Below are 72089 nucleotides of genomic sequence, written 5' to 3'. Positions count from 1 at the left end.
ATCGTTTGGAAAATTCGTTATTGAGATCTATTTAAGATCTCTTAAGCCTATCTCACACATAGGGTAAATTGGTGAAAGACAAAGGTGTTTACTAGAGATGAGCGAACCTCGAGCATGCTCGAGTCGATCCGAACCCGAACTTTCGGCATTTGATTAGCGGTGGCTGCTGAAGTTGGATAAAGCCCTAAGGCTATGTGGAAATCATGGATACAGTCATTGGCTGTATCCATGTTTTCCAGACAACCTTAGAGCTTTATCCAAGTTCAGCAGCCCCAGCTAATCAAATACTGAACGTTCAGGTTTGGATCGACTGGAACCTGAACCCGGTTTACTCATCTCTAGTGTTTACACAAAGCTGCGGATTTTTAGCGAATGACCAACGACAATTTGAGATGTTAAAAGATCAAAATGAACGATTTCTCACTCGTCGCTTGATCGTTTGCTGTGTTTACACAAGCCGATTATCGCTCAAATGTGATCATTATCGCAAAAATTTAAACGATAATCGTTCCGTGTAAACGCAACATTAGGTCTCTGGGTGAAATCCTACCAAGAACAATATCTGCAGTATTATCTTAGTATTGTGTGAATTACCTTCAGAATCTTCAGTTTTTTGGACTCTCCAATATACATATTGAGAGTAAGTGGTGTAGCATGGGAGGGGCAATGGGCAGTTGCTCTGGCCGCAAAATCTTAGGGGTGCAAATTTTGTAAATCTAACAATGCAAAGTAAGTGGTGATGCAAATAATGTATGGATTGCCACTCAGTATGGTACAAGACCAGGGAATCCAGCAGAGTCCTGTACATAAATTCTCTGGCATGCTATGCCAATAGTGTGTTACAGAACATACGTACAAGAGCAGGGACTTCTGCCCTCTCTGAACTTCCTTGTTCCTAGAGTATACTACAAAAGCACAGAGTTTCTGGTCCAAAGCCTTGCCCGATAATATAATACATTGTGTACAGCCTGCACCATTCAAGATGATAGGGCAAAGAGCAGAGGAGGAAAAGGACCAGGGTGCAGGAGCAGAGGAAAGGTAAGTGTGATTTGTTTTTCATTTTTTATGTTGGTGATGGCAGGGATCTATTGAGGGTCCAGTCCAATGAGATAATAAGAAAAAATTACCTACCTTTTGGGGGTACCAACCAACTAAGTGCTTTTCCCACGGGCCAGATATGAAGGGAAAAATGGAGAGAGGATAATGGAGAAATAATAGTCTTAACACAGGACTTTCTCTCTCTGTCTTAAGGGGGTCCGCTGTCTGATGTTGTAGGGGGCTTAACCTAGGTGTTGTGGATGACAATAGAGGTCTTTGTATTGGACCGTGTAGTTTCCTCTGGGGCCAACTTGCTGATCCTGCCACCTGAGTATAGCAGAGACGCCCTTGATATTGGTGCAGTTATAAACAACAGGCAACAGGTGGCGCAACAGCAACTCATTACTTACACAACAGAAACATTAGCTTACAGTGCAGTTTCAGTACAGTTTCTTAAAGATGGCTTTAGTCAGTCTTTTTTTCAACCAAAATCTGGAGTGGAACTGACAGGGCTGAATTATAATAGAAAGATTTGCCCAGTTTCTGTGTTTTCAATTCACTCTTGGTGAACAGGCTAACCACTATCCATTGGCTGGGTGATGAGTTTCTGATGAGTGGGGATCCAACTTCTTGGACCCTCACTCATTACAAGAGCAGGGATCCTGTGTCACCATATGTAAATGGAACTGCAGTAATACATCACTGCTTTATTCAACTTTATGGGCTGAATGAAGATAGCCGACTGCTGTACTTGGCTACTTTTGTTCACCCCATAGTGTTGAATGGAGTGACACTGTGCATATCTGACTGCCATATAATTCAGGGGAGACAGAAAATCCCCATATTTTGGTGGTCTGTAATATAAGGCTTATACCCAATGCATATGGAGCTGTATGTTGTAATGCGGTAGTGTGAAGCCATGTCATAGAGGCGCAGGGTTTCCTTCCACTAGGAGGGTCCAGCCCGCCTCCAGTACTTCAGCTCCGGCTGTTTCCTTGTAATAGACTGGCGCAATGCGTGAGAACTGGGCCGCTGGGCGCGAGAACGGGGCCGCTATACTCTGGAGAGTTGACTAGTGGCAGAAGCATCGTGGCAGAAGTCCAACGGGGCAAAAGTGAGTAATTAAAAAACTGCAGTAGTTAAGGTAAGTTGTATAGGAACTGTGATTTTTACTTTATCTTGTGAATTGAACTTTGTCTTGTGATCTAGACTACTAAAAAGAAAAAAACTATAAAAAAAATACTGTTTATTATTTTTAATACTTAACTGAATATATTACTGTTTTTATTGTATTTATTACTGTTTAATTTGAATTCATCACTGTTTATTTCTAGGTATTTGGATTTGTGTTTTGACTGAGGTTAATTTGGTCATTATATTGCTGCATTTTGTGAATAGGTGTTAATCTGGCAGGGTGTGGGTAGACATTCCAGACCAGGTGTTGATTTAATTAGATTAGCATAAAAAAAGAGCCATCCTCCTACATTAACCTAATTAAGATTTACCTGTATATAAGGAGGCTACAAACTCTGTGGAGTTTACTCTGGAGAGTTGACTAGTGGCAAAAGCATCGTGGCAGAAGAGCCCAGTAGCTTCAGGCCAGTGAGCTTAACATCTGTAGTAGTGAAAATGATGGAAACTCTTCTAAAAAAGAAGATAATGGATCACCTAAGATTCAACAATTTGATGGATCCAAACCAGCATGGCTTTACTGAGGGCCGATCATGTCAGACTAATCTCATTGATTTCTTTGATTATGCCACAAAAGTGGTGGATGAAGGTGGTGCTGTGGATATTGCCTATCTGGACTTCAGCAAAGCTTTTGATCCAGTTCCCCATAAAGAGCTGATAGAGAAGATGGAGAAAATTGGACTTAATCCCTGGATAGTTCAGTGGATTTGTGGTTGGCTGAAGGATAGATATCAGAGGGTTGTTGTAATGGTGTATATTCCGAGCAGAGACTGGTTACAAGTAGTGTGCCACAAGGGTCTGTTCTGGGTCCTATTCTTTTTAAAAGGTTTGTAAGTGACATAGGAGAAGGGTTGGTAGGTAAAGTTTGTCTGTTTGCTGACGACACAAAAGTGTGCAATAGGGTTGATAATCCTGGAGGTGTCAGTAATATGGAAAATGATTTAGCTTTGCTAGATAAGTGGTCCAAACAGTGGAAATTGAAGTTCAATGTTTCCAAATGTAAAATAATGCACTTGGGGAGGAGGAATCCTCTATCCGAGTATCACATCGGCAGTACTGTGTTGGAAAAGACTTCAGAAGAGAAGGATTTAGGGGTAGTGATTTCTGGCAGCCTTAAAATGAGTCACCAGTGCAACCAGGCGGTGGGGAAAGCAAATCGTGTGCTGGGGTGTATAGCTAGAGGTATAACTAGTAGGAAGAGGGAGATTGTGATCCCGCTGTATAGAGCTCTGGTGAGGCCACATCTGGAATACTGTGTCCAGTTCTGGAGACCACCTCACCTAAAAAAGGATATTGGTAAAATAGAATGGGTCCAAAGACGGGCTACAAAAATGGTGGAGGGTGTGAGGCATAAACCATATCAGGAAAGACTTAAGGATTTGAATCTGTATAGTCTGGAGGAAAGAAGGGAAAGGGGGGACATGATTGAAACCTTTAAGTATGTTAAGGGACTAAATAAGGTTCAAGAGGTGAGTGTTTTTAGTAAAAAACTAAGCTCAAGAACAAGAGGACACAGTGAGAGGTTAGTTGGGGGAAAGATCAGAAGCAATGTGAGAAAATATTATTTTACTAAAAGAGTAGTAGATACTTGGAACAAACTTCCAGCAGAGGTGGTTGGTAAATCCACAATAACAGAATTTAAACACGCCTGGGATAAACATACATCTATCCTTATATAATAAGAAAGAAAATACTAAAAGGGCAGACTAGATGGACCCAGTGGTCTTTTTCTGCCGACAATCTTCTATGTTGCTATGTTTCTAAAAAAGGACTGCGCACTGGCTTCCCTGCTCTGGTGCCATTCTATTGATATGCTACACTTAAAGCTAATGTACCTGATGGTATATTCACTTTAAGGTAAAGTCCTCAAATTAAGTATTTTTCCTAAATACCACTGGTTTCATGTGCCACATTAGAGAGGCAGCAGAAGATAAGTGAGCAGCTTAAGAATTAAAGAGGGTGTGGTAATTGCGTTGACCTGTTTGTTAGCCATGACAAGGGGGTATCATTTACATCTTTCCTCCATAATTGCTAAAATATTATTGTGGATATTGGATTTTTTTATTTTTTTTTGCTGTCATTAACAAATCTGTAAAGCTTTCTGACACCAGTTGATTTAAAAACAATACTTTTTCTAGAAACCATTTTAATAGGACTTTTTATCCACTAAACTAATACAATTAGACCTATAGATTAACATTAGCTCTGTATTATTGTCTACTGTACTAAAAAAATGAACATAAAATATTTTTTTTGAAACTGACTAAAGACTAAATTTATATACACTGTATAGTGCTTAACCTTACTTGACTTTACACAAAGTTTCCGTACATGATTATTATGCATATACATCCACAACTACAAACCAAAAACAACGCCTTCCCCTTCACTACACAAATTATAAATATCATTTGACTCGCTTCATATATCAGTATGCCACAAGTAGACTACATCTGTGGACGTAATTCATATAAGCCAGCTTTTATTAGTAGCAAGCTGCTTCCTAGTGTTTCAACACTATTTCTTCATCTGACCTTTGGAATCATGATCCATAAACAATCTGGTATTAGCTGACATTACTTATAGGCATTAAATAATGCTGCATCAGTGTTACCTAATCTGGCCTTTTATGTGAGCACAGTCATTTTAACAACTTTGGCAAGTCTGAATCAAGAAGAGGTGATCTTTGCCACTCTACATAATGAAATGTCAATACATGTAACAAAGCCACAGCCTCAGGACAGTTTCCAGAAAGTCACAGATGACTCCATTTGTCTGAGGAAGCAGTCTTTGTTCGAGTCTGATGCTTGAGAACATAGTGACATTGACATTCATGGCATTAAAAAAAAAAAAATAAATAAACAAAACATGTTTTTTGCACATCACATAATCTTTGTCCTTTTCTTCTTAATATCTGCTGCTTCATCAAGTCATATCATCAAGAGACAGAACAGAATGGCAAAAATCAAATGTACTAGGAGTTTGGTAAGACCAATAACATGAAATATACAAAAATAAAAATACATTCATTGAAAAATACATTCATTCATTAAAAATTGGGGGGAAAAATGCAACCATATAGTAACGTCAGTTATGACCCAGGCAGATATATAACTAAATACAGGTGTGGCTAGACAGTGAATCGCAAGAGAGTTTCAAAGTGCTTACCTAAAGCCATATAAAAAGGCTCTCGAGCGTTACTGTCACCTTCCAACGCTCTTGGCTCCTGACATTTAAAGGCAGCAGCAGCGGAGTGCGCCGCTAGTTGCAAGGGTGTGACAACGGCATCATTAGTAATCAGCTTGGCTGGGTGTTGAGAGCATGCCTACGGCATCCCGGGTAACCTGCTCTGTGGTTGTGGGTGCATCACTCCCCAAACATGGTGCCAGAATGTCTGATATATTGGTGATGCTGACTGGCAGGTCCACTGCCAGTCAGTTCTGGTTATTGGGTGAGGTGTGTGTGTGTTGGGAGGGGGGGGGGGGGGGCGCTGCAGTCTTTGCCAGAATCAGGGCCTACTCCTACCATGCTATTATTGCCTGCTATATCCTAATCTTCGGCTTAGTTCCTTTGAATTTCCACTAGACTGTTACTGACCCGGCTTTCTGACTCTTTTTACATTGTGTATTGTTAGTTCTGTCCCTGTCTTGTGTGTGCACAGTATCCAGTGTAGCCTGCAGCCTTTAAGTTGGGGCTGGCCTGTTAAGGAGTTGGGTTCCCCAAATGGCAGGGACAGACTGGTGGGTTCAGTGCCAGGGCTTCACCCCGTCATCACGTCCGTCCAGTCGTCACAGTTACTTTTGGATAGTGTACCTTTTGGCGAGAGATCATTCACTGCTAGATGTGCCCCTATTATGCATTTAACCCTTAGAGGACCCGGCCAATTTCAATTTTTGCAATTTTCGTTTTTTCCTCCTTATGCTTAAAAGGCCATAGCACTTGCATTTTTTCACCTAGAAACCCACATGAGCCCTTATTTTTTGCGCCATTAACACATACATTATAAAGTTTTGTTTGAAATGCAGCATGCTCGGATTTGGATAAAGTTGGGTGTTCTCAAGGTGTGCTCCTCTTCAGTAAGCATCCATTAATGTGGCTAAAGAAGGATCCAACTTATATAATTTTGTAATGTTTTACTACTTTTAAGAAATTCAAACAAAAATCAAATGAAAAAAAAAAAAATCTGAATGTTGTCTACATAGCACTATAATGGCTCATTTTTTGTGCTCAGATCTGCACTTTCCAGTTTGGAGTACACTTTTTGTTTGCTTTTAGTTAGTTTTATCTGATATATGATGTGACCAAAAATCTGCAAATTTAGCATTTAGTTATTATTTTTCATTTACACCATTCACTCTGCAGGATCAATAAGATAATACACTGGTACCTTGGTTTAAGGGTAACTTGGATTGAGGGTTTTGGTTTAAGAGCTAACAGTTTTTAAAAATTGTAACTTGGTTTAAGAGCATTGCTTTGGTTTAAGAGCTCCCTGTACTAAGTGGGAATGGGGGGTGAAGTGATCTGCATTGCGGGGTCTTCAGCACTGTACATTGACCCAAGAAGTCTCCCTCACCTTCCAAATGATAGCAGATCCACTTCAGGCTGGGGCTTACATCAGAGGTAGGGCGCGGCCCCGCTCTGAACACATGGAGGCGGCCCTGGACGTACGGGTACCTCCAGGGTCGCCTAGGGGTTAATCATTTCCATACTGTGACTCCTGACTGCTAGCTGCCCCTGTAGCAAAGTTAAGTAGAAATTTTATAAGTAGGATTTTGGCAGGCTAGATAATTTGTGAATTTAGAGAAATGACCTGACAGTATTGTTTTTGGAACTACAAACTGGAGAATTTAAAAATGTATAAAGTTTTGTAGAACAAAGTACTTACTAAGCTATTCTTCCTAGTCACTTTCAGCACATCTTCAGTTAATGTAATTTCCAGTTTTCATCAATCTATAAACATAATTTGCAGCCATTTCAAATATAAAAACAGAGATAATCATATCTTAAAATGTATTATTGAACCTTTTGAGACTCCAAGAAAGAAAATAGACATGGACTGTTACCTCTGCATTTTAAAGATTGTTGTTTACTGGCAGATTATTTGTGCTGTTACACGTGCATTAGTGGCTATGGGTAGCACCTATGATTTACCTGGACTGTAGCTGGACTTGCTTGCTTTTTCTATGATTTTTTTTTTGTTTATTTTTCTCAAGAATTTGGTTAACAAATAATGATAAAAAAAATTCTGAATCAAGTACTACTGGGTAAAAGTCTATTTATACGATCAACTTGGCGTTATATTGGTCTGAAAAAAGTCTCAAAAAGTGTAAATTTAAACGGTCATATGCCGAAGATAGCTTTTGTGTGAATGCTTGTTCAGCCAAAAGCTATTTTCTTAACCCGACCAAAGATGGCCTAGTGTAAATGTTTATTTAATAAGGCAGAGGGAAATGAGCAGCTGCTGGACACTTTTAACAATGGCTTAGCTTCAACCAGAACAACGTAGGGGCATGTTAAAATGCAACCTTTCCAGTCCTCAGTTTGTCTAGTTTTCAACTAGTAGACAATCTAAACCCCCTCCCCATTAAAGGGGTGTTCCAGCACTTAAAACCATTTTATCTGTTACCCTTATATAAAACATAAGGGCAGCACTATATTAAATGTTTTTAGGTTGTGGAGTATCCCTTTAACATTAGACTATTAGGGTGCCATTACACGGCCCAATATGAGGGAACAAGCAAGTACGACCAGTAATGTCAGCGCTCCTTTGCTCCTCGCTTGCTGTCTGTGCTATTACATGTGTAGATATCGAGTGGGAAGGAGTGGGGGGCTGCCGGAGGGGCTGCTTGGATGATCTTCAGATCGTCTGGGTGACCCATAGAAGAGAGTGGCAGTCTGCTGCCACCGCTCTTATTGCATGGGGAGATGGGCAGCAGATCATTGCTATGATCGTGCATGTCGACTGATCGTTGCCTTTCAACATGAACCAATACACAAAACAATTATCGGCCAGAATGGCCGGTAATTGGCCAAGTATGGGCGATTATCATTTTGTTTAATAGTACCTGTAGTTACTAGTATGGTGCATTAGCCCTACTAGAATGGTGCATTAGGTAGCATGACATAAGATTAAATATTGCTGAATAGACTCGGTTAAATATGAGGCTTGGGCCTACTTGAATGAGCAGAGTTGGTCAGTTGCTTACAGAGACTTATTAAATAAACAACACATAAAAAGAAAGAATGGTATAGAAGTGTAGTGATTTGATATAAATGAAGTGGTGTGTGATCCTTCTGTCTATGAGAGAAAACGCTACCATTGGGTTCTACAAGTGTAAATAATTTATATTTCTAAATTATTCAGTTTAATCGCTTAAACCAATCCGCCCATCCTTCTCTAATGTATTGACACTTTACTGCTTCATCAAGGTCATTCTGTAGGCAAATCCTAATGGGACAACATTTTAGTAAGTAACAAGTAACTTTTATTGTTTTTTTTTTTCTATAACTATATAATTTGATGAATATGTTTATTGTTCTGTTTCCATTTCAAACTATGAAACAAAATGTTTTTCTGTCAGGTCCATAAAGGCAAACAAACGTCTTATCTACAAAGAGAACATTTTAATTTCATCCAGCTAATAATCGCTTGGCTGAACCATTTTAATGTAGCCTTCTGAAAGGTTACAATATTGCAACAACAAAATAAAATATTCATTTAAATAAGAAATTGTTACAATTTATAAGACAGATTGTTATAATAAAAACCATTACAACCAACACTTAAAGAAAGAAATGTGTTAACAGCTTTATTTAAACATGTAATGCTACAGTGCTGACAACTCTTCTCAGCAAAATGGAAGACAAACAAATCACTTTAATTATTTTCTTACAATGCTCAACCACTGCTATCTGTACTTGCAATTAACATGACATCTGGTAGAGTCCAGGGTCTCAGTATTGATTATTCCATTGTTGCTCATTAGGAAGCATTAATAAGACAGGACAATCCAACCAATCATCAGCTAGATACAGGCATAGGCACAGCCCTTTAACATCAGAAAATTGATAAAATGCTTAATGGAATTTTAACAACAATTTCAGAAACACAAATATTTTTTGTTATTAATTATTCCAAAAAGATTCTTAGTCCACAAAACATCATTGGACAGACTATGGCCCACAAGCATCAAACTAGGTAGAATCTAAACTGCTGTAAACTGCCAACACCAACCAATCACAGCTCAGCTTTCATTTACCAGAACTGCAGACCGAGCTTAGATTGGTTGCTATGGGAAGTTTACACCTGCTGCTATTTTACACATTTTGATAAATCTAGGTCATTTTCGGCATTGCGTAGATATGTAGGAACTTATATCTTATTAGAGTGGACTATCAGTAATTTAACACCTTCCCCCAATATGACGTCCAGGAAAGTCATGAAAACAGTGCCAGACTGTATCATGACGTCCCTGGATGGGCGGCAGGAGGAGGCTGATGCACATTCCCTTTTCCCATCCGCCACTGCCCGGAGAGGAGCCTGGGCAGTTAACCCCATAGACGCCACGGTCGATGCAACCGCAGTGTCTATGTTTTTTTTTTTTTTTTGCTGTGGCACATTCCCTCCTTCCGCCGCCACTGCCTGTATCTCCTTCTGGCCCCCCTTCCCCTTTGGTCTCCCCCCGGCCCATTCCCCCTCCTGGATCGTCACCCCCCTCCAAATCTCCCAACCCATGCTCTTCCCCACCCGCGCACACGGCCAGAAGCTTCCCGGTGCGTCTGGGTTACTAGGGTATATAACAATCAGGCCCCTGCACTGTAATGCTGTAATGCATTATACTGTATATATACTGTACCTGAAAAGAAAAAAAAACACAAACATAAATACATAAATAGATAAATAATTAATAAAAAAAATAAAATAAATACATGAATAACTAATAAAAATGAATAAATAGAAATAAATAAATATACACATGTTCTGTCCCCCTTTATAAATGATCCCCTATAAATAAAGTGCATATATTTGGTATTGCCGCATCCGTAATGACCCCATCTATTAACCCGTTACATTAATTATATTGCCCGATTAATGCCATAAAAAAAAATCGAAAACTAACCAAAATTACATTTTTTTTTGTAAATCCCGCCCCCTAAAAAAATATAGAAAAAAGCTATCAATTCGACACTTGTACCCAATAGGTGTAACACTAAAAAAGTCAGCTTATGCCGCAAAAAAAAAAAAAAAAAAAAAATCCCTCACATAACTCCATTGGCGAAAAAATTTAAATAGTACAGGTCATACAATATGCAAGACACAAACAATATTTATAGCATAAATGCCATAAACTATAACAAAAGCTATATAAAATGGATATCACTGTAATCGTACCGACCTGACGAATAACGATAACATGTCATATGTGACGTATGTGACGCTAAATTGTGTTTTTATCCGTACCACCTCATAAAAATGGTACCGACGGAAACATCAACTTGTCTTACACAGATATTATAGCCTCCATGACCTGCTATAATGGTTATAAAAACCTGAAATAAGAAAAGACCCCAAAAATACACAAGGCTTCTGTCATGTCTGAGGCCTGTGCTTGAGTCAGGGGACGCACTGCGGCCACATATGGGGGATTTCTAGAAACATTGAAACATGGGGAATAAATATTGAGTTCCATTTCTCATTTAGTATTTGCTGTGTAAGATGGAAAAAAAATAGATTACAATGGAATATCTGCCAAAAAAAATTCAACTTGCTTAAATTTCTGCGAAGAGTTAATACACTTATGAAATGTTAATTTGAATACTTTGAGGGGTGTAGTTTTTACAATGGAGGGATTTATGGGGTTAACTAACACACAGGCCTCACAAATCCACTTCAGAACTGAACTGGTCCCTAAATAAAATTCAGAATTTGAAATTTTCCAGAAAATTTGAAAAGTCTCTGCAAAATTTCGAAGCCCTCTAACATTCTAAAAAGTAAAAGGACATTCACCAAATGATGACACCATAAAGTAGACATGTTGTAGAAGTTGCAGTAATTATTGTTTCTAGAAATCCCCCATATGTAGCCGCAGTGCGTCACCTGACTCAGCCACAGGCCTGAGACATGACAGAAGCCTTGTATATTTTTGGGGTCTTTTCTTATTTCAGGTTTTTAGATAGTTTTTTTGTGACATATTCCTCTTTATGTTTGTGGTATACTTTGGTTGATACACTCAGTGTTGTTGTTTTTTTTTTTTTCAAACATTTGTGCAAAAATTAGAAAAATTTACAATCCTTTATATTCAAAATTCTTTTTTTCTGAGAAAAATAGTTCTACTATGGCATATGGCATGACTATCTTTCTTAGGAACAGAGAACTTTGAATATAAAGACATTTTTTCCCAAATGCGTTTTTTTTTATTTATTTTTTTTTACAAAAAAAACTACTAAGTGTATCAACCAAAATATACCACAAACATAAAGAGGAAAAAATAATCACAGAATTACTGTGATAATTAAAAGCATTGCAGAGTTATAACTACATAAGGAGAGACAGGTCAGATTTGAAAACTAGGCCCTGGGCATTGAGGCCCAAACAGTCAGTCTTTCTTTTCTTTTCTTTCTTTCTTTCTTGATTAGCGAGAGACATGAAACAAAAGTGTCTCTTTTCCCTTATATTACTCAGGAGAGGCTGTTGTTTTCCAACCCTTGGGCAGGTGATTACTGTGTAATTTCAGTGGTGGATCGAGTTATAGATGAGGTGTTACAGCTTGCCTGGCAACAGAAGACAAAAAGTTCATGTGACCTCTGTCTCAGAAGGAAGGGGAAGCACAGAGGAGTGGAGACCAAGTGGACCAGAAAATGAGAATTTTCTGCAGCTTCATGATGTGAGTCAAGATGTGCTGCAGACAAATGGACCAATTCATGTAAAATAAACCTATTACAAACAAGCTTAGGCTATGGGTGGGGATTGAACAGGGTTAAATATTTTTTAACCAGAATTCCCCTTTAAAGGAGTGTGATCTATTAAAGTGCAAATTGTGCATAAAGACGAGTGAATTAATACAAATGGAATCGACGTCCAATAAAGGTTGTCCAAATCAGCATTTTGGGGGGATTTGTTTCAGTGTAACAGGAGCAAGGATCCCTGTTTAACCCTGAAGTCTTTGCTCCTATAAGTAACAAGCAGAAAGTCATAAAATATAGACCTCACTTCTGAGTGCACAGCAAAGGAGCAGGGACGACTGTCTATTGACAGGAGTAATAATGAAACAATATAAGTCCATCTCCTGTCGGCCGCCATCTTTCCCATACACAGGAAGATTTTACACAGACGAGTGATGCTGCGTCCTCTATGGGGATGATAGGTGCAAGCTGCGGCCAGAGTGCTCTGACTGCAGCTTATCTCTCCCTGAACAAAGGTGTTGGCTGTGATGCACAACCCCATCACCACCATTATTATCTGTTGGCTTAGCAAAGCCCCATATACCGTAGATTGGCAGCCCAACCTGCCACTTCAGGGGGGGGGGGGGGGGACAACTGGATAAAGTCTAAGGTTTATGGGAATCTTTAGTTACAGTTCGAGGCTGAAATAATGACAAATAATTAATTATGCAATTTGTGCAAAGAAATGGAATCACATCACTTCCTCTATAGCCTGGAGTGAAGGTTTACACGCTAAGGGTGCCTTCACAAATACAGTAACGAGTGGATACTGTGTGCTGTCATTCCTTAGGGCATTTCATTCTCGCAGTGGAATTTCATTCCACTGCAAAAATGTAGCCTCAGCTTCCCTTAACCCACTGCTGCCCGGTTAATACATTATCCAACTGCACTCCGACTTTTTCTGGATGTTATGGTATTGACTTGAGTCCCTGCCCCTGTAATTACACTAAAAGGGCAATGTACAGAGGCTACTGTGGCCTATAAGGGATTTATTAAACTCCTGTCTACATCAATTCATTCCTCTAAATAGGAATAATACGCATATGGAGGATTCTCTCTTGTACAGTCGACACTGATTTGGTCAAAAATAATGAATGAATTGAATAAACAAAGTAGCACAGTGTGTTTTAGTGATATTACTACGCGTCAAGTTTTGAAAAATTCTTGTGTTGCGAAAATTAAATTCTGAGTTGTTTATGAGCTTAGGCTAAACCCAGTGTAGGGCTGAAATAGAGAAAAGATAAAAAAAAGACAATATAACAGGCATGAATTGTGGACACTGCGACATCAATGTTTAACTAAACCAATACAGAAATAATTCAAAGTGATATTATGTAAGCAGTTCCCCTAAGATAGTTTGCTTTTTGATGAATAATGCATAGCTTACTGAATGCCAAAAAACACCAGGGACTTTTATAATCAAGGACATTTGATTTATCTTTTCTTTGTTTATAATTATTTTATTTTCAAATATTCCTACATGAAAATGAAAAATTATAGTTGTAATATTAAGAATGTCAGACAGATCTCATACAATGCATCATTTGGTTTAATTATCTTCTATACAAAATAACTCAAACTGAGGACTGATGCATAGTTGTTACATTGGATGGCTTAGAACATTATTGTAAATCAGAAGGGAATAAGCTGGTTACCTATGTTAGAGAAGAGAAAGTCACTCCATTTAACTCATAAGCCATGTTTTTATTTTTTCCTTTTGTTTTTATTCTCGGTTCAATTTATAATCAACTGATTTTTCTCTTCCTTGGATATTGTAATGAAAAATAGAACTTCTGGTTTTATAAGCACATGATTTGCATAAGATAGATTTGCATCATTATAAGCAGTTTTGTTGAATTTTTTCGCTATAGTAAATGCTATGGAATACATCACTCTCAGGCCATTAGGGGTCTGAATGATTTTTCAAAATTCTTTATACAGGACGGCAATCAAAGTAATTCAACCCCCATTGCAAATTAGGTTGATTTGTACGATTTGAACTTAGGAAAAAAAAAAAAAAAAATCTATATCATAAAAATGAAAGTCTGTCTTTCTGTCTGTCTGTCTGTCTGTCTGTCCTTCTGTCTGTCTGTCTGTCTGTCCTCTATAGACTTCCAAACGCCTGAACCGTTTGACCCCAAATTTGGCACACAGATACATAGGGTGTCCGGGAAGGTTATTGCGAAGGACCCGTCCCCGCCAGATGTACAGGAGGGGAGGGGGAGGGGAAAGAGAGGCGCCCCATAGAGATGAATGGGAAAATCTCCTCACTGCAAACACAGGTGATATAATTAGCTGCAGCAGACACGGCAGTTGGGAGCCTTAGCAACCAATAGGATTACTGCTTTCATTTTCACAGGGAGCAATGGTTGCTAGGGAAGCTGCCTCACAACATCCACAGTAATAACTGGTAGAACCCCTACTCCAACTATACAGTACATGTATACAGGACCCCCTACTCCATCTATACAGTACATGTATATACAGGGCACTACAGATATACCAAACTGTGACTGGGTAACACTGCCACACCAGACCTAACCAATACCGCCATACTGTGACTGGATAACACTGCCATACCAGACCTGACCAATACCACCATACTGTGACTGGATAACACTGTCATATCAGACCTGACCAATACCGCCATACTGTGAATGGATAACACCGCCACACCAGACCTGATCAATACCGCTATACTGTGCTGGATAACACTGTCATACCAGACCTGACCAATACCGCCATACTGTGACTGGATAACACTGCCATACCAGACCTGACCAATACCGGCAAACTGTGACTGGGTAACACCGCCACACCAGACCTGACCAATACCGCCATACTGTGACTGGATAACACCATCATATCAGACCTGACCAATACTGCCATACTGTGACTGGAAAACACTGCTATACCAGACCTGACCAATACCACCATACCGTGACTGGATAACACCGCCACACCAGACCTGACCAATACCACCATACTGTGACTGGATGTGAGCTTGGCCTCCTGGGCACCTTAGAACAAATCTAATTAACACACTGACACTTTATACCCGGGCAGCGCCGGGTACATTTTCTAGTAATCTATATCATAAAAATGAAAGTCTGTCTGTCTTTCTGTCTGTCCCAAATAGACTTCCAAACGCCTGAACCGTTTGATCCCAAATTTGGCCCACAGATACATTGGGTGCCATTGGTTTTAGCGAAGGTCCCGTCCCCGCCAGATGTACAGGAGGGGAGGGGGAGGGGGAAGAGCGCCCCATAGAGATGAATGGGAAAATCTCCACACAGTAATAACTGGTAGACCCCCTTCTCCATCTATACAGTACATGTATACAGGACCCCCTACTCTATCTACACAGTACATCGATATACAGGACCCCCTACTCCATCTATACAGTACATGTATACAGGACCCCCTACTCCATCTATACAGGTATACAAGACCCCCTACTCCATCTATACAGTACATGTATATACAGGACCCCCTACTCCATCTATACAGTACATGTATATACAGGACCCCCACTCCATCTATACAGTACATGTATATACAGGGCACTACAGGACAGGTATACCAAACTGTGACTGGGTAACACTGCCACACCAGACCTGACCAATACCGCCATAGTGTGCTGGATAGCACCACTATACCAGACCTGACCAATACCACCATACTGTGACTGGATAACACCACCACACCAGAACTGACCAATACCGCCATACTGTGACTGGATAACACTGCCATACCAGACCTGACCAATACCGCCATACTGTGACTGGGTAACACTGCCACAGCAGACCTGACCAATACCACCATACTGTGACTGGATAACACTGCCATACCAGACCTGACCAATACCACCACATTGTACTGGATAACACCGCCATACCAGACCTGACCAATACCGCCATACTGTGCTGGATAACACTGTCATAACACGCCTGACCAATACCGCCACACAGTGACTGGGTAACACCTCCATACCAGACCTGACCAATACCGCCATACTGTGACTGGATAACACTGCCATACCAGACCTGACCAATACCGCCACACTGTGACTGGATAACACTGCCATACCAGACCTGACCAATACCGCCATACTGTGACTTGGTAACACTGCCACACCAGACCTGACCAATACCGCCATACTGTGCTGGATAACACCGCCATACCAGACCTGACCAATACCGCCATATTGTGCTGGATAACACTGCCATACCAGACCTGACCAATACCGCCATACTGTGCTGGATAACACTGTCATAACACGCCTGACCAATACCGCCACACTGTGACTGGGTAACACCTCCATACCAGACCTGACCAATACCGCCATACTGTGACTGGATAACACTGCCATACCAGACCTGACCAATACCGCCACACTGTGACTGGATAACACTGCCATACCAGACCTGACCGATACCGCCATACTGTGACTGGATAACACTGCCATACCAGACCTGACCAATACCGCCATACTGTGACTGGGTAACACTGTCATACCAGACCTGGCCAATACCACCATACCGTGACTGGATAACATTGCCACACCAGACCTGACCAATACTACTATACTGTGACTGGGTAACACTGTCATAACACACCTGACCAATACCACCATACTATGACTGGAAAAAACTGCTATACCAGACCTGACCAATACCGCCATACTGTAACTGGATAACACTGTCATACCACACCTGACCAATACCGCCATACTGTAACTGGATAACACTGCCATACCAGACCTGACCAATACCGCTATACTGCGACTGGAGAACACCGCCACACCAGACCTGACCAATACCGCCATACTGTGACTGGATAACACCGCCACACCAGACATGACCAATACCGACACACTGTGACTGAATAACACTGCCACACCAGACCAGACCAATACCGCCATACTGTGACTGGATAACACTGCCATACCAGACCTGACCAATACCGCCATACTGTGACTGGATAACACTGCCATACCAGACCTGATCAATACTGCCATACTGTGACTGGATAACACCGCTATACCAGACCTGACCAATACCGCCATACCCCCCTCGAAAAGACACCAGATTTTCTGGCAAGTCTGAACGGGAGGGTACTGCCCCTCTGCAAGGTGCTACCCTATTCACCAGACCATGGGTGCCTAATGGTAAATACGACCCTGCAGGTATACAGGACACTGACACTTTATACCCGGGCAGCGCCGGGTACATTTTCTAGTAATAAATAATAATCATACAAGAACAACTATATAGCTCAACACAACTGATACAGCAAGTGGTTTCTTCGAAATGAACACAGCACAAAATGACACTTTTAATGGCTAATGCAATTGATTATACAGACGGTCCAGATCAGGCATTGTTCCCACCTATCCAGAATCCTGCTCCACACTGATGAGAGGCAACTTCTTTTGCATGTTCATGTTTCCCAGGGCGCAATGCACCTAGGACTTCACTGCATTGAGCGCTTTCACTAGCAGCCAGCAGTGTTGTCGTTTGGCTGGTCTCCCTGAGTTCAGCAGTCTGTTTCTCTTATGGCTCTACTAGGCATTGCTCCCACCTAGCCAGAATCCTGCTCCACACTGATGAGAGGCAACACCCCGAAACAGCTGTATGTGGATGGTTACCTAGCCTTGGTTTATCCCTTTTCATTACATTGACTTATAGGGCTACTTAATATGGTGGTTTTGGTGGTTTCCTAACAGGAGCTGCCCCTTGGCTGGGTCCTTCCCAGAGGGATGTCTGGCTAGTCCTGTGTTTTGAGACTCTTCAATGAGGCTCCACGGGCTCCTCTTTTGCATGTTGCATGCTTATAAGCAGTTTTGTTGAATTTTTCCGCTATAGTAAATGTTATGGAATACATCACTCTCAGGCCATTAGGGGTCTGAACGACTTTTCAAAATTCTTTATACAGGACTGCAATCAAAGTAATTCAACCCCCATTGCAAATTAGGTTGATTTGTAAAATTTACAAACTTAGAAAAAAAAATTAATAATAATAATAAATAATAATCATACAAGAACAACTATATAGTTCAAAACAACTGATACAGCAAGTGGTTTCTTCGAAATGAACACAGCACAAAATGACACTTTTAATGGCTAATGCAATCGATTATACTGACGGTCCAGATCAGGCGACTGTGGAGACCACTTCAGTATCTTTCAGGACTAGTGTGCTTGAGTGCTTGTTACTCGAGGCAAGGATTTTTTGAAGCTAAGGTGCTCACCTTGAGTAACAAACCCCATTAAAGGATTTGTCCAGTGCTGCAAAAACATGGCCACTTTCTTTCAGAGACAACATGACTCTTGTCTCCAGTTCAGGTGCGGTTTGTAATTAAGCTCCATTCACTTCAATGGAACTGAGCAGCAAAACCCTGTCCAAGCTGGAGACAAGAGTGGGGCTGTCTATGGAAGAAAATGGCCATGTTTTTATAGCGCTGGATAACCCCTTTAAAATCAATTGGAAACGAGCATCTAACCAGGTGCACCGTGTTCAGCAGAGAGAAGGCTGCCTGGTTAACCCACTCCATTTTTTCATTTCGTTATTTCTGTATACAGAGAAAATGTAGAAAACTATGCAGTAAACTCCAGTATAGACCCATTCATGCATAGAAATGAACCCCACCATGTAGAGGTCTAGAGGTCAGATCCTCACCACTCATGAAATGATGGAATATATATATATACTTTATCACTTTTCAGATGCTGTGTTCATGGCACCAAAGGATTAAGGCATAAGAAGGGGGCCAATAGATTATCTTTTATATTAACTTTCAACATGTTCAGACATCAAAAGTTAGAATTGCCCCAGGTCTCAGTACTGAGACTCGCTGCAATCATAGGTTATCGCAAATGACAATATTGCTTTAATGTACAGTAACACTGCCAGGAGTAGATAAGTGAAAAAATAAAACTACCTTAGTTTGCCCCAGGTAAGCTAATAAAGGCTGTAATATTGTCCATTACACAACTGCATATACTGAGGTATTAGGATATACAGGGGGTTAATATGTCTTTGTACTACCACTCCTAGTGGTTAATGTGGGCGGATGTAGGAGGTTTAACCTTCCCTTAGACAAAAATGTTCTGAGGGAAGAGTCTCCCAAGTCCAAACCTCTCTCCCCAGAGGGCTGGAACCAGTCTGCTCCAGTAAATGTCAAGTCTAGCTTAGGCTACTAAGCAGAAAGGTCTGTTTGTTAGACCATATGAAGGGGAGAAAGTTTAGACCTAGCCAGTGTGCATACTTACCAGTAAAGCCTAGTGTATGCCAATTGAGTTTACCTAAAATATTTAATCCAGTTCCAAGTTGTCAAAATATAACCTGAGTCAGCCCTTGGTCAGTGGTGGTGATTATGGCACCATGTGCCATTTTATTAGGGTTTTCCTAAGGTTACCAGTCCTACTTCCCTGGTCCTGCTCTTAGAGGAAGTATTGCCTAGTGAGAAGAGATAGAGAGAATAGCTGTACAAGGGCTCTTCTGACAACACTGGATATGATTTACAAGCCATGGCAATTTTTTTTATCTACTCTCTGCAATAGGGTATAATAATGCACTTAAAGGACAACTCCAGCCAAAATCTATTTTTGCTATTTCATAAGCAAAGTTAGACAAATTCCTAATTTACAGTAATTATGGATATGCACATATATTGCTAGTTCCCTCAATTAAGTAGATCAGGCAGGCTTCAATGTCTCTAAAAAAATGTGACATCATGACCCGTCTATACCTAAAGGGTCCAGCAGTTCTCCTGAATATGATCAATTACTGCAGCAGGAGAGAGGCAGCAGGGCCCGTGATAGAGGAGCATTCACCCCGCTGCACGGCACAGGGATGATGTTTCTGGTGTGATCGGGCTACCCAGGTAGTTGAATTTTTTGCTGCAGATGAAAGCACAGGGTGGTGTGAGGCAAGGTAGCTGAATTTTGTGCCACAGATGAAAGCACAGGAAGGTCCCTGTTATTTTTTACATGTAATTTCTACATATACTGCTGGACCCTTCAGATCTAGACCAGGTGGGACATCACATTTTTTTTTTCTTTTAGAGAAGTTGAAGTCTGCATGATCTACTAAATTGAGAGAAATAGCACCATATGGGCATTTCCCAATAACTTTTCAAAAATAGACTTTTGCCAGAGTTGCCCTTTAACAATGGGTAAAGTCTTCTACATACAGTATATACTACAGTGAGTTGAGTTGTGAAAACCCTCTTTTGTGGGTATGGCCATCATTATAAGATGTATGGGACTTTCATGACTGACCACAGACAGATGTTGGTGGAGATAAAAAAAAAACAGCCAGCCAGAGAGCAGTGGCTATGTTTTAACACCCCCCCCCCCCCCTTAGAGAACACAAGATTGCAACATTGCCAAATGTTCCTGTGTATGAGGAAAACAAAGGCTAGGCGGCAGACATAATTAAGGCTAAAAGTTCGCCCGTTAGTTGTTAACCTTAACAGTGTGTATAGCACATTTAGAGATTTTTATTCAGTACTACTGCTACTAAAGCAACCAAAGGAAACTGTGACCACATCTCAAGCATCCATTCTGAAGGCTGCAGAATCAAATGTGCTTCAATTCAATCGCAACTTTTTGTGCGGTATTTTGCAGTGCTCAATTTTTATGATTCCTATTTGCCGACATACACTAAAGAAGTATTGTAGATGCAAAGAATCTTGTTTCTAGGCACTGTAGCAAAAGAAGAAGCATAAATAGTACAAACAAATTATTATTATGACATACAGACACAAAAAAATTCTACAGAGACAAAAACTTTTTCTTAGGAGAGCAATCTAATAAATGTTACCTATATACATGTACGTAACAAGACATAATTGCAGACAACAAACAGACAAAAACAGGTACGGGTGGAAAGCACAGAAGGTACAGTAAAATAAAAAAAAATGTGTAAGCAAATGATTAACTAATTTAAATGTGCCAGAATTTGCAAGTAAAACGGGGGGCGCGGACTCATAGTCCGCGCGATTCATTATTTTTGTATCTTAAAGATACGCCAAAAACCTACTCCAGTCCTCAGCTGGCGTAGGTTTTCGGCCGTGTGCTCCGAAGCGCACAGGATTTATGTAGAGGCAGTCCGCCTCTACAAAAATCCTCTTAGTGCCGGAGATGCGGGGACATTTTTAAGTCCGGCGTAAAAAAAACCTCGGACTTAATAAATGTCCCCCATTGTATCTACCGTTAAACATTCCAGAAACCAGAGAGACTCAGGTAGACACTTATAACAACTGTAAAGTACGTAGGTACATCCTTTTCTAGGGTCCCACTTGGAGGGGTTTCTGCCTGTGTGGCAAAAGTGTGGATTGCCTTAATGTTGAATATGCTAATTGATTAGGATAGCAAAATTTTTGCAGCCCAAAGGGCTCTAGAGGGCATTCTGATGCTATGAATGAAACCATATTGACACAGGTTGAACAGATGAGAGCAAATGAGAACAGGCACTTCAGATGATGTCTTCACCATTAATAACACAACACAATTTTTATAAAAGAAAAAGTCACCAATAAGGGGTTGAAATCAGGCTACAAATGTTCAATATGTCCCCCTCGGTTTTAAAAAATGATCACCATTCACAAAATCTTTTTTTCCACCGCTTTAAATAATTAGTCATCTTTAATCATTATAACATGCTGACAAAAGCCAGACTTTATATTTATCATCGCTGCAGGTCAGTCATTGTTGATCTAGTCCTTCAAGAAAACCCAGAAGTCACAAGGGGTGAAATTAGATGAGTGAGAAGGCCACCATGTTGGAAAAAAAAGGGTGCCACCTTTGCCAAAAGGTTAAAAAAATATATTGTTTATAGAAAGATTGGATTTTTTAAAATGAAAATTAATGCATAAAGGCTTTCTTCCAAGAATCATTGCTTCTAGGGTGGTTTCGGTTATCCAGACATGATAGGAATAGTAGTTTTGCAACTGCTAGAGAGCCTCGAGTTTCAGAACTTTTGGATTAAAAACTTGGATCCACTGGGGCTCAGGTATTGTGCATGTGGTTTTATAATGTACATAAATCCTAAGGCTAACATTTCAGAGTTAGGAGTTTACTTTTTACTTCATGCTCCTTAACTTGTTTTTGCTCATTTAAAAAAAAAAAAAAAAAAAAAAAAAAAAAAAAAAAATATATATATATATATATATATATATATATATATATATATATTTTAATAATTTTTTTTTTTCATTGCAAAACTTTCCAAACATAAATAACTGAAATTGAAATGTTAGAAAGATTTGACTGTAAGGAAAACAATTAAAATGTATATAAATAAAATAAATTCATAATTTTCATTACACATTTTGCATGTTATGGATGTCTCCTGACTGCTACAATGATGGTAATAATTCCAATACTCCCAATGCTCAGTACAGGGATATCCTCATGTAATATTATGTTTGCTGGGTTTGCACGGGTTTGCAAGTAAATCTCTTCCAAAAGACCATTGTATACTCAGAACAGTATGTAATTTTAAAATTTTTATGGAATTCAAATTGATCCCAACTCAATCAGATTGAGTACAAACGGAGGTGAAATATCGTTGAGAACAGATTAGACGTGATGTGGGATTCTCAGCTGTAAAATGGAGACTTCGCTAATTTGTTTGTCTTAAGCTGTTAAGACAATTTAAATTGCACTGGCATTTGCAGCCTGATGTATATTAACCTCCCTTTATTGCTTGCCATAAATTCATATGTGTAGTTACATGAGATTGAAAAGGTTGGGATCCATAAATAATACTAGTAAGCATATCCCCAACAAGAAACATAGTTGAATTTATGGCCATTGTTCAATTTTACATTTTTTTGTGGGAGAGACATTAGCATTGGCAGGGATGAGGATATGCAGTAAATACACTAAATTACTGTAGCTAAGTTTGATTTTCAGCGAGCATTCATTTTACTGCCTATTCAACCAAATTGGTATAGTTCTTACAGATTTTTAATTCCAGGCTAGATTGAATTCAACAAATTCCTCCCAAAGGCTTCATATATACCACATTCCTATCATCGGCCATTTTCCACATTATCGAGTAGGTGGGGAAAAGATTGATAGTGAAGAGATAGTGGTAATTACATTATTCATTACTTGGCTGAATATTTTGTTGTTTTGTAGCCAAAAGGTCTAGGGCTATTCAATGGTATTCATTATAGGTTGCTGTTGAGTTCGGGAAATTGTTGGCACTGTGTACAGTAATTTTTAGTCAAAAAATAAAATGATGAATCCGTGCAGGGAAATGTTTGTAAATAATCATAATAAAAAAGATACAAACAGCAAGCTATGAATACCATTACTGGGCACTGTTTATTTGGCTTCTAATGTAAGTCTGCCTTTAAATATAAATATTTATAAAAAGTTGGGTAATGGGTTAAACCAATAGCTTTACTGATCTTGTATTTATCTAGAAATAGTCCATGATCACACACTGTATGTGGTTGTTAAATAATGACTGTTGTTGCAGGTAGCAACAACAGCCATTGTTCATAAGCACTGCTAACTTGCATAGGAGTGTATGGAACAACAAATGTAGTGTATACACCCTGTATACACTACAGCCATTGTATACAAAACAATTGATAGGTCTATTTTGTATGGCCGCTGTTCAGTGAACAGCTGCCATAGAAAATGGGCTGTGTACATTGTAAAGTACGGCTTCCGACTGTACTTTACATTGTGCTTTATGGGAAAAATGGAGTGCACCTGAATGTGCCTGCATTCCAAATAAAATAAAGTGATTTTAATCTGGCCAATACTACAGGTAAACATGTAAGATATCGTCCATTGTTTGACACGGCCGTACCATGCCGGTTATTGAGCTTGTCTCTGAATTCTTCTGTATCTTTTGCTATTTGCTTGCTACTCCTGTCCTTGCCCTGTTTTCTGACTTCCCTTGTTTGCTGCTAGTCCTGACTACTTGCTTTAGCCTTGTTGACCTTGTGTTTGGATTCTGCTTTGTACTGCGCTGCCCAATAGTTGTGACCCATACTGTCAACTCTCCTTATTGTGTTTGTTTTTCTTGTCTTGTTTTGTGCTTTACCTAGCCAGTGCAGGAGCTGTCGCCCAGTTGCTCGCTGCCATTAAGGTCAGATTATGGCAAGAAGGCAGTGACAGTGGACAGGGCTTTATTTTAGGGTCTACTGCCTGTGTCCTCTTCTAACTTTTAAAGCAACTAGCCCTTACAACAGGTTTCTGCCTTTGAAAGTTGACTGTAAATTTAGTTTTCCCTGGCTTCTTATACTGTTTTTTATCTGGCTATGTTTTTTTTGGCTATATACCCAGTAACCCTCCTTATCTGAGGTGCTGAACAGCCAGGAATACAGTAAAATATGAAGTATATGGCAAAACATTGAATTTAAACGATTGAGAATTTTTGTATAATTTTGAATAAATCCAATTTATTCGGAATCTATTTGCTCATAACTAGTGACTAGTTTTCTTTAAGAAAAATGGTGCTACGGTATAGTAAGGAAAAGCAAATGCCTTTTGATCATATGTGTCTTTATAAGTTGACTCAGAGAGTCCACGGTAATCCATAAAATGGCGGCCATTTACTAAATTTCAACAGTGCAATCATAGCCTTTCTGTGTTTTCACTCCAATCCTGCTTTTGGTTGCAAAATACTGAGCAACATACTGAGCAAAAATACTGTGTTGGAACATAGCCTTAAATGCAATTTGTCCACACATTGTCTGCAAATGAGCTGCTGACTCCTTTATTTAGACTATAGTACAGGTGTAACGTACAAGACACTGCTTCCTGAGGTGGTTAAAAGATTTCTTATAAAAACTCATTTTTCTATGCAACTTAAGTGCCCAGGATATGAAGCAGAGCTACTTAAAGTATAAAGGATATTGCTTGCCTCCTAGTTTGATAGACCTGCTGTGTTCGGCTCATATACACACACAGCATGAAACTAGTAGGCAAAGTTAGGATACCTTCCATCAAAGTAGAGTTAAGTCACTCTTTATAATGTTCCTTGTCAGGACAGGTCAAGGTATGCACAGGTGGCACGGAGACAAGTTCTGTCCTGATCCTGTTCAATGCCCACTGTCCCTGCTTCAACGTGTCCTTGGCGACAACTATATACACTTATATACGTGGAACAGGACACAAGACAAATAAGAGACAAACTTGAGACAATTAGAGACAAGGATAAATATACACAATGGAGTGAAGTCAGCAATCTAGGGTCAAACCAGTACAAAGTTAATAGACAAAAGTAAATGATGCAAATCAGAGTAAAAAAAAAAAACAGAGGACAAAAATACAAACCAAGTGTCAGGATTGTGTAGTACCTGGTGTGAACTGGGCCTGGTTTTTACTTTTATGTGACATACCCGATTATTTCTCAGCATCCAGCAGTGCAGGAGTTAACCAGAACTTTGCAAAGGCCTGATTGTCGCAGCTGAGCAGTGTTCTTTGACTGACAGTTTCCTCTGCCTCTCTGGAGCCTGAGTGATCAGAGCACCAGTCCAATGAGGATCCGGACTGGGCTCTTGGTCAGCATAAAAAAAAGCTGAGGCAGAGTCCCAGTGCTGGCTATTAGATCCCAGCTTACCCTGTCTATTCCTGCGTTTCCCATCCTAACTCCCTTTGCGTGCTTGTCTGTTACCTGACCTCTGGCTTTGACTATCCGATTGTTACTTGTTTTTGTACTGCACTGCCTGTTTGGTTTTGACCCGGCCTGTTTGACTATCTCATTTTGTGTTTGTTTTTCTGTCTTGTTCTATGTGCCCATATTTGGGGCAGGAAACGTAAACGTGGTTTTCCACGGCCGCCTAGGGCCGACTGAGGCAAGTAGGTAGGGACAGTTGGTGGGTTCAGTGTCAGGGCTCACTGTCGTGTCTTGTTCCTTCCTGACCCATCCTGACACCAAGTCAGGAGACAAACAGGTAGTAAGGAACACAAGCTAAGGTGAGGTTACTAAGAGATCAAGACAGCACACTAAGTATATGCCATAACAGGCTTTAGGCATAGTGAGAGACTGATCTTGCTCTCCCCTCCCTGCTTTGTAATGCACCTTGAAGCACTTTATTAAAGCCTTGCAACCGAAGACCAGTGAGTGCCACTCATTCATTCCTCTATTGTGTGTTGGACTGTACCTAGTGAACTTTTCTATAGAGTGTACACCCCGTGTCAATGCGTACAAGTGTGAACCAGGCTTAGACGCCACAAACAACATACAGAGTCTGATTACTCAGGTTGTGCGTAGTGATTATTTCTCACTGTGACTTTCATAGTGAGAGACTGAGTTTTAAAGAAAACCAGGTTCTGGTCTCAGAGGTAATTGGAGCAGACAGACAAAGACTTAGACAGGAGGATAGGGCTGTCAATTGCCGGCAAGGCAAGGAGTTAATCATTTACAGTATGTGCTTGTAGAAATGACTCTAGATAATGCACAGATGTTAACCAGAACTAAATCAACTAGCCCGTGGCAGAATCAACTAATGTTCACACTAGAAATATACAGAAACATCCCAGCTGCGTAATAAAGGACGCTGCCAGGGTACGTCCCAGAGAGGCACAGCACAACGGCTGCTTACAGCCATGTGGTCATTCCATCTCTGAGCCTAGCATTATTTCTGCTTTAAATCCATATGACTTTACCTACCTCAGCAAAGCAATCTTTGGAACTGAACTCTTACCAGTGACCTGAAGTCTGGATATTCCTTGAACAGAAATAGAAATTATTGGATTGCTATAGAAATTAAATGGGTACCTGAGATGGATGTCATCCAAAAGACTCCATAACCTATAGATCGTCACTGTAAAAAAAATGTATTTTTAACACATATCCTTTAACTGCTTCACGTCAGTAACGTGTATATATGTTCCTACTGCACATACCCCATGCATTAGGTATGTATATATACATTCCTGCGTGTCAGAGGGGTTTGATGTGTGCGGGACAGCTGCAGTGAGAGCGGTCCAGCACACATTAGAGTCCAGAGAGCCGAGGGTAATGACAGGCAGCTGCGATCCCGCAGCTGCTTGCCATTAACCCCTGAGTACCTTAAATGCCGCAATCTATAGCGAATGTGGCGGGGGTCCCGATCGCTTGTGCCGGCGGGCGGGGGTAATCCACTTACCTTCGTCCTGTCAGATCGACGTTCTTTGTATTGAGTGTGCTCTCAGGCAGGCTCTATGCACAAATCGCCAAAAACACTGATCTATGCTTTGCTATGGCATAGCATAGATCAGTATTTGCAATCTAATGATTGCACGTTTAAAGTGAAAAAAGTGTAAAAAAAGTGTTATAAAAAGTTTTTAAAAGTATAAAAAAACCCTTATAACCCCCTTCCCAATAAATATTTTAAATACCCCTTGCCCATTATAAAAAAATAAAAATAAACATATTATATATCATAGCGTGCAAAATTATCTGATCTATTAAAATATAACATTATTGTTCCCACACAAGGAACCTGTGAACCAGTGAACGATAAAAAAAAACACACACACACCAAGATTGCTGATTTTTTAAAATTATATATCAGAAATTTTTTTATAAAAAGCGATCAAAATTTTTCTTATACACCAATATGATACTAGTAAAAACTAGAGATCAAGGCGCAATAAATGACACCCCAACCAGCCCTGTAGGTCGAAAAATAAAAGCATTATGGCTCTTAGAAGGCAGGGAGGAACATTGCATTAATTTGACCTGGACATCCGGGCATCAAAGGGCTCTGTCTTGAAGGGGTTAAACTTGATACCATTGTCTCAAACAGAATAGTCTACCACATTATTTCATAACTTTCATAACTTATTTTTAACAGCAAATTTACATATACCCACATAACAAAGTCCAAAGGGATAGTCAGTTGGCCTCTGTTGGACTAATGTAGCCCTATGGACACTTCTAGAATGTACATTAGGACCATTCCTATTATTCTTCTTAATGTACATCACCAAAATGGTGTGAACATAGCCATAGTGACTTTTGGTAATGAAGATCTATTATGAATAATTTCATCCCTAAATGTTACTGGGATATCATAAATACGTCCTAGTGCATTCTACAAATCTTTTCTCCTGACTGTTTAATTTTAGTGGTTATGACATGGTTTTAATTTAGGAATTTAGTTTAGGAGTGTTAATGCCATCTGGATTTAAATTATGCTAATATGGTTCTAGATGTGTTAATGTTTAGCATCTGTTGCAAACATATCAAGCGACTCTTTTAGACAGTTAATTAAGTTTATAACTTTTGTGCACATTAATATTGTCATGTTCCTTTTTAGCATAACATATTTTATATGACCACTGTGTGTAACAAATCTGCTTTTGTTGAGCATAAACTTTTCAGAACGACAAAACAGTAGCATTTAGGGACCAAAAAGTTGTAAAATGACTGTATTTTGTAATATACTCAATGCTCAGATTTTAATAGACTGAAGTAGAACATTGTTTACCAAATGCTTTATATCAGTATGTAAATCCATCAAGTCTTAATAAAGATAGTTGAAATTTAATGTCCCATTGTTTAAACAGGATTAAAAGACATGGCTGTGTTTTTCCAAGTCACACCAGTCCACAAGTTGTATGTAGTCCTTTCAGTGGCGGATTAAATGTACCCTGGGCCCCGGGCTGTCCACCCAACCTGGGCCCCCCCGGTCAATCTGCCCACATTATAATCCGCTACTTCCCCCCCCCCCACGCTGTCCCCAATAAACACTGCCTGCCTCCCCTCCCTGCTGGACCCAATAAACATAATGTTTGGTCCCTTGCTGCTACCCCCAGTAAGGAAGGTTGCAGGGTCCCAGCAGCACAGAGGATGTCAGGAGGGGGGTGCTGATCTATTGGGGAGGTCCGAGCAGCACAGAGGATGTCAGGAGAGGAGGATGCTGATCCTATAGGGGAAGTCACAGGGTCACAGCAGCACAGAGGATGTCAGAAGAGGAGGGCACTGATCTTATAGGGGAGGTCACAGGGTCAAAGCAGCACAGAGGATGTCAGGAGAGGAGGGTGCTGATCTTATAGGGCAGGTCACAGGGTCCCAGCAGCACAGAGGATGTCAGGAGAGGAGAGCGCTGATCTTATAGGGGAGGTCCCAGCAGCACAGAGAATGTCAGGAGAGGAGGGTGCTAATCCTATAGGAGATGGACCCCCCTTCTCCCCTTATAGATGGTCCCCCTCTCCCCCCACCTTATAGATGGTCCCACTCTTCTCCCCCCCACCTTATAGATGTTGCCCCTCTTCCTCCCCACCTTATAGATGGTCCCCCTCTCCCCCCACCCCCACCTTTAGATGGTCCCCCTCTCCCCCCACCCCCACCTTATAGATGGTCCCCCTCTTCTCCCCCCCACCTTATAGATGTTGCCCCTCTTCCCCCCACCTTATAGATGGTCCCCCTCTCCCTCCACCCCCACCTTATAGATGGTCCCCCTCTCCCCCCACCCCCACCTTATAGATGGTCCCCCTCTCCCCCCACCTTATAGATGGTCCCCCTCTTCCCCCCCACCTTATAGATGGTCCCCCTCTCCCCCCCACCTTATAGATGTTGCCCCTCTCCCCCCCCACCTTATAGATGTTATTCCTCTTCCCCCCACCTTATAAATGTTCTCCCTCTTCCCCCCCCCCCACCTTATAGATGTTCTCCCTCTTCCCCCCCCCACCCTATAGATGTTCTCCCTCTACCCCCCCACCTTATAGATGTTCTCCCTCTCCCCCCCACCTTATAGATGTTCTCCCTCTTCCCCCCCCCACCTTATAGATGTTCCCCCTCCCCCCTCTCCCCCCTGCCCTGTGCACAGCAGATAACATAAAAAACAAACAAAAAAACAACTCACCTGCCATCCGTTCCCCCGTCGATTCTCTCCTCTCCTGCAGGCTCCGTCTGTCCCCCGGCTGATGTGCGGCTGCCGGGGGTGTCCCGTCCTATCCCCAGCAGCGCGCGCATCACAGAGCTCCCCGTGCGCCGGAAGTCACAGCCACAAGCGCACGGGGAGCTCTCTGATGCGCGCGCTGCCGGGGGATAGGATGGGACACCCCCGTCAGCCGCGCATCAGCCGGACTCTTGTGACCGCAAGCTAAACAATGCTTGCGGTCACAAGAGAGTCACCGCAGCGGCGTAGGCGCATTATAATGTGTCCGCCCGAACCGCCCACATTATAATCCGCCACTGAGTCCTTTAGCCCCATACACATCAATAGAGGCAAACTATAAAATCTGGGCTATAATTAAAAAAAAAATAAAAATTATAATCCTCTACGACCTTTTTAAGGAAAACACAAACAAACAAACAAAAAAAACACTACTATCCTGCAAAAAAAGAACCACATATGTCTTCAGCTTATGTGTAGTATGACAATTCCACTCTATTCAATTCAGTGAAGTGAGCGGCTCCGGCCGCAAGCTCCATAGTGTGCTGTAGTTAATTCTAATACTGGCGTGCACGTATGCGCCCACATCATAACTCTGCGGTCCGAAAGATCATCCAGCCGGTACTGCAGTACAAATTTAATTCTTTTAATCTATCCTCCTAACTAAGATGCTCCATTCCCCTTATTAGTTTAGTTGCCCATCTTTGTACCCTTTCCAGCTCTAGGATATCCTATTTATGAATCGGATTCCAAAACTAGACAGCATACTCCAGATGAGGCCGCACCAAAGCATTATAAAGCGGTAATATTATATCCCTGTCCTGAGAGTCCATGCATGTTTAAATGCATGCTAGTATCCTGCTGGCCTTAGAAGCAGCTGACTGACATTGTGTGCTGTTCTGTAGTCTATTATCTACAAGTACACCCAGCCTACACCCATAGACTTTAACTTACACATCAGACGCCCATAAGGGACTGTGTCAAACGTTTTTGCAAAATCCAGGTACACGCTATCCACAGCCACCCCCCTATCCAGGCTTCAACTCACCTCTTCATAAAAACATATTATGTTTGTTTCACAGCTTCTATCCTTAGTAAAACCATGCTGGTTATCACTAGAGATGAGCGAACCTCGAGCATGCTCGAGTTCATCCAAACCCAATAGTTCGGCATTTGATTAGCGGGGGCTGCTGAAGTTGGATAAAGCTCTAAGGTTGTCTGGAAAACATGGATACAGCCAATGACTATATCCATAATTTCCACATAGCCTTAGGGCTTTATCCAACTTCAGCAGCCCCCGCTAATCAAATGCTGAATGCTTGGGTTTGGATGAACTCGAGCATGCTCGATGTTCGCTCATCTCTAGTTATCACCTATAATACTATTACCCACTACATATTTCTGCCTTATAAGCCCCTCAAAATTGATGTTAAGCTTACAGGTCTACAGTTAGCTGGGGAAGTCCTAGAGCCCGTTTTGAAGATCGGAACTACAATTGCCTTATGCCAGTCCCTTGGCACAATACCAGTCACCAAAGAATATTTCATACAAGGGTAAAGAAATTACAGAACTAAATTCCCTAAGAACAGGCCCTAGAGCTTTGGTTACATTGAGTTTATTTAATTTATCTTGGACCATATCTATGATCAGTATATTACATGTGTTAGCAGCACTTGCCCCGTCAACCTCAGCACTGGCCCCACCCACCTCAGCTCTTGCCCCTCCCACCTCAGCTCCATCCTCTTTTTTTTGTATATAAAGAGCTGAAGAACCCATTAAGTAACTCAGCTTTCTGATGATCCCCAGTTATTAACTCCCCGTGACTATTATTTAGGGGCTCTACATGCTTGTTTTTTTACATTAATATATTTGAGGAATTTGTTGGGATTTCTTGCTATCTGTGGCCACCTGCCTTTCATTGTGAATTTTTGCTGCTTTTATTACATTTTTACAGGTTTTGTTGACTTCTTTGTAGTGTTCAAAGGCTACATTTGACCTCTCTGATTTGTATTTTTTGAATGCCCCTTTTTTTGTCTTTTATAGCCCTTTTAACCTCAGTTGTTACCCATGTGGCATTTAATTTTAATCATTTATATTTGTTACTCGTAGGAAAATATTTGGCAGTACAGTTATTTAATGTGGATTTCAAGATTTTCCATTTATTAGCTGTATCAGTATGTGCCAGCAGCCGCTCCCAGTCTATGCCCTGAAGTTCAGGCCTTAACCCAGGAAAATTGGCCCTTTCAAAATTAAACATTTTTGCCCTCCCAACATGTCTTTTGTTTTCTGTTCTTGGTGGCAGCTTTAAGTGTTACTGTCGTTATAACTTTCAAAATCTAAATCAACAGTAGATATGATATAAAGCAAGTTTGCAATTTACATTCATTTTTTTTTTCTTATCATGGAAAAAACGGCACTTCCTGTATTCTATTTTTTTTCTCAAAAAAACAGGAAACAGTAATTAAACAGGAAGTCCTATGTAACCCAATCCATCTGAGCGCTCACAGAGAGGAGGCAGTCATCTGACACATTGAGCCGCGACTCTCTGTACTGGAAGGAATTCCTGTGTTTAGGGTGCCTTCACACCTACCGGATCCGCAGCGGATTTCACGCTGCGGATCCAGTCCCATTCATTTCTATAGAGCACATACTCGCAGCGGGATTGACGTCCCGCTTTGAGTATGTGCTTTAACCCCCTGTTGCCCGCTCCCGGCTCTGGTCCCGCTCAGCCAATTAGTGGTGATGATTGGCTGAGCGGGACCGCTGGCAGCCGGGAGCCTGACATGCAGCTGCATCGCCAGAGCAGGTAATGTATGATCTCGGCGGCGGGGCTGCGGGGCTACAGGTGTCAGGGCTGCGGGCAACAGGGGGTTAAAGCAAATACTCAAAGCGGGATGTCAATCCCGCTGCGAGTATGTGCTCTATAGAAACGAATGGGACTGGATCCGCAGCGGATCTCTCTGCTAATCCGCAGCATGAGATCTGCTCCGGATCCGGTAGGTGTGAAGGCACCCTTAGGCTATGTTCACACTGCATATGAGTCTGGCCGCATTTCATATGCCGCCGTACATGTGCGGCTGAAACTATGGGCGTGGGAAAAATAGACATGCGGCCGGATGCATACGAACCGCGAACATACGCCCCTAGTACAGTTATGCTTCCCTAGCTTGTTTCGAAGCGATCTGAGGCAGGTCATTTACTTGGAAATCTTCGCCCAGCCCTGTAAACCACACAGAACCTTTTGGATCGAAAAAAAATCAAGTTAAATTTGGCTGAAATAAGTACTTCGTACGGGACCGCATGGAAATCCACGGCCGTGAGTTTCAACATTTCCGTCCTCAAACAATGGTCTTGTTCATTTTTCACGGCGCCGTATACGATCCGGTGGTAAGCTCATACGTAGTGTGCACTGTGCGGGTGTATATAGTATACTTTCAAGCGAACGCATCAACCTCAAAACTACGTGCGTATATTCGCGGTTCGCACTACGGCCGGACTCATACGCAGTGTTAACATAGCCTTATTCTGTTTTTTCCAACCAGCACAAGTCAGAAAATCTGCGTTTAGGATTTCTGGATTTATAGTAAGTTCAGCTTTGTTTTACAGCATGATAACAACAACAAAATAATGAATGTAAATTGCAAACTTGCTTTATTTCACTGTTGATTTAAATTTTGAAAGTTATAACGACAGTGACAGTTTAAGGCCTTATTCACACATCTCGCAAAGTTTTTTGTTATTGTTTATCCGCAATCTAGTTTTTATTGGGCTATTCACTCGGACCTGCAATCCGTACCGCAAAGAAATAGGAGATGTCCTAGTGCAGATTGTAAATGCAGTACGGATTAGCAATAGAAATCTATGGGATTCGTGTTTCCTGCGAATGGTATGGATGTCACATCCGTATATTTTATAATAATAATTTTAGTGCACCTTTATGTGGACCTGAAAACTCACTGAACATGTGAATGTTTTACAATCTTGCATTATACCAGCAAAAGCAGACTACAGCTTCATTACAGAAGCCATTCCAGATATCCAGAGTGCAAGACAACACAAAAGCACAAATCCTCCTATGTCTCTCAACGTTTGGCATACAATTTCCAAGCTTTATTCAGAATTACTTTTCCATAAAACTGCAAGTACATAACGGAACAAATTTAGTACTTTAGCAACCCATGTACAGTACGTGGCTAACAACTTGCATGGATACAAAAATATAAAATGCAAATAGGGTACATCATTGGTCACTTTCTCTTTTTATACTTTAATACTCATGTATGTTGATTGTCTTGTCTCGGTTAGTGCTGGTTTTAATTTTACTTTTCTATAACTAACTCTCATTTCATTCAGTTAATACATCACCTTTCTGTTACTTATTGTCCATTTTGAAGGCACGTTGCTGTGAACTTGCTATCCTGATACATTTTTCTTGGTTTACCCATATGTTTTCTATCATAACCTTACTGGTTTGTGTATACTTGGGGTGACTTATACCCATAGCTCATGTGTAAAATCCAACATCATTTGCCATACTCTACTTTGCATTTCTATCCTGAAGGAGTTTTGCAATAATTTCCATTGAAAACATTGACAACTCTCTTGGGTCATGTTATAGCCAAGGCCACAGCTCAGCAAGGTCTGTAATCACTTCCCCCTATTAGCTGCAGAACAATTAGCATTTTAGACATCTCACTATTTCTCTCAGGAGTGCAAATTACAAGGTGATCCATCATTTTGTCCTCAACATTTTCTTCATCAACATGGATATTTTCATATTTTTTTTTATCTGTAACTTCAATTTTTTTAGGTGTAGCAAAGCAAAAAATGTTTAGCTATTTACTAGCATTATTTGTGCTATATCTGTCATTTACTATGAACTATGGGGGAGATTTATCAACAATTTACACCATTTTTTTCATGAAAATGTCCCAAAATTTTGCGCACCTGCTTAGCTGCGCAAAATTTTGCGACATTTCACGGACTTACGCTGAAAGTAGGCATGATTTATCATGTGCGACTATCTAAAATAGTCGCACATGTGTCTCAAACTCACTCCACACTAGAGGTGGTGTATTTCACCACCTATAATGTGGAGCCGGTATGCTCCGTGGGTCGGGTGCTGTGCACCCGGTCCACGGAGTGTAAGGGGTTAAGTAGTGATGCTGCAGCATCACTACTAACCCTCTGTGGCTTTACAGTAAGGAGGGATGCTTAGCACACCCCACCTTACAGTACAGGAGCAGGGAATCCCCTAATTAAGCAGGGATTCCCGGCCCTTCAGGGTTTCCCACCCAGAAGCAGAAAGCAGTTTGCTTCTGAGCAGGATATTTAAAATCCACGTACAGAAGTTACACTCTGGTCCCCGGGGGCTTAAGTCCTTGGGGGCCAGACTGTAACTCCTATGCCCATGCTGGAGGTCTCCCAACTTTCCCAGCATCCTGTAAGGTTACCCTTTACAGGATCCTGGGAAAGTTGGATAACCTCCAGCATGAGCATGGGAGTTACAGTCTGGCTCCCAATGACTTAACACCCTGGGAACCAGACTGTTCTGACACTGCATCTGCACCAGCAAGGAAGGGGGTTAAGTGCCCCCTTCCTTGCTGGGGCAGATGCAGTGCGCTCTCCATGGGGGGGAGGCGGGATGATGGGGGTGATGGCTGGGGGTAACCTGCTGCTTTGTCCAGTTGATAGCAATCCCATAATGTCCCAATAAGCCCCGCCCCCTGCATCAGGCGTGGTTGCTACAAAGGCGGGGCTAACCATCATGGGGGGGCTTATCGGGGCATATCGGGACTGCTATCAACTGGACAAAGCAGCAGGTAACTCCCAGCCATCACTCCCATCATCCCCCCCCCCCGTGGAGAGTGCACTGCATCTGCCCCAGCAAGGAAGGGGGCACTTAACCCCCTTCCTTGCTGGTGCAGATGCAGTGTCAGAACAGTTTAGTTCCTAGGGGGTTAAGTCCCTGGGAGCCAGACTGTAACTCCCATGCCCATACTGGAGGTCAACCAGCTTTCCCAGGATCCTGTAAGGGTTAACCTTATAGGATGCTGGGGAAGCTGGATGACCTCCAGCATGGGCATAGGAGTTACAGTCTGGCTCCCAGGGACTTAACCCCTTACTTACTGTTTGGTTTTTCTTGTTTGGTTTTGGTTTTGCTTTTTTTTCTTTTTGTTTTTCAGATACCGGCATGAAGAGGATTACGTCGGATTTGTTTGGACTACGTCGGTGACCGGCTGGTAATATTAAGGCTGGGGAGGCCCAAAAACAATGGCCTTCCCCATCCTGGTGTTACTAGGCTGCTGTTGCTTGGTTTTAAACCCAGCTGCTTATGAAAATGGGGACCCTATGCATTTTTTTTAAATTATTTATTTAAAAAAAAAAAAACATAACCAGCTGGGTTAAAAACCAAACAACAGCAGCGTAGTAACACCAGGGTGGCAATGTAATGAAAGAAAACACAAAACACCTAAAAGAAAAATTTTATTCAAATAAAAACACACCTCGTTGACCATTTTAGTGAACATTAGTGAACATTTAGGGCCACATGTATCATCCGGCGAACGAATGATTTTCGGCGGAAAGTGCCGATTTGCGTATTTTGTTATACGCAAATGGCCAATCTGCGAATAAAATATGCGCAAATCGTCACTTTCCGCCGAGTACGCCAGGGGGGCGGAAAGGGGGCGTGTAGTGGGCGGAACGGAGGGCGCGGACTCAGAGTCCGCGCGATTTACCATCCGTTCCGCCCAAATGTGCGCCGAAAACCTACTCCAGTCCTCAGCTGGCGTAGGTTCTCGGCGGTGCGCACCGGCGCGCACGGGATTTATGTAGAGGCAGTCCGCCTCTACATAAATCCCTGTAGTGCCGGAGCTGTGGGGGCATTTATAAGTCCGGCGTAAAAAACGCCGGACTTAATAAATGCCCCCCTAAGTGGTCATCGATGTAGTCCAACCAAATCCGACGTAATCCTCTGCACACCGGTATCTGAAAAAGAAAGGGAGAAGAAAATGCTCATTACCTTGGAGGCAAACCAGGGCCAATGAGACTATTTAGAGACATTTCTGAGACCATTTAGAGACAATTCAGAGCCAAACAAATCAGCACCACAGAAAATAGACCAGGCTTATCCCTGATAGTAAATTGCACTTTAAATAGATCAGTCTATTCTTGCCAAAGCAGAAATAGACCACATCTAGAAAAATCCCTGTTGATAAATCTCCCCCTATATATATATAAAAAAAAAAAAAAAAAGAAAAACAAACAACAAAGACTGGGGATACATCCCCTAAATAAATTTGTCAAAAAATGTAAGTGCTAGTAGAATACCCAGGAAGTCTTTAATTTACGTACAGCATCTCCCCAGTAGAAAGGAAATATTGCAATTGTCTTACTAAAATTGGTGGATTGTCCGTGTAATGTACAGACTTGCCTTCAGAGTGTGAATAACCTCTTAAGTGCTCTTAGTTCTGGCTCAGGCTGTTTTCTCATTTATCCCTTGCACAAGAATCGACAATTAGCATAGAATAGCTTCAGTGAGTTTTTCCCCTCTATAAGTATACCACCAAACAAATGAACACCGGGGGACTCTTCTAAGCCAGATGAGTATATGTGTGTGTGTGAGGGGGCAAACAAGATCCCTCGGGGCCTGTACAGTTTTTTACTATTGGGCCCCATGAATCCTAGCTACTCCTGTTAACTTGTTGCAACTTTTGACTGTTAACTCTGTAAGTTTTATATTTTGAAGGTTATTCAACTTATTGTAACTTGTATCCAACAGGGGTTGTTAGAAACCATGTAATAAGGGGTGACTGCAAGGTGTTAAAGAAGAGTGGGAGATAAAAGGAGAGTTAGGGGTAGAAGAGAGGAAGTGGCAGAAGCTATAAAGTATAATCCATTCTAGGTTATGATCCACTACAGGATCATAGCGGGAAAAGGCAGCCGTCTTGTAATATTGCAAATATTGATAGAGAGTTTTAAAGTCCATTCAGGGGTTATAGATACCACTGATGAAGCATAGGTTGCAGAGATACAAAAAGCCTGCTGTGATTTTCAAGTGTGCAAAAGATTTTATATACTGTAGTTCTAGGCTATGTTCACACTACGTGAACACCCCGCCATTCCGTGACCCCGGCCGGGTCACGGAACGTCCGGTCTTAGCTTGGATCATCCGGGTCGGTACTTAAGTCATCAGTGCGCGCCCGCATCAGAGCTTCCCATAGCCCACAGTGAAGCAAGCGGCCGGAGCCGCTTGCTTCACTGTGTGAACTGACAGGTCTTTCTTCGGCCAGAATTCACTGAATTCCGGCCGCAGAAAACTGACATGTCGGCCGTAGTTTTACGTAGTGTGAACATAGCCCTAAAAAGTAGTTTAGCCAAGTGTTTTTATCCAATGATCCATAAAGTGTTTGCACGCAGGTCTCCAAAGATCTGGCATGAGGAATTTTTTGTGAATTAGTTTGCGGAATATGTTGGCGCTATACAAATAAATATCATTATTATTATTAAGTTAATTGCTTGTTATTACAATTGGAGGTAGTTTCCTGAATATGGAAGTAACCATTTATGTCTCTTAGTAGGTATATACCATTGGGTGAGTTTTTTTAAATTCTCTGGTTCAAGTCAATCAGTAAATGAATTAACATTTTAGTGGTAAGCAAATATGATATTATAGGTGGTATACTTTTTAGGGTAGGATAATTGAATTTTTATCTTTTTGTATTTATAGGAATGCCTATGTACATGTTTTTCAATTAAGAGGTGGTAGCCAACATGTAGCTTCAACAAGGCCAGCATAAATTTGCAGCCCTGTCACGGTATTAGGCATCCTTCTTTGAGTATAGTGCTAAATGGAGTGCTCTATGTTGTAGGTTTGGTATACATCTGATTTAGTATCTGATATACATCTAATAGAGATTTGGTATACATTTGGTTTATCCAATTCTCTTATGTATGTATAAATCTGCAAAGCCTGCAGTGTTAGTACAGATCGAAGGGGTAAGACATAAGTCGGTTTGGGTGAGTTGTTCCTTGACTAAACCACAAGTTTTATTCTCTGACTTTCTCAGATAATCAGTTGTTCTAGCTAAAATATTTGATTATATTCAGTAATTTTAATAGCATAAATAATATATTTGTAAAACAGTATACACTGTGAAATCTGCATCTGAATACTGCATTTGATTATAAAGTTATGTATCTCTCTTTTTTGATCAAGTATTCGAAAAATAAAGGAGTAAACAAAATGTTTCTTTTAATAATCTTTCATAATTAAACACTTAGCCTGAGGTTCTTCATGAATCTCATATTTAAAAAAAGGAAAATTATTGTTAATGGTTCAGCGATTTTCTTTACGCTTTTTGATCAAATTAAACATTACAAAAATTAATATTCACTTTTACTTATATATCATATACATTGGCTTATTTTATTTTTAAGAAACTGCCCAAATCTTATAGTGTCTTAAATCCTTAAAGAGGTACTTCAGAGAGTAACAATTTGTAAAAAAAAAAAGAGCAAGAAAATTATGCATTGCTTTAATACAATTCTATGACTTTAAATATAAAATTATTAAAATTTATATTTTTTTATTTATATATTATTATACATTTAGTTGAAGCAGTTAGAGGCAACACAGGCCTCTGTGCTGCCACAAACGTTTGTGTCGGGAAATGCAGGGCTGTCCATGCACCGGTCCCATCTCTCTCATTCCGATTAAGCACTGCTGCACACACAGCACTACTGATAGAGATCCCCCTCCCTATGTACTATTATTAGAATATACAGTACACTAAGGGAGGCTGGCTGTCAGTATTGCTGTCAATAATGACTACTCATTCTGCAGAGGGTGCAACACACACAGTGCTACTGACAGCCAGCCTTTCTTAGGGTACTATTAGACGGGCTGATAGGGGCCGGATAACAACTGTAAACGAGCGCCGATCTGCTAGATCGGCACTCGTTTACTGGGCCTATTACATGGCCCGATAATCGTTTAAAAAGGGCTGCAAGGACATTGTTACCGATGTCCTTGCAGCCCTTGCTTAAACTATATACATTACCTATCCATGCTCCAGGGCTGCTCCTGCAGTCCACTTCTCCCCGGGTCCCGCACGCTCTAGCTTCAGAGCGGCCTGTCAGCTGACAGGCCACTCAGCCAATCACAGCCGCGGTGGTCCTTGCCTGTGATTGGCTGAGTGGCCTGTCAGCTGACAGGCCGCTCTGAAGCTAGAGCGCGAGACCCAGGGAGAAGTGGACCACAGGAGCAGCCCTGGAGCGTGGATAGGTAATGTAGATCATCAATCGCCGGTCGTGCATCGCTATTACACGTAGCGGTGCGCGGTCGGTGCCCAACAATTATAGATTCTAACCTATATCAACGATCAGCCGATGACAACGATCGTCAGCTGATCGTTGTCTTTATTACAAGGAGCAATAATCTAAGGGTAAGGCTACTATTACATGGCCTGATTCGGCCGATTATCGTTCCGTGTAATAGTACCCTTAGTGTACTGTTTAGTGTAATAATAGCACACGGGGAAGGGGCTCTGTATCATTAGTGCTGGGTGTGGGACGCTGCTGCTTGATCAGAATGGAGGAGATGGGACCAGGGCTTGGGCAGCCCTGCAGTTCTAGACATGTTGGTGGCAGAAAATGTTTAATTGTATAGAAATAAAAAAGTATATGTATTTTTTTTAAAACTATACTACAAAATAATATAATTTTATTAAAGCAATGTATGATTTTTTTTTTAAATAATACATTATTCTTTAATCAGAAATTATGGATATATGCATCATAATTATTTTGTGGGTACCACCCAATACACCTAAGCAATTGGTAGACATGTGCAGCTATAGCACGCAACCAGTTCCCTAGTACAATTGCTGGGAACAGAAATTACTCTGATCCTGGCAAATTAACACTTTAGATGCTGCAGTCCATGGTAACTGTAGTATCTAAAGTGTTTGATAGAGAGTGGGAATCAATGCAGTGCCAATAATTTACCATGGCAGCCAGAGACCTAAGAAATTATTTCAGGTCTGCTATCAGTATTGATCCATTGGGCTAATAATACATTGTTTGTCTGGGTACAGCTAACAATCAATAGTACTTTGGGAAAATAAACATTCTACAGCATTACTGCATTAATTAAATCAAACTATTATAGATGTAAATTGCTATTCCAGAAATTGCCACACATGAAATTACACCATTAATTATGGTCAGAAGTGCACTAGGGAACTATGGAGTGGAATCAAGAGTTGAGGACTCTTCATATGCAGCAGCTGCAGCAGGTGTTACAGCTGATATCCAATATCAGTAGCCAAGAATAAAAATATGTTCTATCCCAGACTTTTGACTTCCTAAATGTCATGGTCAATAACAACCACATTATATAGGAACTTTATCAGAGGGCTGGAAGGAAGGCGCAATCACCAGGTTCCCTGAAACACGATCATGGTGTGCCCTTGAGTTATAGCAGCCAGGGGCCTAGGGAATGACTCCAGGCAGGGCTGATGTCAGCACAGGGCTTACTTGGGCAAGTGTCGGGGCCCCAGTGCCTCAAGGGGACCAAAGAGGGAAAGGGGCCCGGTGTTCTGATGTTCACCCCTTCACTGTAGTGCAGGGTGAGCGCTGAACATCACAAAGCACAGAAGATGGAGCAGGACCTGTCAGTTCCCTGCAGAGAGAGAGAGGGATGAAGCACCTTTTTACATGACCCACAGGTCCTCAATGCTACAGTGTGAAGCTCATCCGGACAGAGAGGAAGAGGGAGAGGAGGGAACTGTAAGTGCTGTGTGTATCAGTCAGTCAGTAATGTGTGTGTGTCAGTCAGTAATATGTGTATGTGCGTGACAGTCAGCAATGTGTGTAAGTGTCAGTCAGTATTGTGTGTTTGCTTATGTTAGTGGTGTCTCAACTGATTGTGCATAGTAGATAAAGGTGGGGCCCACTAAGTCTCTGTCCCCCAAGGGCCTGCAAAAACCTGGAGTCGGCCCTGACTCCAGGCTTGCCATGATAATAATCTCATTACACTTTCCAGAGACTCTGGTTGCCATGACAACAAAATAACATCCTGCAATCAGGTGTAGGATGAGGCCCCACATCTGCCTAACACTCTAGACATTTTGGTTGCTATTAACAATGGTTTTTGGCAATTTTTTTTTTTTTTTTAGCTAGCAGCGGTTGAGTTTTTTTTTTTTTTTTTAGCTGTTTTTGGCAATTTTAAACAGTCATAGTTACAGATATGTCCCTTACTTTCCTTCAGTTTAGTAAAAAAAAAAAAAAAAAAAAAAAGCTTTTCTATAAAAAATAAACTGCACAAAAAGCATATAGGTACACTCACTGATCCACTACTGATGACATCTTGACATCTTTGCCACTAGCATACGCTGCTCTTGGCCCCAGATTAAAACTTTTACAAATAACGCCAGCTTAATAACCGGTAAGCTACATCTTGCAGTATGCATTGCACTTCAATCTGCCCACCACTGGCTTGATGTGCTTCTGTTTTGCACAGTAAACACAGTATTTATCTAGATATATAAGAGAAAGTGTGAGAGAGATGAAACAACAGTGTCTCCATTTCCCTATACTACTCAGGAAAGGCTTTTGCTTGGCCAGGTGATCACTATGTGATGTCAGTGGTGGGCGTCGTGACAGATGAAGTGTTACAGCTTGCCTGGCAACAAAAGAGATAGATATCTATTACAAACAAGCTAAGATTATTGATGGGGATAAAAAAGTTAATTTTTTCTTAACTAGAGTTAAAGGGGTTATCTGGATACTTAAAAAACTTGATGTTTGCTTGGTAATGGTAAAGAAACCCAAAACATACTTACCGTGCTCCCTCAGGACTTCCTTCTGGCTCCCTCCCAATTGCTGCCCTTCTTCCCTCTTACTGCTCTACTTACAAGAAGGAGTGAAGTAAGCAAGTATATCTATTTTTTTCTCTTTTTCATACTGTTCTCACTCATATTTCATTTTTTTCTTACTTCCCATGTACCGATAACCCTTTAATGTCACAATCCATGACTTTATTCTGATTAAATTTATATTAATCAATGTTTGCCACTTTTTTAAACTGCTAAATCTTAGAAAATAACACATAAAAACAAATTTAAACAAACAAATAAATTTTCAATGTAATGTTTTTTCATTTTAAACATTCTATTATTACACTATAGTATTGTTGTATCAATAATAAGACTGCTGTCACATGCCTTACTAACATTTATTTTATAGAATTTCAGTAAAAAAATTAAAGAGGATGTACCATCAGGTACATCCTCTTTATCCTGACCCACCGATCGAACGGCGCCGTCACGGGGAAGACGGTGCCGCGGTCCATTTTTGCAACAGCGGCCCGGTTCCTATGTTCGGCGCTGTTCTATCCATGGGTCCCGGGCCGGTGTGAAGCACAGGAGGTGGGCCAGCCTGCCCCCAGTGGGAGGGAATTCCCTCCCCTCTATGACGCAGCTGCATTGATTCTAAAGGAGCCGCGTCATAGAGGGGAGGGAATTTCCTCCCACTGGGTGTGGGCCGGCCCACCTCCTGTGCTTCACACCGGCCCTGGACCCGTGGGTAGAACAGCGCCGTAAACGTGACGGCGCCGTTCGATCCGTAGGTCAAATTAAAGAGGATGTACCTGATTTATGTAAGAGATTGGCAGGTTCACGGAATGGTCTCGGCCGGTCTCTGAAAAGATCATCCTGAAAAGAAGATCTTTTCGGCTGCAGTGTTCTGAATTCCCCACAGCACACTACGGAGCGAGCGGCCGAAGCCGCTAGCTCCAAAGTGTGCACTGACATTGTTAGGACTCGGGCTGTGCGTTCGGCTCGGCGGCCATAGCAACCAGAATGTTTATGTTTTTCACATACTCTGCTCTGCTGCTCCTGTTTGTAGCAGTATCCAGTGTATCCAGTTAGTACTATAAGTCTTTCACCTTGTCTCAAGTTCTCTGCCTGTGATAGTGCCTTGTGCCTTGACCTAGCATTTCTCTGACCATTTGTTATAGTGATTCTGACCTTTGGATTTCGCAACCTCGTCTTCGCTTTTTGAATTCTGTTTTTGTACCTTTGCTGCCCGATTGTTGCCGACCCTGACCTCTGACTATTCTCTTATTGTGTGAGTCTGTCTTTTTCTTGTTTTATGTTACACTTGTTACAGTATAGTTCTCACTAGCCTTAGTACTGTTGTGGCAAGTAGGTAGGGTCAGCTGGGGCAGGTGCCAGTTACAGGGCTGCACTCATCTGTTGTCTTCCCCTACCTGACATGTCAGTTGTTTGCGGTGCCGCGAGAGATACTAGGCAGCAAAGGACGTACAGTATATTTCTGTACAAAAATATACGGCTTGTGAACATAGCCTAAGGCTGGGTTCACACACAGTATATTTCAGCCAGTATTGTGGTCCTCATATTACAACCAAAACAAGGAGTGGATTGAAACCTTAGAAAGGATCTGTTCACACACTGTTGAAATTGAGTGGATGGCCGTCATTTAATGGCAAATATTTGCTGTTATTTTAAAACAATGGCTGTTGTATTGAAATAATGGCAGTTATTTACTGTTATATGGCGGCCATCCACTCAATTTCACCATTGTGTGAACAGAGCCTTTCTGTGTTTTCAATCTACTCCTGGTTGAGGTTGCAAAATACTGACCTAATACTGACTGAAATACACTGTGTAAAAACCCAGCCTAACAGTAAATTAAAAATATGACGTTATTATTTTGTAGTCACGTACAGGAACAGACAATAGGTAATTTATCCTTTGTATAGTAAGTACAGCTTTATCTTTATCAATGTGTTTTGGATGGCAAACATAAGATTTTCATTATACAACTGGTTCATTGAACAGAATAAGGAAGAAATCTGGAAATGTGAATAACATTGCACCAAATAATATTCTGTAAACAATAACCACCTGTGTCACAAACTCATTGCGGGTCATTAAGCATTGTTAATTAGTAACCTCTCTTCAGATAAACAATGTCATTTTTCTTTAATGGAACCTGACAAAACTAGAATGACTGGTAGCCAAAGTCATAATAGTAACTAATAAATGTCAAACTGTATATGCCATAAATGTCTTTCTGGTAATAAGCTGTGGAGTGAAAAGGCTGATCGCACTGTTTTAGAGTTGATCATATAGCCTTCAAATGGTCTAAAATATTGATCTCATTTACTATAATCATATTCAGCAGTGTACTGAAAACTATGCGTGGAAGCAAAGGAGCTCTTAGTCATTTATAAAGTGTGTCCTCGTGATTTTTCTTTTTACTGTCTTTTGAAATAATTTTAAAAATGTATTTAATATGTCTCTCAAAGACCATGTATTAGTGTTTAAATTGCAAAACTATCATTAACATTCTGTAGTAGAAATCGTTTTTAGATTTATTAATAGCATAGGTTTTGTCACTAACAGGTTCAGTATTGATAATGTGCATAGCAAGAAAAAAAAATGGTTACGTAGGATAGATGCCCAAACTAGTGTGTGTGTGTGCTCAGATCCCAAGAAGAACTACTGTAACACAAAAGTATAAAGAAGTTACAGCTGGAGCACACTATGCATTGCAGTTTATGTATAGATACAGGTTTCAGTTTTCCAAACTGCTAGATTTATTAAAGTGTCTGATTGCTTTTAGTAAATTTAGTGGGTTCTTCATATAACAGAACTAAAACCTGACCTTCCCGCCACACTAGAGGTGGCAGATTTGTAGAATGCAATACCTGTCAAAAAAGTGACGGTCTGCTTAATAAATACGTTGGTTATTGTAACGCCTGGAGTAGTGGATCCACTGGACCGTCACCAGCGATAGCACTGACCTCACCAGGGAGCGGAGTCTAAGGGGCCGCTGGTTTTCACCAGAGCCCGCCGCAAGGCGGGATGGACTTGCTGCGGCAGGCGACCCCCAGGTCGCTACCCCTGGCTTGGTTGCTAGTGACGGCAGGCGAGGCGTGACAGGAGCAGTAGGCAGGAGATAGTGCAGGCGGAGGATAGTATATGTGCTTGCAGGTGGCGGACAGGACTCAGGAACAATGGGAAGGCAGCGGGCAAGGACTAGGGACTTGGACTGAGGACAGGAACAAGGGACAAGGACTAAGGTCAGGAACAACAGGGAGCTGGGCCAAACGCTAAGGGAAGCATATAGAGGCTCCAACACGAGGGACAGGGCATGCTGGGATTTATAGGGAGTGATTGGGTGCAACTACCAATTAGGGACGGACTGGCCCTTTAAATCTGAGACAGCCGGCGCGTGCACGCCCTAGGAGGCGGGGACGCGCGCGCCGGCCGGCACAGACGGAGACCGGAGCAGGACGAGGTGAGGCGCCCCCCGGGGCCGAACAGACCGCAGCGCCGGGTCCCTGCACAGGGACCCCGGCAGCTGCGTGGGATAGAGGGCGATCGCGACGGCGGCCCGGAGCACGGGACGCCGCCGCGGCCATGACAGTTATAGTATTTTTTTAATAGACAGACGTCCACTTTTCGGTTTTAAAGCACAACATGGCGGGTCTGGTTTCAGATATTGTTGGTGTAGAACATTTGTTAATGTGGGGAAACAACAATCTGACTATCGGAAAACTAGTAAAAATAGGGGTACGGAGGTTGGACTACACTGATGACCCCACTCCTGGAATTTTTTACTTACGTACGTCTCTTACAGGCTCCCATGATGTACTGGTATGTCACGGGACCTTAAGGGGTTAATATAATGTAATTTTTATTACAGTACTTTGTTTATTTTCATTCATTCATTTGTAGTTATATTGGACTTAGTCTAGAGCTAAACATTCATCTTTCCATGTATCCTGAATGGCTGTTTGCCGAACAGCAGTCCTGTGCACTGTCTAAAGTTCACAGGAGAATCGGTGAGCTGCAATAGTATGTTTCTAGGTTTGATAGAGAGGTATGTGTTCACTGTGACCTTTTGTAGTGATGCAAGATTAATTTTAACTATTGAGTGACAACTGTAGTCCACCAGATTGTATACAACTCAATGTGTCGCATTGGACTGCAGCTCTAGCTCAATAGGTAAAGTTAATGTTATAGTGGCAAAAAGTCACAGTACAGCAATAGGCAGGTCTGGTTTAAGGTTTTGTTCACACAACAATGGTTAAAGTTGTTATATTGGCCGAACACCGAACACACTGTGAGACAACAGTACTAACCACTGAAATTTTGGGTTCATCTGAACTCGAACACCCGGCATTTGACTCCCAGTGGCTGGAGTAGTTGGATGTAGCCCTCGGCTGCCAGCCTAAGACTATCCATATTTTGAGTATTCCCTATTGCTGGATCCAATTTCTCCAGCCACCTGGAGTCAAAAGCCAAGCTCATCAGAAACCGAATGTTTGGTAAGTGTGTTCATCACTAGAGATGAGCGAACCGGGTTCGGGTTCAAGTCCATCCAAACCCTAACGATCGGCATTTGATTAGCTGGGGCTGCTGAAGTTGGATAAAGCTCTAAGGTTGTCTGGAAAACATGGATACAGCCAATGAGTATATCCATGTTTTTTACACATAGCCTTAGGGCTTTATCCAACTTCAGCAGCCATCGCTAATCAAATGCCGAAAGTTCGGGTTTGGATGGACTCGAGCATGCTCGAGGTTCGCTCATCTCTATTCATCACTACTAACCACCAAACCACTGCCCTTTTCTGATTATTTTACTTTCTTTCCTTTCCTTTTGCTTCTTCTTTTTTCATTATTTCTTCATAGATTCTTCTTTGAAGATTTCCTATAACACGAATAGAACAACTGATATAAACACGCTTCCATCAGCTTTCAAAGCCCCCACTGTGGCCACTGGAGAACAATGTGTATACACCTTTATATACTCCTATTTTGAATAAACCAGCATGAACAAGTAGAAAATGTAGTAAATGCACACATTTCTGGTTTGTTTATGATGTTTAATGCTTAGCTATTTTTATTCCCTAGAGTGATGTTGCTAGGCATCAAGCTGTAGGTAAGAGAATTCGGGTAAGATGGAATAAAATAAACACAGTGTGTATTTTAAATTGAATTATATATTATCAGAATTTTTTTGCATTTATGTTTTTCTGCATTTGCAAAAAGGTAACAAAACAGCCTAAAAGGCAATTAATCATTGATAAAGGGAAGAGCAATAAAATGCATGTTCTGGAATAATACGGGCTAATCAAACCATCATAATGCCTAGGCAAGTGAGAATTGAATTGATTTATAAAAGACAATGAAACATCAGAAAGATGGTTGATTATAAATCTCAGCCAATGTCCTAGAAATGTCAGGTTCTCAGGAAGTGCCAGCTTTCTGAATGAGCGTTCCACTGTTCAGAAATTGATATGCACAGCACTAATGTATTCATGGAGGCTAATTTTCATGTCATTTAGTGCATCTTTGCTCTGCCCTGCAATGAGGTACAAGCTTTCTCCCACCCACATTAGAGGCAGCAGTGATAATTTTTGGCAACTTCCTAGTAATTACATGACCCTCAAAGTGCTCCTGTGTAGGATACAAGGATGATCCTCTCAGCTTGAGTGTGAATCTTGTCTCATTTATGGTTGGCACATAGTTATTAGCGTTTCCTTGGGATGACAGATGCAGTGGGCGACAAAAACAGAAGGGTAGTGTGAGGAAATATATAAACTAACAGCTACACACAAAATGACATGGAATTGAAGAGAAAATACATTGTGTGTTTCAAGTTCCAAGTAATTAGCCGATGAATTGTATTTGCATGATTTTTTTTTTTTTTTATTTTGTAAGAAATGGATGAACTTAAATATTTGTGTTTATTTCCCATTAGGCTCTATTATGTTGGAAAATGGAATGAAAAGAAAATCTATCTATCTATCTATCTATCTATCTATCTACTGTATCTATCTACTGTATCTATCTATCTATCTATCTATCTATCTATCTACCTATCTATCTCCTATCTATCTATCTATCTATCTATCTACCTATCTATCTACTGTATCTATCTACTGTATCTATCTATCTATCTATCTATCTATCTATCTATCTATCTATCTATCTATCTACCTATCTATCCTTGATGTTAAATTTGCTAACCAAGTTAACTTTAGTATTTTCTCATTTGTTAAAAAGGAATATACTCTATTTTAGAGCTAAAACACAATAAGGCTATGTTCCCACATTGGAAAAATAAAGGCAAATAATGTCCGTTTTTGAAAAACAATGGCTGTTTTTAATGATCACGATCAATCAATATATGAATGGACAGTATAGAGATCTTTGAAGTGATTTTTTTACTCCTAGGTCTGCACAGACGTGGATTCTTTACTGTACGAGCAGTGAGACTGTGGAATTCTCTGCCTCATGATGTTGTCATGGCTAATTAATTAACCCCTAGACGACACTGGGTGTACCCGTATGTCCTGTGCCGCCTAGGGGTGTTCAGAGCCTGAACCGCTGTGGTCCCAGGTGGCGCTTGAAGCCCGGGACCGCGGCTATTAGCGGGCATGGTCCGATCGCTGTGCCTGCTAATTAAGTCTTCAGATGCAGTTGTCAAAGTCTAAAATTTTCTTGCACTCCTTTGGTATTCTGTAGTGTCAGACTATAATGCAAGTAGTATGCTACCACTGGTGTACTACTGCTCCTAAAGTTACTGGAGTTAACTGCAATCCATGCTGCCTCGTCCATATTCCTTTCCTGTCTCTGCTATTCTGCCCCTTAGCCGCACACATGATCCCTTGCAGTTTCTTATAGGACCATTGTACAGACCTAAATCTGTGCCCAGCCAAACACCACATGTCCCGACTCCCCACCCATTATCCATTAAACAGACATTCAAGTCAATGCAATATGACGTGCCTTCCACATTCAGTCTAGGTCACACAAATTAATCAATAGCTTTTGTAAAATGAAAAATGACTTCAGCACTGTGATGCATGTGAAGCATAATTTATTGATTAATCCTTAAAATCTATGCATAATATTGCAATGTCCATGTTCATATGTATTGTATAAATGCTGTAAACAAGAGGTTTGAGAAGCTTGAAATGCATTTGCATGTATACACAATATAAGAACATGCACATTGTAAAATGATATGTGCATTTTAAGGAGCGATCAATAAAGGGACTATGAGCAGTTTTAGAGCAGGCTTTCCATTTATGCAAGTTGTGTATACCTCTTGAAGCTGATGAAGGCAACCTTGGCCAAAGCACGTTCTCCATGTATCTTCTTGATGTTACACTGAATAAATAGCATACTGTATATGGATAATGATGAGTGCCCAGATCCTTCTTTGCCATTTCTTGAAACTTTTCTTACCTTATGCATCACAGCTACACAGAGTGCTATCCTTCTCCTGCATCATAAGGCTTAGTGTGAGACCTAGAAAACAGGAGGAGGCCTGGATACCTGATCATAATCCCCTGATGAAGCCTGGAATACCTGGAAACTTCCATCCCTTTATGTGACTTTCTTACACATGACCACTAGGGGTGGCAAACCCCACACAACTGTTATAATCCTCACACTTTTCATATACCTTAGTATATGCTGTTTTAGTCATGTTTGACAGTGTGACAGGTAAAATGGCAGTACATAGATGAAAATGATGATACTTGGATACAGATTTAGAGACTTAGCAAGAAATTCCTCAGCCACATGACAACTTTTATTGTAATATCTCTAGAGAGTATAGTAGAAAATGGCACATTTTGTAATCCATCTACCCAAAGGTCCCTGTAAGCCTGGAGCTGGCCCTACAGCCCATCACTACTTCCACTACCAAATTCCATCTGGATTTGTACTTTGCCTATAAAGTCTTGCACCTACTGTATATTATAAATCTCCTTTTTGTAAGCAAAAATCCTTCATAGAAACTTATTTCTTAGCTTTCGTCTTATTTCAGAAACCTACTGGTTGTGAGTTCAATCAAGACTAGCATGTGGCAGCATGTTTTTATAATGCAGCACTCATTCATAATGTAACAGATGTAACTTCTATGTGGAAAAATCTGACAGAAAATGTGGCTCTTCGCCACCTGGTTCCTGTACGGTAATTTATATGTCTTGATTTTGCCTAATACACAAAATCCTGACAAACTCTTCCTTTTCTGTGATGTAAATAAACACACAATTGTGACATCAAAGTAGTATTTCAATCAAAGGTAAATCTAAAAAGATGTACTTTTATATTTTTCATTACATTTATATTGCAAAGATTTTCTCAGTTCACTAAGAAATTGAGTCAAAGCCAATGGGAAAAAGTAAAAAGCATAAGCGAATATTGGTTGCTTTCATGTCTGACATTTTACTGATAAAGTTGTAAGAAATGAAAAGAGTCATAGCATTTTCTTTCCAGAGAACTTCAAGAAAGTTCTCTGGAAAAATACCTTTAATTCTTTTCATGTACTATCCTGAGCATTTCCATACTGGTGCTGTTGTCATTTTGTTAGCATCTGCAAAAGAAGTACTGTATATTAAAAACAAAGTTTAAGAACTGAGACCTATAATAGAGAATATGTATGGATGTACTAATAAATAGTTTCAATTACAGTAATATCTCTGTTCTTGAACATAATTGGTTCTGGAAGCCTGTTCCAGAACCAGTTTTAGAACCAAGCTGTGTGCTACAATAGGGAACAATGCAAATGTGTTTAATCGGTTTTTACAACCGTTGGTCGGGTGCTGAGCGCCCAGCTCACAGAATGTAAAGATTAGCGGTAAGTAGTGGTGCATCTTGCATTACTATAATGGAACAGGGATTCGCCCTTTGCTCAGGCATATTAACGATCCAGCTCATGTTCATTATACACACAGGTGAAGAATAGGAAGCAATCTGCCTGGAGCACTCCTAATGATAAGGAGGGTGGGGAGGAGGGACAGAGAGGGTGTGCCAGCCTAATGCATATACAAATGTAAGCCCCGACCGTTAGACACAGCGCTGCCGGATTAAAATTTGTTTTTATGACAATAACTGCATCCCCTGCAGAATGGACCCCAGGACAGATCTTGGATTAAAAGCAGCTATCTGAAGGTACAAGTGGTTTGGGGTGGTCAGATTGTGGGTACAGAGTCGCTTTAAACATACTGACTCCACACTGGGTCAAGACAGCCTCGTTCTAATGGGATTCCAAAAGGCCCCTGACACACTAAACATCCTCTCAGATGCCGTACTGCTGGCTGAGCAGGACAAAAGGGACATCTGCCAGTTGTTGCCAGATGTCGTCCTTCTCTGCCCAGAACGGCATATGGTGAAAAATTGGCAAAATATTTAGGGGCAAGGGTGATTCCAAGTATGACTTGACCTGTAATTTAAGCTGCTCCTGGACAGAGATTTGAGTGTGGAGCCGACTGGTTTCTCTCTCTCTCTCTCTCTCTCTCTCTCTCTCTCTCTCTCTCTCTCTCTCCCCCCCTCTCATCTAGTTTTAGTTTATTTATGTATGATGTCTTGTTTAATTGTAGTTTGTTGGTATATGATGTCTTATTTAGTTGTACTTTGTGTATATTGAATTGTTTTTGGTGGTATTAGGTTATACACAATGCACCTGGGCCAGGGAGTTCACATTTAGTTATTTATATACATATTTATATAGGTTCATTGTATTTAGTAGTGTATATAGTTCATTAAAGGGGTTGTCCGGCGATAAAAAATTATTCACAGAATAACACACATTACAAAGTTATACAACTTTGTAATGTATGTTATGTCTGTGAATGGCCCCCTTCCCCGTGTTTCCCCCCACCCACGCTAGACCCGGAAGTGTGGTGCATTATACTCACCGCATGTCGTGTCGTCCACGGTCTCCGATCGTCAGCAGTGACGTCTTCTTCGGGAGCTTGGCGGATCTTCCCGAGTGCCGGCCACCCTCTGCAGCGTCATCCGAAGCTCAGCCGCGATTGGCTGAGCATAACTGTGCTCAGCCAATCGCGGCTGAGCGGCTGATGACGCGGCCACGTCATCAGCTGCTCAGCCGCGATTGGCTGAGCACAGTTATGCTCAGCCAATCGCGGCTGAGCTTCGGATGACGCTGCAGAGGGCGGCCGGCACTCGGGAAGATCCGCCAAGCTCCCGAAGAAGACGTCACTGCTGACGATCGGAGACCGTGGTCGGCACGCGACAGGTAATGTATAGCGCACCACACTTCCGGGTACACGGGTGGGGGTGGTGGGACACGGGGAAGGGGGCCATTCACAGACATAACATACATTACAAAGTTGTATAACTTTGTAATGTGTGTTATTCTGTGAATAATTTTTTATCGCCGGACAACCCCTTTAATATATTAGGGATAGTATTAGTTAAAATAAATTTTAAATTTTTGGATATATTGCATATAAAGTGGTAGCTTGGTTTAAGAGTACCTTAGTTTAAGAGCGTTTTGGTTTAAGAGCTTACAGTTTTTCAAAATTGTGACTTGGTTTAAGAGCATTGCTTTGGTTTAAGAGCTCCCTGTACTGGGTGGGAGGGCGAGTGGGGGAGGGGCATGGTCTGCATAGTGGGGTCTACAGCCCTGTACTCTGACCCAGGAAGTCTCCCTCACCTTCCAAATTATAGCAGATTCACTTAAGGCTGGGGCTTGCATCAGGGGACAGGACTGTGGAGGTAATCTCTCCATAGCTGTAACCTCTCTCTCCCCGGACAGAGAGTGCTGCTATACTGTGCTCACCCTATACCCTGCTCATTTCTTCATGCTCCCTGCAGTCTCTGTCAGCCCTTGTGTTTTCCATCCTCTCCATTAGTGTACAGTAACTTATAATATCACATATTCAGCTATTTCTGAATGTTTGTTTCATTTGTTTTACATGTTGGATTTGGATTACAAGCACAGTCCCGGAACGAATTATGTTTGTAATCCAAGGCACCACTGTATAGATTTTATAGGTTGTTAGTGGGGAGGAATGATTGTGGGGATGGAATTGTTTTACCCTTTCCTTATGGTGTGGTTCATTATGCTTTGTTAATTTTTATAATTTTGTTCTGATATGGTATATATTTTTTTATTTGTTTGTGTATTTATTATTATATTTAAATACAATTATTATATTTATAAATACAAAGATTGCTAGCTTCAGGACTACTGACCATGGAACTGGAACCTTGAAGGATCCATTGCACAATACCAGCCTGGCTAGTATTCACCTGACTACTTAGTCTTACTGTGAGCTGCAACCTTCGTACAAGCCTGTTAGGTTCGCCACTACCAGGACCCTGTGTTACAACACTTCCACCCCTTTGACTGCTACCTTTCCTGTTGCCACTGGCCAGACCCCGGAAAGGGCCATAATTCTTTAGATGCCTCAATATCCTTGCAGAGGACAATTTATTTGAATCAAGATAAACTTAATAAAAATCTGTCAGGAACTTACCTTTCCAGGGTCCTGCGGCGTCCTCCTCCGACTCGACTCCGGCGGCCGGGACAAGAGCGCGTCTGCCGGCGCCGAGTGACGTTATGGAGACCCAACGGCGTCCCTGACAACCAGGAACGCCGCGGGCTCACGTGACACACGGCCGACAACACAGCTAAGCAGCTTCTCTGCTCAGGATGAGTGACGGATCGCTCTGCCACTAAGCCTGCAGTGCTACAGCTGTTATGTAGCTGGATTCAGGAGGCCGGACCAATCAGCCTTTGGTCCGGGCTCCTGATTCAGTATAAATAGTATTTAGAACCAGCATCTAATTGCTGGCTATTAGGTGAACTGCGTACCCTGTCCTAACTCCCTCTGACTGCTCAACTTGGGATCTGACCTCCCGCCTGACCTGTGACTATCCTATTGTATTGCTGATTCTGTACTGCGTTGCCCATGTGGTTTGACTTAGCCTGTTCACTACTCTCTATTGTGTTTTGTATGTCTGTCTTGTTTAGTGTGTCACGTACTTAGCGTAGGGAATGTCTTCGTGGTTGTCCACAACCGCCTAGGGCCGACTGAGGCAAGTAGGTAGGGACAGTGGGTGGGTTCAGACCTAAGGCCAACTGTCTGATTGTGTTTGTACCTTCCTGCCCTGACAAAATCCAAATTAAATAACGCAAAATCAAATTGACGCTTATATTGGTGCCCCTTAAACTAACGGGATACAAATGGTGCCACACAAGGGGACGTGAAAGGGTACATGAAGGGGAATTATAATGTGTTAAGTGGTTTTTTTAGAAAGTTATTACACTGCTTATCCACCACTGTCTACTGCTGTCCAGAGTGAACATTTTTGAAAATGTGACATTTTCCAATTTTTGGCACTGTCATAACAATAGCTGTTGAACAAAACATTACTCTTTAATAGCCCCACTATTTTTGCTACAATGATTTGGCTGTTTTATTGAGATTCGTTTGCAGGAGATATGCGAATATTCACAAATCTGACCAACTGTTTGTAAATCTTACATGATATATTTTTGACTGGTTCGCTCATCTCTAGTTTCAATGCAAACCCTTTGTAGATTCCCCGAAGACTAGATCTGAGGAGACTTCGGTTTCTGCTTTTCTTGTAGATTTTTCTTACTTCAGTTGTGTCTTCATAAAGAATAAATAAAAAAAAAAATGAGGATCCTTCATTTTCAACCTTACATCCCACAGTATTCATCCAGAGGAAGACATATGATGCTTAGGAGACAAATGCCAATTGACTCATACTTGGGGAAAAATTCAGCAAAATAAATTTCTGAATCAACATCTGATCTCTAACAATCTAGTACCTGTAACTTTTTGTAACAGCAGCAGGTGTATTGTACCAGCACCCCATGACTCACTGCTCATGGGCCATGCGCTCAGCTGCCCATTCACCTGGCACACCTCCTGCTCTATTCCCAGTGTCTGTCCACCTTCCCCTCCAGGCATGGAGTACAACTCTACCTATGTCCCACTCTGCCATCCCATGCTTCTTCACTATAGCCTATAGAGGACAGCCTTACTCTCACTTCAAGGACCAGTGTGTGATGGGGTAAAAGGTGTAGACCTGAAGGGTACTAAGGCTTTGCTCCCAGGGGTGGCCCAAGCTAAATAAAAACATCTAAACCTTTCCCAAACTTGTTCAGTAAGCTAACATTGAATCATCATGTAATAGACTTTCATAGTTTAACTCTCATTATAAATTCCAATCTACTATGATGGTAAAAGATAATTTTTTCTATGCCACTTTGTCATGTTTATACACGTGTAAGAAGATCACTAGAAAGAACTATATACAGTCCATTGATACGGCATATTTCTATATTGTAACCAGATCCACTTTTTTTTTTCACAAATTAAAGCGACTCTGTACTTAAAATCCCCCCAAACTGCTTGTACTTTCGGATAGCTGCTTATAACCCAAGATCTGTCCTGGGGTCTGGAACGGTAATGCAGGTAATGCAGTTATTGTCCTAAAAACAACTTTAAAACTTGCAAACCTGTGTCAAATTGGCGTGGCCTCGAGTACCCATGCTCTAGGATTACGACACCCCTCCGTCCCTCCTCCCCACCCTCTTCACCATTAGGAATGCCCCTGGAACATTTTCTCCTGTTCATCACCTGTGTAAACACTGCACATTTGCTGGATCGTTAAGGCACCTGTGCAGTGTTCATACAGGTGATGAATGGAAAAAATTGTTCTAGGGGCGTTTCTAATAGTGACACTCTAGGCCACCCGAATTTGACACAGTGCTGCAAGTTTAAAAATTTTTTTTTAGGACAATAACTGCATCACCTGCCGGACCCCAGGGCAGATCTTGGATTAAAAGCAGCTATCTAAAGGTACAAATGGTTTTGGGGGGTCAGATTATGGTTAGAGTCACTTTAAATAACCCCAAGTACTTTCAGTAAGTTAAAGGGGCAAGAACTGCTCCTTTAAGAAGGTTACAGCAGTTACAGTAGGTAGGCCTCTTGGTTTCAAGCCATACATGTAGTTACAGGTTCTCTTTAAGGTCAAATGAAGGATGCAAAAATATTCCATTACTTTACCATAAAAAGGAGCTTGGATGCTTTTGCAGTATCTAAACACAATTGTTTTTTTTGTTTATGAGATTCCAATAAACATAACATTTGCATGTAAGCTCAGCCCTAGGTCTTATGCAGATGATTGTAATACGACTCTGTCTGATGTGGAGCAATGGGGCTTCCATTCAAGTTCTATTTTTAATTTCATGGGGACTTTATTTTGATGTTAAGATTTGGAAAGGGTAAATTATTTTTTTTGTAGAAATTCAAGTAAATCTAATTAGAAAAATTGGCATTGATAACCAATTCTTTTTTTTTTATGTATAGGTGTAAGTATGGAGATTACCTCTATTTTATTAGTAAGAAAAAAACCTCAAAAGTTGTCTTCCATTTTAACTTGACTGGTTATCTCTGAGCTCCTGAAATTTTGTCAAATCTTTGGGTTGTAATAAAGCACAAAATTACTATACAGAACATTTCCCTGTAACTTAAAGTTTGTTTCATTAATCTTTCCCTACATTATAATAATGTCTGCTTGGAGCAAGGCACTAGACAAATTGCCAATGTAATAAATTCATAATAAAATGTCATTACTTAGGTTTGCATGAGTTTTATTGTTTGGCTGGCTGCTATAACCAACATTTTAAAATGCCCTAATTAATCTATATGACCATTAATATTTTACAGTGCTTAGATTCTTTATAGCGAGGCTGGTCTCTTCAGCCTCTACTTTTTATTATGAGAATTTTGTATGCAGAAACACATAAGTTTGACAGGGTCAGGGATCAGTGGTGACCACTTTTACAAAACTTATATTTTCTTGTCAATGGCCCATATTTATAAAACAGTGTAAAATATACACTGGTGTAAACTCCCTACAGGAACCAATAACGGTTTCTCTTTCATTTTACCAGAGCTGAAAGCTGAGCTGTGATTGGCAGTGAGCAGTTTACATTAGTGTATATTTTATACAATTTGATGTATCTCCCCCAATGTGTCCTATCACATATTTTGTATGAAAATGTCCTGGGACACAATTTTGGCAGATAGAGACTACTTGGCAACACCAATGGCTTTAACTAAGCTGTTAGAGGAATGGAAATCCATTGTGGTTTATTATTATAAGTCAATGGGGTCATCAGGCATTCCTCTTTGTCTTGAGACAGATCTGGCAATACATTGTCAATGAAAGCAGCAACACAGATGTGAACAGAGCTTAAAGTGTACCTGTCAACAATAAATAAATAAAAATCACAGACACATGTTAAACGTTTTTATTTTTCTTGTTCTAATTGGTCAGGGTTTGAAAAATTGCAGCCTGATTGATAAAAACATTTAAAGTGTACCTGTCGTTATAACTTTCAATATCTAAATCAACAGTAGATTCGATATAAAGCAAGTTTGCAATTTACATTCACTATTTTAGTTATCATGGATAACACAGCACTTCCTCAAAAAACAGGAAACAGTCATAAAACAGGAAGTCCTGTGTATGCCAGGCCATCTGAGCGTTCACAGAGAGAAGGCGGTCATGTGACTGATGAACACATTGAGCTGTGACTCTCTGTACTGGTCGGAATTCCTGTGTTTAGTCTGTTTTTTTCTTTCAAATAGTATAAGTCAGAAAATCTGCCTTCAGGAGACTGGACCTGGATTTCTGGTAAGTTCAGCTATGTTTTACAGCATGATAACAAAAAAAATAAAATAATGAATGTATATTGCAAACTTTCTTTATATCATATCTACTGTTGATTTAGATTGTGAAAGTTACAACGAAAGTGACACTTTAAAATGTCTCTATGACATACCGAAAATAAAAATGTTTGTGAGAGTGCTCATTGGGTGAACAGTCCATTCTTTTACCTTACATAAGTTTCCAAATTTGTTGTTTTAAAATACCAATGTTATTAGGGTACAAAATGCCGGATGTCTAAAAAAAAAAAACATCTACCAGCCCCCGCCAAAAAAGACATGGTCGTGGCCTAACAATGCATAAATAGCAGGATTGTTGCACTAGAATTTAACCCTTATATGCTGCAGCTAATTTGAGCCTACTTGAGTATCATCAGGTACATTGCTTTAAGTTTTTTATATGTGAATAGAGCAACACTGTTGCAGGGAAGCTGGTGAACCGCTGCCTGGTTTCCACGCACATCGCTGGTCTATTCCTGGGCACTGACCCAGCCTGAAGAACTGGAAGCGAGCTGGACCTTGCTGCAGGACTTCCGATTATATCGGGTTAATGGCAGCAGCTGATCTACTGTGATGTTGGCACAGGAACTTGGCATTCACTTATTTTTGCATTGCTATAAAAAGCCCATGGGTTCAGAATAAGGCCCATTAGTAATCGCAGTAGAAATCCATGTTGGGGTTAAATACTTGCTCCCAGCTTCATACATTAATGGGGTTAAATGGTAAGAAATTAAGATATAACAATATAACATCCCTTAAAGGGGTTGGCCACTTTATAGTAAAATAGGTCAGTACAAAGTATTAGTAAGTGTCCCCACTGTATATACTGAAGCTCCCTGTGTACCTCATAGAGCTAAAATCAGACTCTCCTCCTCCAGGCTAGGTTGCCCTGCTCTGTTTTGTTTCTGTCCATAAAATGGCCGACATGGAGGAGCATGTGACCATGCCCCACCCCCTGTGTCCTCCGTAGACACATACAGGCTCAGTGGTGGACACTGGGGAGCGTGGCCTGGTCACATGCTCCTCCATGTCAGCCATCTTATGGACCAAAACACCACAGAGCAGGACAGCATAGCCTGGAGGAGGGGATTCTGATATTAGCTGTATGAGGTACACAGGGAGCTGCTGTCAGTATATAAAGTGAGTATACTTACTTATACTGTACACTGAGCAATTTTACTATAAAGTTTCCAACCCCTTTAATTTTAGATAGTTCCCTTTAGCACTAAGAACTAATTTAAATATGGCTCTGCTCATTTGCTTAAATTGTACATTCTGATTAGTTAATTGGCACATAGGGGTCCTTTTTTCCTTCCTTTCCTTCCTTTCCTTCCTTCCCTTCCTTCCGCCACACAACTGAATAAAAATTAGCTCTAATAGCAACATTCAAACATAATAATCAACACATTAAATAAACAAAAAAATATTTCCTTCTGAAATAAATCACAACTGTTCTGCACAATACTGTGAGCTACACCTTCAGCAGCATTGTCAAAAAAATTTCCTAGGTTGCTTTTTGCTAATGTCTATTGAAAATAATCTGTCTTCATGGATATTACTAGGGTGTACTTTCGCCAGCACCCTGCTCTGCTCATTATCAAAATAATACTCTCATCTGTTTTGACAGGAAGTACTCATCTGCATTCTCAGCCAGAGGCAAAGGGCTGCCAGTCGGGCAATTAGAAATAATTGAAAGCAATAAAGGGGAAAAGAAGTCTTGTTGAAATAGAATGCAAAAGGCAATGCTTTACATGTTCATAACTGCTATTACTAAAATGTACTTGGTGAACAGATTCTAGTTTTCTCTCGCTGATCGAATTAAAATAATTTGTAACCCAAAAACTATATTTATCCTTGCATTGACCTAACTATGTATATAAATATAAGGAATACAAACCTCCTTAACCCAAATTGCTCTTAACTAAACATTAGTTCTCATTGTGTTGTTCTCATGGCTTGATAAAAATATCTTTAAGAAACACTGGAACTATACATTGCTAAGGTTTGAGATTCTTTTTTTGGGTTTGATATTTGAGATATATTTCCGTCTAAGTGGTCAGAGAAAAAAAAATTCAGTTCAGCAATAGGAAGCAACAGCAAATGCTTTCAGGAAAATTTTTAGAGAGAATAAAAGTTGGAAGAAAGCAACTATATATATATAGCATCTATCTCCAGCCATCGGAATTCAAATACCGGGCACTTGCGCAAACCCAAACATGCTGTTAGTTTGCTCATCTCTTTTCTCTATACGCACTCGCCATATTTTACTATGCAATGTATATTTCATTATACACCTTCAATAACTGACAGAAGAACAATCGTCCAGCTGTCAGTTATATCTCCCGCCTACTATCTGTCCTCCCCATTTTCAGCACAGGGAAGCATTCCTGTGTTCTTCATGGAAGAATGGGTAGGCCGCAGCGAGAGCACTCTCACTTGAGCTTATCTCCATCACAGCCGACCCCTATCACAACTGACATCATCTGTCATTGGTTATTCGGAATGGCCACATACACCAAGGTATTGTCCAAAGACGTGTTTTCATATGGAAATATTCACTCTAGGAGGTGTTCTTTGCCCTGGACCACCAATAGGTGCATGCCTGCTTTACCTAAAGATAAATCTAATCCTGTTTCTAATGCTAACAATTTTATACGTTGTTACTACACTCTAACAAAATCCTTTTTTTTTTTTTTCAATTCTTTATTTCTTTAATTTTTGATTATAAAACAATAACAAGAAATAGCACTAACATGATTCCATACAAAAAAAACCCAAGATGATAGGGGAGGGAGTCAAGATGCGACGACAATCATAAATTCATTTTAGCATAATCAAACTCCCAATCCCCCCCCGTTTCTTAATATATATCCCCTTAACCCCTCATACCCCGATCCACCCTACCCACCCTGAGAGAGGAGAGCACGAAAGGAAGAAGAAAAGGAAAAAAAAAAAAAATTAAATAGATCCTTATTACCACTTTCTCCATTTCTTAGCAAACTTTGCAATTCCTTCTGTTTTGGTTTGGAACCACACCTTCTCATAAATCTTAATAGTATGTACATAATTTAGCCATTCAATTTTTGAGGGGGCCACAGGAGAAAACCAATGGTTTAAAATTTTCAGACGTGCATAAAACAGGAGCTTAATTATTAGATATCGGTTCTCCTTTATTGTTGTTGTGTCGCCCAAGATAGCTACAGAAGGGTTTCTAGGGGTTAGACAGTTAAGTTTTATGTCTATTTCGTCGAAAATTTCACACCAGTATTTATATATCGGGGTGCATAACCAAAACATATGAATCAGATCAGCTTCGTTAGAGCCGCATCTAGGACAGGTAGATTTGTCCCTAATCCCCATTTTGAACAACTGCATGGGAGAATAATAACCCAAATGAATAATACGGAACTGGATTAATTTATGAGCTTCATTGACGGAAACTTTATCCATGTTCCCCAAAATACATTCCCACTGCTGTGCTTCTAACTGGCCCATCATTTTACCCCATCTGGATAAGCTCACATCACTCCTCACCAGAGTTCGTATATTGATCAAAATTTTATACACAAATGACACCCTTTTCTTATTCATATCAAAATCTAACAGTGCTTGAAACAACGGTGAAGAAACAACCAAGAATAACTTATCACTAAGGGATTTCTCCCTAGCATGCAATAGTTGATTATAAAAAAATAAGTGCTTATCCATCAAATTATAAGTATTTTTAAGGTCCTGGAAGGGGAGTAAACTACCGTCAAAAAACAGCTGCTCGACTCTAGACACACCTCTATTTTTCCAGAAAGCCCTGTTACAAATTTTACCAAATTCAGGGAAGTGATAATTGTGCCAAATCGGAGTGAAATTTAAACTACCCTCTATCTCACACCAATGTTTAGTCGCGTTCCAAACCTTGTGAATTAACAAACACAGTGACGAGTTCTTAAAGTGACCTTGACCGAGCGTTCCTGATTCCAAAAACTCGTACCAATTCCCAAACATACTTCTATCTAACAGTAACTCATACACAGTAATCTTCATCCCCTTTGTGATATTTGCAAAATGAGAAGCAAGAAAGTACAAATGCAAATTAGGAAGAGCAAACCCTATTTTATTTTTAGATGCAGCAAAGACTGAATACTTTATTCGAACCCTCTTTCGTCCCCATATCAGATCTCCTAACATACATTCTATTTTTTTTAACCATGTGGAGCTGATCCAGATGGGGGAAGCCATGAAGAAGAACAGAAGGTGGGGAAGGACAACCATTTTTACCACCAATGTTCAGCCAAGAAAATCGGGAGGCTTTTCTAGGTCTTGATTCTTTGCACCAACTTACTAGCAAAAGGAATCAAGTTGCTACTCATAAAATCAGAGGCCTCTTTTGTGACCTTAATGCCAAGATACTCCATATGGTCTGAAGGCTTGAGAATTTTTAACTGGCCAATGGGGAAAGCTATCTCCTCATCCAAGGGGAGGAGACAGGATTTCTCCCAATTGATACTAAGACCCGATAAGCAACCTATTTGTTCTAGATTCTCAATAATCCCTGGAATCACCTTCTCCGGCTGTCTAATAAACATCAGGATATCATGTGCGTGTAATAATATTTTGGAGAAAGCATCTTCCTTGCCGAAGCCCTCGTAACCCTGATACTGTCTAGTCCAGGCTGCTAATGGCTCCACGTATAAGGCAAACAGCAATGGGGATAGAGGACACCCCTGCCTCGTCCCCCTAGTAAGAGGAAAGGCAGAAGAAGACGATCCATTCAAAATAATTCTAGCTACAGGAGAATTATATAAGGTCTTTATCCATCCCAGAAACTGCCCCCCTAGGCCCATTCTATCAAGAGCAAACCACAGGAATTCCCACTCCACCCTGTCAAACACCTTAGAGGCGTCCAAGGACAGGATGGAGTGGGCTCCCGGGCTGCTGAATTGGATATTGGCATAGACTTTCCTTATATTGTCATGCACTGTCAGACCAGGCATAAAGCCACACTGTTCCCTCCCCACTACCGATGCCACAACCCTCCCCAAACGCCCAGCCAAGACCTTAGCAAAAATCTTGACATCGGTGTTGAGGAGGGAAATAGGTCTGTAGGAACCAATATCCAACGGGTCCTTACCCTTTTTCAAAATTAAGACAATATGTGCCTCCTTCATAGATTGCGGAAAGGTGCCCCTTTTACAGGATTCATTTAAGACTTGGAGTAATATAGGCAAGAGAGCACCCGCCACCTTGTAGAAGAGAAAAGGGAGACCATCAGCACCCGGTGCAGAATTCCCCGAAAAGGACTTTAAGGCTATCTCCAAGTCCTCTATAGTAATATCTTCGTTTAACATATTTATCTGATCAGCAGAGAGTACTAGAAGGGAAATCCCTGAAAAAAATTCCTGCAATCTCCGCTGGTCAGACAAGTGTTCAGACTCATACAGGGCAGAGAAGTGATTCACAAATAGGTTTTCTACCTCCTGTTTCTCCTGCACCAGACAACCCCCCTGTGCTCTGATTGTGGTAATATCCTGATACTGGTGTTGGTTTTTCAAAAGGTTGATCAAGAATCCATTCGGTTTCCCCCCTGATAGAAATCTATGTTGGCCCATAAAAAATGACTTATGCTGAGCTTTCTGTCTTAACCAGTCCCCCATTTCGTCCTGCGCATCTTTCAACTTCTTCAAAGCCTCCTCTGAGCCATTCTCCTGAAATTCCTCCAGCCTAGCCCTTTGCTGTACTGCCAGTTCATTCTCTCTAACCCTAAACTGTTTCTTTTTGATAGCAATATAGCAATTATTACTTCAATGCCGTCCAGCTTTCCAAATAGGAAGATGTATCTCCCCCTTTGGTCCACCGACGATGAAAAAAGCAAAAAGTTAACCTGAGAATGAACATAGGAACTGAGGAGTACGAAGAGAACGTTGAATGCAATTCGTATTTAGCCCATAATCGTTTATATTTACCCATACTATCCTTATCCAGATGTGTCTCGACAACTCCTACAATAGCAGGAAGATGTTTCTGAATTACATCAAAGATAGCAACTCTCTTGACCTTCTCGGCCATACCCCTGACATTCCAAAGGAGGATTCTAGTACCTGCCCTAAGAAAGGAGAGAGAAAAAAAAGAAAAAAAAAAAAAAAAAGAAAGGCCCCTCTGTGCTGCCCCTTCTCCCTCCTTGCTCCCACCCAATCCCTTTCCCACCCACCCCCAATCCCCTTCCCACCCCATGTGTTATGTATATAAATACACATAACTCATACCTTGGCCCTAACCCCTCCTCCAGGATCCCCGCCGTCTAGACATATTAAGAGACAAAACCATTCTTTAAGTAAGGAAGACCCACCCCTGTCAACAACAGCCTCAAATAAATAAACATCATAAACCCTCAGACTCCAACCACTTCACCACTTCTTGAGCGTTTGGGAAAAACAGAACAGTATTTTTGTACACTATACGTAATTTGGCGGGGAACAATAAAGAAAAAGGGACCCCTGCCTTCCTGAGTCTGCTCTTTACCTCTCTATATGAACTACGTTTAATCTGTGTTGTGCGGGAGAAATCTGGATATAACCCAATTTTAGTACCATTGTAAAGAATTTCGCCAAGGTGTCTTGCTTTCTTCAGGGCTGAATCCCTATCCACTGAACAGAGAATCTTAACTAATATTGTGCGTGGTAGACTACCGGGAGGAGGTTTTTTGAAGGGAACACGATGAGCTCTCTCCAAGCCAAATAGCTGGGAGAATGCATCTTTCCCGAATGTATCAATAAACCATCTATGACAAAATTCTACCGCATTCTCCCCCTCCACCCCTTCAGGGAAACCTATGAGTCGTATGTTACACTGGCGAGCACGGTCCTCTAAGTCTGTCATTTTTTCTCAGATCTTCCCATTTTCTTTACCCAAGGTAGCCATTTCAGATTCGACCACTCCTAATCTACCCTCTACCTTGGGAAGCTGGTTTTCCATAGCTACCAGCCTTTCCTTAATAGACTTGAAGTCTTGGCGAATAAACGTGATCTTGGAGGAAACTAGGCCCACCTGAGAGGTAAGTTCCTTAATAGAATTGTTACATTTGGATATTTCAGACAAGATAGATTCTAACGCCGAAGGGGGAACTCAGCAGAATCCTCCGAGGGTTCGTCCCCAAGTGCGACATACTGAGATCCCGAAGGGGAGGGGGCTTTCGCACCCCGCCCCTTGGGGGGCATTGGAGATTTCAGAAAATTTATCTCCGGGGAGTGGCTAGCAGCAAGATGGCGTAGCTGCGCTAGCCCATGCTCCTCCAGGCCCCGCCGCTCTGCTTCTATGTGACCTACCCTTGAGAATGTGCAGACCGTCGGACTCAGCCTGTGTGCGGGATGCCTGTGACCTGATGCGACGGAGGCTGGCTGTGTTTGGGACTGCCGGTTGGGCCCGTGGACTCTGTCGGGTGCCAGTCGGGAGGCCGATGGATGTGCCGGGGCTCTTGCTCTGCTCTTGGCGGCAGAGGACGGTGTCTTGCCCACCGGGGTTCGGTGTCCTGATGATGCAGAAGCTTGGGGCTTCCAGCCGGCGAGGATGCGGGTTAATCGGCGGGGCGGAGCTTCTCTCCGTCCCGCGATGCATAAAGCTCCGCCATGTGATGTGCGAGGAGTCACCTGACCTGCAGCCTGGATAGGCGAGGGGACCCCGAGCTGCCATTGTGGATCGTGCAGCACTGCCGGACCTGGACGCTTGCTCTTCCTCAGTCGGCAGGGAGGCTGATAAGACAGGCAGTCATACTTACAGACTTACTGCCCTTGCTGACCCCCCCCCCTCCTTTCTATATTAGGATTGGTGGCAAAATCATTTTCCTCTTTCTCCCTGTCATATACGTTACACAGGTGAAGCCCGGGCAGTTTGCTCATCCCTGCTAAAAGAGGAGGCCACCCGGTGGTGGGGGTCCTATCCCTTTCTGCCTGAGGTATCCAGGTAGGCCAGATTTGCCTTGCATTATGAACTACGTTCAACAACAAAGGTTGACTGTGTCCTTTCCTGGTCTGAATGCGCATTACATTGTTTTTACAGTGTTGGACCTCTTATGAACTCCGGATGAATGCTTGACCATTCTAAAGATGTTGCTTTATGGTCTCCTTAAACCTCCTTTGTTGGGGCTCACGGATTGAACTGTGGCGGCCAAGCACTGTACGAACATCTATACGAACTCGGGCCAAGGGTCATTTGTATCCAGCCTGCCGGGGACTATCTTTGATCTAACTCTGCAGGAGTAATTATGGCAGAGATGTTTTCATATTGCCCCTGATTTTCCCCGCCAAGGTCATATGTTGCAACCATCATCGGTTAATAGTAAACGGTCATGGTCTGAGGAATCATTACCCCTGCTCACTATAACTATCTATTCTGTTTGGTGTGGTTTCTCAGTTGTAACTATTATCTGTTTTTTTCTCTGAGTCTGAATGTGAGGGGGTGTGGGGACTGTGGTGGCTAGGATTATTGATATAATATGATATGATTATCTCTTGTTTTTTCTTTTCCATGGCTCCCCCCTCCCCCTCCATTTGTCTTAGTATTAACTATGCCACCCAAGGCTTAAAGTCGTAAATCTGTTGGTGGGAAGGATCAACTCCCCATACCTAAAATTGACACACTCTAACAAAATCCTTAGCAGACTGAAACTTAGATCACAACTATGTGTTCATATGTAGACACATGTACTAGCATAAACATCTCCCAACGGAGAATAGTAAAAAATTTGCTATTTTGAAAGTTGATCTTTTTCATACCCCTCATCTTGGGATATATTAAAGAGAGAAGTAAAAGAACAACTATATGTATAAGCCCAAAATCTAGGATTTCACGCTTCAAGACCACATGCTTCTGGACTGGAAAATAATTCTAAAGACAGCATCATCTTACATGTTCAAATAGAATAACAGATGAAAGCCAAGCAATAGTAATGAAAGGTATGCAGTTATAGATGGGAAATAAGAAGTCTTTGATTGTTATATCATAGGAAATCCTCCATATTGTGTGATGCCCTTTGGTTGTAGACTAACAGAAAAAAAGACAAGTAACACATTTTCGAGGTTTCTTAGGAATGTGTTTTTTTTCTTTCTTATAAGACATGATGTAAATTGTATATAACAGCATCTGAGGAGTCCCATATTTAGTGAAAGGTATGATATACTGTGAATTACTACATCAGAAATTGGTTATCATCCTCGAATTGGCCACTGTTATGCTTCATGGACAATACCCATCAGCATGAAGGGATGCTTTACAAAGATTCTCCATAGATCCAAGCTACGGTATGAGTTCTTAAAGCGAATGTACCATTAGGTACATTCGCTTTAATTATTGCCCATGTATAGAACGGAGCCGGCATGGGGAAGCCGGTTACACGGTCCTTTTTTTTAACCGCAACCAGGTTCCCTTGTACGACTCTGTTCTATTCATGGGCAGAAGGCTAGGTTGAAGCACTGGAGGCGGCCCGGCCCACCTCCAGTGGGAGAAAACTGCTGCTCCCTTCCATTAGAATTAATGAAGCTGCATCATAAAGGGAAGCGTGTTTCCTCCCACTGGGGGCGAGTCGACCCACCTCCAGTGGGCCGGCCCAGTGCCTGTGAGTACAATGGCGCTGTACACAGGAGCGGATTGAAAAAAAGGACTGCGGCACTGGCTTCCCCACGCCGGCACCATTCTATACATGGGCCATACTTAAAGCAAATGTACCTGATGGTACATTAGCTTTAAATGCAATGGTAACCAATATTTTAGAACTTATATTGGAATGTAAGAGAGAGAGGAGCTTGAGTCCTCAGTCTTTGCAGGTCACAAGGTGCTTTTAATTTAGACAGGCAATGTTAATGAGGAATTCGGGGATAATTGGATACTTGCACATCCTGCCTGGGCTGTGGGGGACATATGTGTAATGTAATGAGAGTGAGAAGAAGCACAGGAGTCATGCGAAACAGCTGTAACTCATCACTTCATTCTGCACTAGGCACCTCCGCCATCCATACAGCGTTTATGTCAGTGACAACACCAAAATAAAGATATCAAATGGTGAGAGCCTTCTTGAACTTTATCTTCTGCTATCGGATTGGTATTACTTACTTTGTATACATGAGAGTGAGCACCCAGTGAAACTGACTGACATTCATAGGTCTATGAATCAGTAGTGCCAGTCTCTGTTTCTCTAGGAATACTTTGTGCAATGTATACTAACCTGTCTCGCTCCCCCACCACTGCTGCATCTCGGGCTGCCCATTTTCTGCTTCTGTCAGTGTTTTGGAAACATCTGGTCAAACCCCGCTTCCCCCGGAACTGGTTAGTTAGCATACATCCCATATTGTCTATACTGACTGAAGATTTTACTGGATGTTTCCAAAACACTGACAGCAGCAAAGAACGAGCAACCTGAGATCTGGCAACAGTGGGAGATAGACAGGTGAGTATACATTACTCACATGTCCCCTGCAGCCTTGTGAAGATGCGCAAGTATCAAATTATCCTGGACAACCCCTTTAAGTATTAAAAGGGACAAAGCATATTTGATAAATGATCTAGTACTATAAAAGTTCTCCTAGTGTTAAATTTCAGAAACACAACTTTGATCCTAGTTCTAGTAATGCTAACAAATTCCTGATGCTACTAATGCACAAAATTATCTGTGTGGGCCAAAAACATTCCTCTGTGGCTACTATGCCATTGACTAGGGGGGGGATACTTATCTAAATACAGTATATGACTTTTATTTGTCATCATAACACACAAAAAATATTTTCTAGCTTGTTTTTAAATCTGAGATATTTTAGTTTTTTACCTCTTAAAATGCTTATTCTCTGGCATATCCAATATTAAGATACAAACTTGTTTCTATGTATGTCACTCTTATTGGAATTCCACAGAGAATATTTTGTTTCTTGTTAATATGTACTGTGAATATAATGAAAGAGGAGTACTGTATAAACATAGCAGCAGAGATCCAAGTTAGTGAATGAAAGAAAAGGTCAGCCCCAAGGTGTTCTGTACTGAAGGAACCATGGGGAATTACAATAAACGGAATCACTGACAGTGTGTCTGCCTGACTGACAATGCTAAAAGTCATATAGACAATATCGTCATATTAGAGGATTCAATTTAACAGCATGAGCTTTGGTGTATTTTATAGTTCACACACCTAACTTGGACTTTGTAATTGTTTTCTAACTTTTTATTTAGTCGGAAATATGAAACAAAATACAAAAATGTATGTAATGTAAAACAACTAATTGTTACTATAAAATGCCTGTTTAATCTTAATTATATTTAATAGCCACAGACAGTCCAATAAATATTCCTTACATTTTAAAATAATAACCATTAAACCCTTTAGCCCAGTTGATGGACAGCCCACTGACTTGCTGAACGGGCTGTCCATAGGTCAAGGCCTGGCATTTCCCCCCGAGTTGTGACAACATCATAACTTGTTGGGGGGGGGGGGGAATGCCTTCCGGGGAAACTGCAATGGTGATCCAGTGGTGCATGGCGGGCACGGGGAAGGTAAGCAAACTCTGATTGTTGTTTTCTCCTCTTCCCCTTTAAACTAATAACTAGCATCATTTTGTCATCCAAAACAATGTCCTGTGTCATTATGACAAAGAATGTTGCTAGGACGACTCTTAGTATGCTTTACTTACATATTCAGGCTATGTTCCCACTTTAGAAACATATCGGGGGAAGGCGGACATCTTGGTATATAGACGCCCCTAATGAAGATCATGATGATTTCTAGCGGCCATCTATATAACAAAAGGACGCTGGTTGACCTCAGGGAGATCAACCAAAACACTGCAGAGACACCATTACATGTCTTGACATCAGTGTATTTTAGGACATTGCCCCCTGGGAAAACAAATATGCAAAAAACACTGGAGAGACACCATCACGTGTCTCAATGTCAGTGAGCTAGCTAGACCTTCCTCCTGGAAGGAACAACCAAGCCAAGGAATGTCTCCAGTCAAGAAAACCACGAGAGCAAGGTATCCATTCACAGACAGCTGTTTCGGGATATTTACCCCTAACAGTGTAGGGTAGGATTTTGGCTAGTGGGAGCAATGCCTAGTAAGTGCATGCAAAAGGACTCTGGTTGACCTCAGGGAGATCAACCAAAACACTGCAGAGACACCATCACGTGTCTTGACGTCAGTGTATTCGGCTGCCAATGAGCACCAATCAGCGAGATTGGCCCTCTTTTGCAGTACCTTTACATGGCATGACAAATATCTGTGCTGTCAGTTTCCAGATGATTAAATAAGTGAATATTTACCTTCTGTGCTGCTTGTGATGCGGCATGCTCTTCTTCAGATCTACCATCCTCAATAAACCCTTAGTCGAGATTTAACTTGTCAGACACAAACATATGACCCTATTGTGCACAAATTAGAATGGCCTAGTTTTTAATTTTTTTCTTACTTCAGATTTGGCCTAGGACTAAACTGAGAAGTGATTTTGCTAAATAAGATCCTCGTTGTTAGGAACCGGACAGCAGGACAAGACAAGACAGTGAGCCCTAAGCTCAGCCCTGCCCACTGTCCTCTACCTACTTGCCACAATCCGCCCTAAGATGGCGGCGAGCAACTTGGCGGCAGTCCCTGCACTGGCTAGGTGGGACACAAAGACAAGACAGACAGACAAAACACAATGAAGAATAGTCGACAGTCCGGGTCACAACAATCGGGCAGCAAAAGTACAAAATCACAATCCAATAAGCAGAGTCAAAAAACAAGCAATATGGTCAGGGGCAGGCGGCTAGCAAGGAAGGTCAGAACACAAGGCAGAAGGGTTTGAGAAACGACAGATAATAGCAGAACTCAAGCAGGCAGAGACTAAGTCAATAACCAGCAATGATATCCCAGACTGAGGAAGTTATATAGGAGGCCAGGGTTCTGATCCAGAACATCATTGGACCATCCCCCTGATCTCCAAGCACAGACACCTGAGAACAAAACAGATCCACTGGCAGGAAGACCTGTCAGTCACAGCAGAACCAAAACACAGATTAACCCAGACATGGCCAGACAGAACTCAGCAGGTGAAGTCGGGTGTGTCTCTCAAGGTGAGCAAATAACCAGTGTTCACACACTACAAAACAAAACACAGAAACAGAATGGCAAGAAAATCAGCGCCTTCTCGGCCGCACAGCACGAGCCGAGGGGCGCATAATGCTCCGCAAAGATACAGTCCTGACACTCGTGTCTGACAATATGAACAGTAGAAAAGGATCAGGTTGAAGGCAAAGCCATAGAGGATAAGGTCCGGAGTGGCAGCATTTGGTTGGAATGGTTATCAGTCTACAGGTCAGATTAGGCAGAGTTCAGATGTCTTGGTTAATAGGGAGAGGATCAGGCCAGGAACAGGAAGTAAGAAGCTTAAAAACAAAACAAATATACCTTTATAATTCTCCAGTAAGGAACCTTTTGCTTAGGTGTTGTCACGTCCGCGGCAGAAATCAAGCACCTC

The sequence above is a fragment of the Dendropsophus ebraccatus genome, chromosome 11, assembly GCF_027789765.1.
Source record: "Dendropsophus ebraccatus isolate aDenEbr1 chromosome 11, aDenEbr1.pat, whole genome shotgun sequence".
Taxonomy (NCBI): domain Eukaryota; kingdom Metazoa; phylum Chordata; class Amphibia; order Anura; family Hylidae; genus Dendropsophus; species Dendropsophus ebraccatus.
This window is presented reverse-complemented; position numbering follows the sequence as displayed.